The sequence below is a fragment of the Balaenoptera acutorostrata genome, chromosome 3 (assembly GCF_949987535.1).
Source record: "Balaenoptera acutorostrata chromosome 3, mBalAcu1.1, whole genome shotgun sequence".
Lineage (NCBI taxonomy): Eukaryota > Metazoa > Chordata > Mammalia > Artiodactyla > Balaenopteridae > Balaenoptera > Balaenoptera acutorostrata.
Window position 1 is genome coordinate 118,138,887 of NC_080066.1, and position 72,089 is coordinate 118,210,975.

Below are 72,089 nucleotides of genomic sequence, written 5' to 3' on the forward strand. Positions count from 1 at the left end.
AGAATTAGAATCAGTCTGTCCATGAACTATTTGAGTGGACTATGGCACTCTGGGTTATCAAACATATATCTATTTACTTATTTTTAACAGATGATTATAATTTTTTATCCTCTGACTCAAAGTGTGAGAAGTCTTCAGTGTGAAATTTAGCATCAAGTAGCATTGAAGATGACTGTCCTTTTATTATGCTCTTGGAGAGTGTGCAGTATATTGTGAAACTAGAACACTGTGCTGTAATTAATTTGGGTAGCTAGTCCAGCCACATGGACAGAAGCAATTCACTTGCACTTATGAAACTGATTGGTAGGGAGACTCTATTTTACTGCTGAGACCAAATAGATTTTTCATGATATTGTTATGCTAAGTTGAACATCACACCTTTTATGTTCTCTCCATTTGGCCTTGAATAAACATCAGTACAATAATAATCTCAATGGTTCGCAAGTGGTCATGAGCAGTTGCCTATGTGCTTTGGACAGAATTATATAAATCAATTACATGGACATAAAAGCCAAACAAATGTGGGTGAATCAACAACAGAAATGAAATGGATGAACTCTTCAGTTTTGTTCATCATATATAACCCCTTTAGTAACCAAAGATGGGTAAATTACACTCATTGACCTTGAAAAATTAGATGATTTGTACATAATAGGTTTGAAACAATACCTTTCTACTCCTGGCTGTGATGAGTATTTTGTCCTGCACAGGCATAGTTTAATTGGAGGTCTACAAAGGGGATTGTTTTGATATGGTTTGTTCCTTCCTAGAGAGATTATTCCATAAAATTAGCATGTATTTGTTTTGCACTCTCGAACTCAAACTAAAAAATCCAATTGCTCAGTTATGCTTAGGTAAAAGTGAACGTTGACTATCCTAGGAGCAAAGTAAGTATGTGTTTAGTTTAAAGAAATCAGTACTGAACCTGTGGGCAGGGACTTACCTTGAGAGAAGCCAAAGGAAACACTGTTTAAGCTTTCTAATGGGTGTTTGTCAAGAGAGTCTTAAACTAGGCATCACTGCCATGAAAAACCTATCAATGAAGAAAACGTGCATGTTGGGATAAAGTTAAGGCAATATCTGAAACATTTAGTTTTTCTGAAACTGTCCTTCTCCCAAAAAAGGAAGACTCATTGAGATTACTTTTCCAGCCATGAGGCTGTTGGGGAGATCATTACTGGTAAGCCTTGAGAGATGGGTTTCGGGTCCTGGTTTTGTTTCTTATAAGACACTTCAACATCACTACGTGTGGGTTGTCCCCTCCCCTGTCAGGGAAGCCTCCGATTTACAGGATTGGGGTTGAAAATCCCAGTGGCATCCTCTCAGAATGGCTTTGGAGAAAGCCATTGGCCATGAATTCTCCAAAATGAGAAAAGCCTATGCATGAATAAACAGGCTTGTGTTACAGAAAGGGAGCATTATCTTGCCGTAGGAATGATTTGACGGCTTGATTAAAATGAAATGGGCTGTGTAAGTGGAGAGTTATAGTATGATGTTTAATTTTATGTGTCAACTTGACGGGGCTAAAGGTATCTGGTGAAACATTATTTCTGGGTGTGTCTGTAAGGATGTTTCTGGAAGAGATTACCATTTGAATCATTGGACTGAGTAAAGAAGTTTGCCTTCACCATTGCACGTGGGCATCATTGGATCTGTTGAGGACCTGAATAGAACAAAAAGCTGTAGGAAGGGCAAATCTGTTCTCTGTTGAACTGGAACATTCATTTTCTCCTGCCCTTGGACATGAGACTCCTGGTTTTCAGTCCTTTGGGTTTGGACTGAAGCTCTACCACCAGCTGTCCTAGGCCTCTAACTTGCAGATGGCAGATCACTGGACTTCAGTCTACATAATCATGTGAGCCAATCTCTCATATCTATCTGCCTGCCTCTTTGCCTGCCTATCTATCTCTCTGTCCTATTGGCTCTGTTTCTCTGGAGAACGCTGACTAGTACGTATACCTAAGACACCTCATCAGATGTTACCAGCCTGGACAAAAGATACCTTGAATCTCCTTTCTGTGCTGCAAAACTACTTAAAATGACGGCAGAAAAAATATTTTCTTTCCATCCCTATCTTTTGTCAATGTTTTTCATTTATTTCAGTCAACCTTTTTTTTTTTTTTTTGAGGACTTACTCTGTGCTAGGCCCTCTGCTAAAAGCTCTGCATCTTTCATGTCCTTCATACCTCCCTCCTTCCCACAGCGTCTTCTGAAGCGTGATGTGATATAAATCTGACATATTTGAAGCCGTAAATTTTTAGCTTGTTCTGACAGTATGTCTGGGCTATCTTTCTAATTTCCATTTGCTATCTTTTGGCGTATTTTTTTTTTTTTTTTTACCAGCACCTACACACATCTTGAGTTCTTAATCACTCTGGGTTGCTGCTTACCATTGCTGTTTTCAAAGCTCTTCCTGCATCAGGATTAATCCAGAGGACTTAAGCTTGGCACTGGAGGAGTTAAAACACTTGAGGAGTAGTGTACATTCTTAATTAATACAGAAAGAAGAATCACTTATACTTTACTAAAAAAAAAAAAAAAAATCCAGTGCTGATCCAAATAACATTTTGGAGTAAATGGGTATGTAGTGAACAGTCTTCTATGGTTCCTCATTCACTGATTCTTCCTGCTGGTGTGAGGGCTGTTCAGAATAGCACTTCACTTTTTGGTTTATTTATTAAGATCCTGCACTCAACTATAAGAAATTAGCCTCCTAGAGGTGAATCACTTTCTACAGTGCAAAGAAGAAATCTGTTCCTATAGCAAAGAAGAAAACGCTGCATACATTCCTGAGGCAGACAATAAAGAAAAGATCAGATAGGTTTATTGCATAGCCTATTCCCTGTGTAAAATAGGGCAGGTGGATGTTTAAGTAATGTGGACTGTAGTGTCTGAAAGAGTGATTACCTTACTACCCATTAGACAAGGGGGACGCCTGAGATGGGAACATGATGGGTTTGGGGGTGAACTTTTAAACTCAAAGCTCTTTAATCATTGAAAAATGGAATAGCTCGAAGAAAAGTGTTTCTGCCCACGTAGGATATTCTGAAAGCTAATAGCATAACTGCACAGGAAGAGATGTTGAGAGAGCTCTAGTCAAGCCCCGGGCCAGGTATGTTCACATCCCCCTGCTGCGAGCCACGGTCCTCGCTTTAATTATCCGCAAAACGCTCTGACAGCTGGAATGTTTCTCTTCCCTCCAGTGTACTGGCGGCTGCTTTACTGCATCGGAATTTTCAGACTCCCCCACTTCCATTTCCAGGGAGAGAACGCCAGTTAGACTTTAAGTGTCTCAACAAAAATAAACTCCTCAATAAAGGCCACCTCAAGGACACAGGTGTACTGATTTATGGTTGGCCTGCCTGCCTAAGTGATGCTGTCTGCAAGCCCCAAGAGGCCAGATAGGGGCGAAGAGAATTACTAAGCTTGGCCTTGCCTCTCTCCCCGCCCACTCCTTTTTTCATCTTTTTTCTTTGCTGCTTTACTAATAAGTAGAAAGGCACAAAAACATCCACCCATATTTAGAAAAGCTCACACGTGGCTCACACTATGCCCCGTGGAAAGGGTGTGCATATATATGTATGTGTGTGTGTGTGTGTATATATATATACACTATATCAATATATACAAAGGATATATAAATAGATATATAAAAATAATCACTTTGTTCAACTGAGCAGTTTTTAGCCTGTTCAGATATAGCCAGTGGAAAACTTGTTCAATAAGCATTAGTTTGGGGCCTGACTCCTAATCCCTACTTTTCATAACACCTCAACAATTCGTCAAGAAACACTGAGCAGTGACTGTGGTCACAAGAGTCCATGGTCTGTTGGATATGCAGCCCTAGCCTCTTTACCTAAATAGACTCACCTGCTTCCTGGCGAGCTGGCCTTCTCTTTGAGGCAGGTTACCCTGGGCCAGCATTTTCCCCTCGCACCCACCCTGTCGAAGTTCACCAAATCTGTGTGCCACTCCTTGGAGTTTTGGTAGCTGACTGGCCAGTTCATGAGGTGAGTGGGTCATGATGCAACCATGCAAATTAACCAAGACCTCCACAAGGTAGTTGGGAGGCTGGTTTCAGGAAGGAGACATTTCCTGTGCTCCTGGAATCTCAATATGTATGTAACCGCTGGTGGCCCCCTGGCCCTGGGTTAACCTGTGTCTTTGAAAAGGCATGAAGTGATTTTTTCAGAGTGACGGGATCTCCCTCCAAAGAGAGTCTGTATTCTAGAATTTTTGTCACAAACCTGGATGAAAGCTCCTTTTGGAGACGGGAGACACACTGTTCCTTGTAGCAAGGCACGTTACCTTGCCAGGCAGCCAAATACACTAAAGCAGCTGGCTTTCAGAGGATATGAATGCTGATCAAACCTCTTTGGCCAATGACAAATGACAGTCTGTATGAGAGGGGTTGTGTTAAATGATTTAATAAGTGGATTTCTTCTCTGTAGCATTTTATCTTTAATATTAGTACCTCAGCAAGAAGACCATCTCTTGAATTCTGTAATTCAGTAGAAACTATACTTATGATTGTACTTGTCATATTCCCCAAAATTCAAAGTTGCTACTCTCCATTACTCCATATCTCTTCATTTGAGAAGAAAATTTGCCTTTCTTTGCTCTTATCAAAAGGATAATTCCTCATATCTTATTTTTCCAATTAAATGTCTGCCTTTGCTTTAGCTGACCATTTTCCCCCTTTTATTCTGTTGTTATTCAAGGTTACCTCAGCCTTTCCCCAATCTACCTGCTGCCTAACTTAGCTGTACCATAAATGTATTTGCAGCTTTTTGTAGAGAAAAAACATGGGCTTCGAGAGGGTGAGGGCAGGTTAGCCAGCCCTGCCCCTTGCAGAGGGCCGTACTCACCTTTCTGAATCTCAGAGCCATTATCTGCAAAGGAGGATAATAATACAAGAACCTCTCAGCCGACTGTAAGGATTAAACGAGATAATGCATGAGGTCTTCATCCTCTGTCTGGCTTGAGTAAATCCTCCCCATTGTTAGTTCGCGTCAGGTCTTTCTTCCTTTTTCTCCATTTTAAACTCTTCTCCATTAGTCAAAATTCACAGAATCAAATACAATTGCAGATGTTTCCTATTTATATAATAACTTTAAAAACTACTTTTAGACAGACCGTAATAAGATATTTAAAATAGATCTACTGTGGTTTCTTCAAAGGGGCCCTTTTCTGAAATTTTTACTTGAAGGCCCAGAGGTTTAAGGTTAAAACCCTGTTTATAATAATAACTTCTTAAGTGTAATGTAGCGAACAATAGTAATCTATTCCCCACGCTCTAGCCAGAAGCCAGAGTAATTTTTCTAAGGAGCAAGTCTGACAGGGCCATTCCCCTGCTCCTTCCATCGGCTCCTTAAGCTGATTTACTGGGCCCTTTGGACTTGGGTCCTTCTTCCCTCTCAAGGGTCTTTCTCCCACTCCCCCCATCCTCCCCGCCTGACACAGTACTCCACATACAGCAGCTGAACAACAGCTGTAAGTTGAATGAATAAGTACATGAAGGAATCAACAAAGAACAAGGTGGTCACATATTTTATAGCTTTTATTAAGCTATAGAATTCAACAGATGGCCATCTAGCTGCAGAAAAAAAGTTCATTAATTTAAAATATATATCTGTAATTGGTGGCTGTCAAAGAAAGGCATCATTGGGAAATTCAATCACAGTGTTTGGATTTCTTTTTTAAGCTAATTTTCCCCCATGGGAATTTTCTATTTTGTCAGCTGTGTGTCTGGTGTATTTTTTGGAAGACGAACCTCTTTTCTACAGTTTACAGCAGCCGGTTAGCTTTAAGTGGAAATCAATTATATTAACATACGTGCATACGTATTAAATTGTGCAAATAGCAAGGATGGAGAGATAGCAGTGCCCATGTTTTTCCAGGTGTTTTCATAAAAAAAAGCTTTCAACCCTTCAACACAGTGGAAAAGAAATATGCTGAAAAATAAAATTCTTCGATCACAAATTAAATTTGCTTTTACGCTGGAACAGCTCACATGGAGATGACTTTCCAGAAGAGGGAGCAGACAATAAATGCGCTATTTGAGTAATTATGTAGCTTGTTAGAAGACACTGTTAGGAGGAAAGGAACAAAAATAGGGCAGGAGAGAGGAATCTGGAATGTGAGGGTAGAGGGAAGGCAGGATGTACTTGGGTGGGGATGGAATCCACTGTAGGGTGGCCAGATTTAGAAGAAAACAAAAGCAAAACAAAAGGGCACCCAGTTAAACGTGAACTTCAGATAAACACTGAATAATTTTTTTTTAGTATCCATGTGTTCCTTGCGGTATCTGTGGGATGTAGGCGGCTATTTGTCGCTTACCTGAAATGAAACTTTAAATGGTGCCCGGTGATTTTTTCTGGCACGTCGATGTCATCGAGAGTGAGGTTTGAGCAAAGGAGGTGCAGGGCATGCGGGACAATCTGAAGAAGGCATTCCCGGCCGAGAGGTGGGCATATGGTGAGCACACTGGGGCACCAAGGCAGCCAGTGCGTCTGAGGCCGAGGCGTGGAGAGGAGACCATCACAGAAGGACGGGGGCAGGCGGGTTCTGCAGGGCCCTGTAGGCTTCTGGAAGCATTTTGTTTTCTCTCTTGAGTGAACTAAGGATCCATTGTAGGGCTCTCAGCAAAGAAGTGATGTGAACTGACTCCCGATTTTAAGGGATCACTCTGGCCGCTGGGTTGAAAACAGAGACGGAGGAGCCAAGGCAGAGGGAGGGAGACCCACAGGGGATTTCGCGGTTACCCAGGGGACTGGTGTGATGGTGACTCAGACTGGGGTGGTAGCGGTGAAGTGAACAGAAATGGTTGGATCTTGAATATATTTCGAAGAGACAACAGAATTTTCTGACAGATTAAATGCGGGGGATAAAAGAAAGGTAAGGGTTAAAGGTGGGTTTTGATCTGAGGGCCTACAAAGAAGGGAGTGGCCATCTCTGAGATGGGAAAGATGTGACGGGAAGGGGTCAGGGGAAAAGATCAGGAGTCTAGTTTCGGAAGTGCTGAGTTTGCTGGGACTCAGGACGGCTCAGGGGTGATCCGAGTGCGCCATGGGGAGAGGAGTCTGGTCTGAGCAGGAGATGTCAGTTTTGTGCTCTCTGTAATCTCCATGGAAAGCAGCATTCCCAAGGAGAAACGGCTTGTCACCATCCTCTTAAGGAAATTGTTGCTCCTTCCTTCTAGTTTTACTTAGAAAATATCTCTGTCTTTGAACCTGTTGCTGTGTTTAGTTTCCTGTCACCTATCCTTCACTTTTGAAAAAGAGAAGTGAAGTGTGACAGGTTTAAAACATCTTCACTTTTAACCCTCCTGAAGTCCAGGAAAGTGGGAAGAGTCATTTTTCCTATACAATGCTCCTTTCAGGGAGATTTTTCTCAAATTTGTCTTTGAGGATCCCATTCTAGGTAATCTTGTTCTTTTTTAAAATTTGACTTTTGGCTCTTTCTGCATCAAGATGTAAATAGGTTTTAAATTCACACAAGTGTCTAGGCCAAGGCATGCCACATTCTGAGTTCATGTGGAATATGTCGCAGTTTCTAATAAGGGGAAGGTGATAGCAACATTTGAAACAGAAATATTTTGAACCTAATATATCTAAAGTTCCTAGATTTCAGGGACCTAAAAGCTGGGGCTACACTGGAAAGGATAAGGTCTAAAAGAAGACGTTATATTTGAATTTATTCAGAAGAGAGATTCTGAATTATTTTTTTACTCTTTTTAAAGGTTTTAGAGTGTCAGATAATTTTAAGCTACATGAAACTTTGTTAAACTGATCCAAAAGCTTTGGATTAGGAGAAGTAATTAGGTTTTAATCCTGATTCTGTAACTACTTAGCCATGTAGCCCTTGGGCAAAGCTTTTACCTTTCAACACATCCCAGTTCTCACATCTAAAAAAATGAGGAATCAATGCAGCAGGTTACCCCATCCTAGAGTAAGAACGTGATACAATTCAGATTACTGTATGAGAAGGTAACTTGAAAACATAAACCAAAGGGATTACTTCCCTATTGTCAGCAGTATTATTTAATACAAGAAGAATTCCTTCTACTCTGTCACTGACATAAAACATAAAACTTGTCTTGTTGGCACAATATAAAACAGAGTCAGAGACATATTTTTATTTCTTGAGGGAAGAAAATGTTCGTTCAGTAATGGTGTTTCATTGATGAAATGAACAAGAGTTTAAATATTGAGCGATGCCTAATTTCTATTATTTCCCACTTGAAGTTTCAGGTTTATAATTATTTTTCTGAGACCAAGAAATTATGAGAAAGACTTAATGGGGAAATAGGCATCTCCCAACATTGACCTTCTTTCCCTGTTGCAAAACATAGTCACATGGAAACATTAAAAACAAATTAGTTGATCAATTTAACACAGGGATTTTAATTTCCCATTTACATCACTGTCTGTATATCCCTGAGCTTTACACAATACCTGTCCTCTATTTGGTTTGTTCATTTACTTATTTTTTCAGTTAAAAGTAGAGGACATTTGGCATGTAGGTGCTCAATAATTTAAACTGAACTAAATTAGTCTAAGCCAGTCATGGAAATGTAATTCCTCTGGACAGTCATTAGTTTGGGAAGGCACATGGGATGCAGTTCTGGCCAATGAGATGTAAAAAGAGGAAGTCTCATAAAAAAAGAGACACTTGAGAAGAAGTATCAGAAGACAGCTTCTTCTGCTGTCCTACCTACATTGTTTTATCTGGATGTGATGCCTGGAAGTGTGGCAGCCATCTTGCCACCATGAAGGCTTATAGGTGACAGAGCAGAAAGATGGGAAGAACCTGGGTCTTTAATGAAACTAGTGGATTAACCTATCTTGGACTTCTCTTTATGTGTAATAACAAACTTCTTATTGTTTAAGCCAGTTGAGTAAGAGTTTTCTGTAATTTGCATACAAAAGCAGCATAATATTACAGATATACAAATCCTAATGGTGAGCTTTTCTGGTTATTTTCACTCATAAATTCTCTTGGTCATGTTAGTTATGCTTCTTGGCATTTCCAGGTCTCCCTAGTTTTCTTGAAAAGAAGTAACTAGGGCTGTTGTCAATGCTGTGGATAAGGACATATACTGCTTAAGGCTTCTGAGGGCAGCAATTGCATCTGTTTTGCGTGTCATTGTATACCCAGCCCCTTTATTGTGCTTGTTATTTAATATGAGTTGAGTGAATAAATGAATTTTCCATAATTCCTTTTTTACCATAGTGTTACATTAGGATGATAGCCTTAGGCAGCAGACTAAGGTTAACAGAATGCCTTTTCAAGTCCATTCTTTTTTTTCCCCAATTTTGTTTATAAAGGTCAGAGGCCATGACTTTTCAAGCATCAGTCACATTTTTTTCTCCAGATTTGTTAACTGGCATGAGAGGTCATCTATGCTTGTCTATCTATTGAGACAGAAAAATGAGATCACAGTTCCAGGAACAAGGGGGAATAAAGGGTGGTGAATAGCAGCTATTTAATAGGCTGCCACGTGAAGGCTGAAGTTCTTTAGCAACAGTGAATTTTAAAGCATACTTCCCATGCTATTAAGCCTTAAATGTTTAAGTCAACTGAGATGATACAGGAAAGAAACAGAATTTTCACTGTTAAAAATTGAGCATACATTTTATGCTTGGTTAAACTATCCTGTCTACCGTTTGAAATATCTGGTTCTATCTGTATTAAACGACTGGTTAATTTGCATCCTGTTTTAAAATTACATTCCAGAAAATCGCTAGGGTAGCTTGTTTTCCAAGGTTGGAAGCTATGTGTTTTGGAAATCTACCCAATCCAGAGGCGACCACCCGCACTTCAGGGTACCAGCCAAGAAGTAAAAAGAGTGGAAACAACTTAGATGTCCCTCATTTGGGAAATGAACATAGAAACTCTAGTTTATTCATACATTTGAAATATTAAGTAACAGTTAAAACAGGTAAAGTAGATATACATAAATCAATATGGTTAAAACTCAAAAACTGTGTTCAGTGAAAAGTAGCAAGTTTTAAGTAGGATACAATTAAAACAACATGTTCAAAACAAAACAGTACTAAAAAAATGCATGAAAATGATGCATACCAACTTCAGGATTGTGGTTCCCTCTGAGAGAGGGAGATTGACTGATTTTCACTGTATCTCCACTTGGCCTATTTCTTTAAAAGTATAAACTTGAAGTAAGAATGGCAAATGTTAACACCTGTTAATGCGGGATGATGGGAAATGATTGTTTGATATATTATTGTCTGTACTTTTCTGTATGTTTGAAATAGTTCATACTTTTTAAAAAGGGGGCTAATTTCACATTTCTGGAATGGCAAAGATCTATTATTAACCTAACTCCTGTATGATAGTCTAAACTTATATCAATATTCAAACTTTTAATTTTAATATAACTTGGAAAATTTTTCTATTTCCTAGTGATTTATAGTAGTGTAGATTAAGGTCATCCCAGGAAGGCCATTTAAAGCCAAGAAAATAGTACTTATAATAAAATAAATTTCTCAGACAGTTCTGTGTTTACCAAGAACTACAAGTTATAAAAAATGAGTAAAGAACATTTGAAGCATTTTGTCCTACAAGGATGGGTTGTTTTTGAAAGTATACCAACTTTCATAGAGAAAGCAACTTAAATGTTTACTTTCTTAAAAAGCATAAGCATGTGAATATTTTGCAACCCAAGGATCTTCTCACAATTTTATTCATTCCTCTTGACTAAAGTTTCCTAGAGAAACTGCATGGGGAAGTGACCAAATGTCTTTAAATTTCTTGAAACCATTAAAAAAAAAATCTTGGAAAGTTATTTTATCTTGCCTAAATACATGATAATTTTTTTACTTTGCTACTATTATAAAATTAATATTGGCATATGAATTTTATAAAGCTCTTCATATTTTAAAAATATATCTTAATTCTCAATATACCAGGAAAAATACCATTACCATCTGTGTCCATTAATCTTAAAATTTAAAACTATGTATTTTAAGTCATATTATGAATAATTTACAGAAGTATAAAGGGATAGCCTAATTTAAAACTTTAAAAAGAATTTAAACATAGTAAACACAATTTTTATTTCATTTTTTTTTTAGCTTTGAAGTTATATATACTTGAAATGGGTAATGTCAGTTGAAGGTAGCTAACAGCTCATTACCTGCCATGCATGAACCTGGAATATATCCATCTTGTTAATTGTGACTCCAGATTTCAGATATGTTTCTATTAGGTTCTGGCTTATCATTACTCTGGTTCTTCTTGCATGTGCATTACCAAAATGCAATACTTTAAAACTTTGACATAATTTTTTGAAGAAGGATAGCAATGATTGGAAAACATTTTAATTTTTTGATTTAAAAGTACAAATTAGAATAAGTCCAGTAATTTTTTCATTTCTACATCATTTACTTTCAATCACATTTGTGTACATACCTGTCTTCAGCATATTTCACTTAGGAACTATATCAAGTAAATTTTGGTGGCTAAACATCATAAAAGGTGAAAGAATACTGCCAAACTATCTACTTAGCAAAATTAGATGGTCCAGGTCCTTGTCGTAAAATATTGCATGACGAAGCGCTTCCTTGAGTTGAGTAAGTGGATGAGAATACCATATTTGCTTGTTGTCCTTAGAAATGTATGGTTCACTCATCCATTCTTGAGTTTGAGAAAACTCATTTAGAATATGCACCTGAAGACTCATGGTCTGAGGTTCTGCCTACATGATCAGTTTCATCAACATCATTAAGATCTAGACTGTCCTCTCTTTGCATTCACCTTCTGATTCTCTTAATAATTGTGAAAATTCCTCTGTTAATGTTCTCCTACTTGCCATTATGGTCAAAATGAAAAATTCTAAACTCTCAACTGTACTACTCATTGAAAGCCTTTAAAAAAAAGAAGAAAGACTCAAAAGCTGGTGTCTTTCCAGAATTTTATACCTTCTCAAAAGATGATGTTAATACTGGGGGCAATGCGATATGAAAACTAAGGATGAAGTAATAGTGATTATTTATTGTAAAATAATTACATGGGTATAATTAATTAGTAATGATTAAATAATTCCTGAGCTAATGAAATAGTAAAATATCTCAAAAAATGTAGGAAAAATTAAATAAAATTAAGTCACTGAGATCCCATAATGTATCTTAGAGTTATAAAAGGGTCCTATGGACACGCATAGGGATTGAAAGATATAATGAATTTTATTATATTTTTAAAAAGTAGATTTTCTCTTTATCCCTGGGAGAATATTAAGAAAAACTAAAAGTCATGAAATAGCAATCCTTATAAATAGTTAGTTGCTCAAAAAAAAGCAAAAAACAAAAAACTAATGTTTTGTCCAGTGGACCCAGATGGTATCTCTAGGGTTAACAATCATAAAACGTTTTCAGTTAAAGTAACAGGCAAAAAAGTACTTCTTAAAGAACTAAAAACTTTATAAAGCGGCAGAGATCACAGGGGCAGAGTTCCCAGCCCATGCTTTCTTTCCCCGTAGGGCTGGGCGAGTGTGGCTATTTTTGTTCTTCTAGATCCTAACACTCAAGCCAAAGATAACTGGCCCAAGTGTGGACAGCTGACCCAAGTTGAGAATATGAGTTCCTCTTTTTCCAGATTTTGAATCATAAGAAACAAACACGGGACACCAGAACCAAAGGGCTACATCTAAGCTAACAGCGCCATGGAGCCCAAAGTCTCGAGCAAAATCAAACTGCAAACAGGCAGGAAAGAAGACATCTTTCAGAGAAGCCAAGCTACAAACAGAGTGAAGCAGGTATGCAGAATCCAGACAACATGCCCCAGTGCGGGCAAGAGGGTAACCAATCCTGGCTGAACTTCCTGCAATTTGAATTATTCACGTTCTTTATAACAACACCCCTTTACTTAAGTCAGAATTGGTTTTCTGTTTCTTGGAAACAAGAAATCCCTAAAACAGAAATCAGTGCCAGGAATAGGATTGTAATAGGCTCTATGTAGAACTAGCTGTGGAGTCAAGGCAGAGGGATGGGGTAAAGGCAGGAGTGAGAGAGAGAATTCCCAATTCCATAGAAAACGGGTGGCATAGAGGTAAGAGGTGGTAAAATACCTAAACAACTGCCCAAAATCTCTTGGGCCCAAGCCACATGTCACTAAAGCCAAAGCTTCAGATTTAAGTAATCAAATGTTGAAATGTAGGAATGTGTTAATTCCCTTTGGACGTAATTAAAAGTCAGTGGCAACAAGTTTTCTGTACCAGGTTGTCTGACTAAAAGTAGATAGGAAAAAGCAGGAAATTACATATCTATGTTTCATAAAGGGAATTCTTTTCTGCTGAGATTGTTGAAGGTTAAGATCCAGATATTACTCATGAATTTGGAAAAGCTCAGGGCTCAGGAGCCTAGCAGTTGAAAGGATGATAGCTAGACTAGTTGGGGAAGCTCAGCCCTTTTCCACAGGATGAACATGCCTATCACCCCCAACCCCCAATTTCCAAACCCTAGTAAAACACGTCCCTAGATTGGAATGTAACCTGTGGAGGGGAGGGATTTTTAAGGGCAGACTAGGGAAGAAGTGCTTCCTGTCCTACAATCCTCTTTCAAGTCACTTTTCCTCCTTTATTCTCTTGAGGACAGAGCCATTAAGAATAATGGGGTCTAAGAAGAGCTGAATAACAAAAATCCTGAAGGAATGGTCATTAGGTGCCCTGGTGGTTAAGGGAGCAAGCTTACTCGCTCCCCCCGCCCACCCCAGAAATTCTTGGCATCACCTTTTAGTCAGTGATGCACTCAAGAAAGACAATGATTGAAAGCCCACTGAAATACTGGGTAGTTATCACCAGAAGAACCTGTCTTAAACAAGCAACTATACCAACTCACGCCAACGGCCTCTTCTGGAGGCTCCGACTCAAGCAGAGGATGCTGGCACCAGACATTACTTACTGTAGAGAGGAGGACTCTCTAATGTCCTCCAGAAGAGTAAGTCCGAAGGATAACAGAAAAAGGAAATCCTTCTAATGGCCAGATCCTAGGACTGTCAGACATGACTTAGGAACATATTCTACTGCTAAGAGCCAAGAAACAGATTTGTGGTATTTATTTAGGGGCAGACTAGTGACCAGTATATGATCCTGTTTTCTAGGTTTCTTCCCCACCTCTAAGTCATCCTCCTTTTCTAATCGATAAGTTTTGTTGGTTTTTCCTACTGTATTGCTGATGTGATCGTAGTACAATGTGCCAATAAACCCAGAGGAGGTCATTCTGTCAGGATGGTGATTACAAGCACTGGATAGAGACTGAAGGGCAGACATTTGTTGCTGTACCTATAATACTGGATGACATTAGGCAAGATTATCTTGAAGGATAAGTTTGTTGTGCAGAGAAGAAATATAGTGGTAAGACATTAGTGGAAACAACTTGTCCACATGCAGTTCTTGGGAATGATTTTAAAGCCCCATCTTTTTTTTACCAGGTGACCCCATTTTCAAGGCTTCCACAAACATGGTACAAGATTGTGTGTACAGTGCATATTCCTATGAAGAGGTCCTGCCCCATCATCCTGGCCACAACTGACTGAGACCCCTGATCACGCTGAGATTCAGTCTCTGAAGGACTTGAACTAAGATACAAAGACAGGTAAGCAAGCAGTGGTCAATGGAGTTGCGAGGCTCTATAGAGCTGGGTTCAGAGTGTGCACCATGGAAGTTCAAAGGCATGAACAAGCCAAGGTGATGGAGACAGGGCTAACATGTCACCCATGTGAGGAAGCAGAAATGATGAGGCCTTCAAAGAAACCAGTTCACAGAGAGAATAAAGCAGATGCATAGATGTTTATGTGTAAGAGAAAAAGAATGAGGAAGACAGAGGGAAAGAGACACAGAGGGAGAGGGAGAGCAGAAAACAAGGAGGGTAGGGGACAGAGACAGAACTAGACAGAGCCAGAGGCAGCTAGAGACACAGAGAAAGAGATGAACCGAACCACTGGTAACTTTCTGGATGCCACACTGTCAAGCTATACTTCCTGCAATTAAATTCCAGATTTCTGGTGCTTTTTAACAATTCTGCTTTACAAGCTATTTTAGGTAGATTTCTGATTCTTGCAACCAAACAATTATTGAGCTAAACATCTGCTCCTTGATTATACCTGCTTTAAAAAAAACTTTTTTTTTACTGCAGTATAGTGGATTTACAATATTGTGTTCCAGGTGTACAGAATAGTGATTATTTTTGCAGATTATATTCCAATATAGATTATTACAAGATAATGGGTATAATTCCCTGTGCTATACAGTAAATCCTTGTTGCTTATCTATTTTACATATAGTTCCTGTTAATGCCATACCCCTAATTTGTCCCTCCCCACTTCCCCCTCACCTTTGATGATGGCAGGTTTGTTTTCTAGGTCTGTGAGTCTGTTTCTGTTTTGCATATTACATTCATTTGTATTTTTTTAGATTCCACATGTAAGCGATGTCATAAGTATTGTCTTTCTCTGTTTGACTTCACTAAGCATGATATTCTCTAGGTCCACCCATGTTGCTGCAAATGGCAGTTATTTCATTTTTATGGCCAGGTAATATTCCACTGTGTATATATACCACATCTTCTTAAGCCAATCATCTGTTGATGGGCACTTAGGTTGGTTCCATTTCTTGGCTATTGTAAATAGTGCTGCTATAAACATTAGGGTGCATGAATCTTTTTAAATTAGTGTTTTTGTTTTCTCTGGATATGTACCCAGGAGAGGAATTACTGGATCATATGGTAGTTCTATTTTTAATTTTTTAAGGAACCTCCCCAGTGCTGCACCAATTTACATCCCAACCAACGGTGTATGAGGGTTCCCTTTTCTCCACACCCTCTCCATCATTTATTGTGTGTAGATTTTTTGATGATGGCCATTCTGACTGGTGTGAGGTGATACCTCATTGTAGTTTTGATTTGCATTTCTCTGGTAGTTAGTTGAGAAATGATGTTGAGTATCTTTTCATGTGCCTGTTAGCCATCTCTGTCTTCGGAAAAATGTCTTTTCAAGGCTTCTGCCCATTTTTTGATTGGATTGTTTGTTTTTTTTTGATAGAGTTCTATGAGCTGTTTAAATAGTTGGAGTATTAACCCCTTGTCAGTTGCATCGTTTGCAAGTATCTTCTCCCATTCCGTATGTTGTCTTTTTGTCGATGGCTTTCTTTGCTATGCAAAACTTACATGTTTAATTAGGTCCCATGTGTTTATTTTCACTTTTGTGTCTTCTGTATTGGCAGACTGATCCAAGAAAATATTGCTACAATTTATGTCAAAGACTGTTTCACCTATGTTCTCTTCTCAGTTTTATGGTTTCATGTCTTATATTTAGGCCTTTTAATCATTTTGAGTTTACTTTTGTATATTGTGTGAGAGAATGTTCTAATTTCATTCTTTTCCATGTAGCTGTCCAGTTTTCCCAGCACCACTTGTTGAAGAGACTGTCTTTTCTCCGTTGTATATTCTTGCCTCCTATGTCATAGATTAACTGATCATAAGTGTGTGGGTAGTAGCTGCATCTTTTAAATGTTTAGTTTGCAACTATGGAAATAATATATGTACTGCCTAATATAAAACTGGGGCACTCCAAAAAGGTGAGGCTCTCAAGGGAGAGGGACTATATAAGTTGTAACATCTTAACTACTTTCCAAAGACACACTTGGTTTTAGTCAATAGTAATAGCTAACGTTTACTAAGCACTTCTTTTAGGCCAGACAGTTTCAAAAGCTGTACATGCATGATTTCAACTACTGTTCATAACAAATGTAGGATATATTATCCTACATTTTACAGATAAGGAAATTAAGGCACAAAGAAAGAGATTAAGTAACTTGTTAAGGTCACACAGTCAATAAGGGGATAAAAGGTATGATCTACTATTTAGATTAAGTTGACACTTGGAAAAGAATATATGCATTCATTTAAAACTCACTTCAAATTTTTATTGAATGCCTATTATGTACAAAGTACTGGTTTAAACTAAAACTGGTTAATATTAATGTTACAAATATAAAGTCTTCTTAAATATCACTATTCAAAATAAATCTTCCTTTCTGTGGTTAAACACACACATACACATGAAGATGTACTTTCAAATTAAGTTTTTCAATTTCCAAAATACCTCCTTTAAAACAGAAGGGAATAAATTCCAACAATGCTATTTTCAATGCATTAACTATTTTAAAGTACACTGGAATATTTGAAGATTGCTTGCTGCACAGTGGACTCACTCACATGAAAATAAACCTTGATTTCAGAGGGAAGTAAGTCTACATTAATAAATACACTGCAATTAATTAAATGGATATGTAAGTAAGTTACACACACATATCTAAAAAAGTAAAATGACAATGAGAGGAGTTTTTCATGGAAGGTGATGAGTCACCATGGATTCTGCTTCTCTTGATTTTCTGAGCAGAGCTTGCTTGAGGGCACTAATTTTCTCATCAAGTTCAGCCAGTGAATAGTTCTGCTGTAAACAATAACACAAATTGCTTAAGTATCTTAATGCAGATAAAGTTCTAAATGTACTATAAATATATAAAATATCCAAAAGCATGGTAAATACATAAAATATCCAAAAGCATGGTAAATACCCTTTTCTCATGAGAATTTTAAAACTGAACTATATATTAATGTTGACTATACTATAAATTTAAAGGCATAAAATAACAAGGCTTAAATATTTCTTACTTTTGCTTTTCTAATGACTAAGCTCTCCTGGAACTTTTATACTTTTTGAAAGGATTGTAAAAACATTTTTTCAACTGACTATTCTCATAATCAATAGTAAAAAAAAAAAAAGTATTTAGGACTAGTTTAACTGCTTAAAATAACTGGAAATTCTCTTTTGATAGATTAACTTCAATCAACTACCTCTCCTGGAAAAAATGGATACTCTCAAATTTACTCAAAATTTTACAATCAAAAAAATAAGTAGAGGGGGATCAAGATGGCAGAGTAGGAGGATGTGGAGCTAACCTCCCCACACAAACACATCAAAAATATTATCTACATGTGGAACAATTCTCATGGAAAACTAACTGGAACCTGGCAGAAGAACTGTACAACCAAAGCTGCAAGGAAGATCTCTACGAAACCAGGTAGGACAGAAAAAAAAAACACATCAGGTCAGGACCTGTGCCCCTGGGAGGAATATGTAAGGAAGAGAAGGTTTGCATGGGTGGACCCTGGCATTGGGGAGCAAGCAGGTTAGGCCACAATCCTGAATTCCAGTCCTGGGGTCCTGCACAGGGGTGAGAAGCACCCTTGCCTGCTGGGAAATCCACTGGGACAGAGAGAAGGGCTGGAGAAGCCTAGACTCTACCCAGGAGGAGTACATGTGCTGGTTTCCCAATAATCAGGGTGGAGAGAGCCTTGCACTGGTGGATGCTGCCTCATTACACTTCTCAATCCGAAGGGGTGAACACCCCTGGCCCTGTTCACTCAACACCACAGCCTGCGAGACCTGGGCCAATTGAACACTGGGGAAAGACTCGGTCTAGCAATGCAGAGACAGAACAGGGTGCCTAGAGTATGATCCAGGTGGGGCAGGGGCAGCCATTGTCAGAGCACTCAGGAACACAGTGGTTCGTCTCCCAGCGAGAGTGCCCTGGAATGTCCAGTCCACACTGCAGCTTAGTGCTAGAGTCTAAGAGAAGACTGCCACAGAGGCAGCCCAGATCTCAGGCAGCAGTGCAGCCACCTCAATTCCTGCAGTCACAACACTCCTCCATGCCATACCTTTGCACTAGATCTGGGACAGATATAGTAGAGGAAAACATGCATCCTTGGGCTGCTTCTAAGCAGAACCACAAACACCTACACAGGCAGTGCATAGGTTCTCTCTGACTGCAGGGGCCTCACTTGCTTCAGCAGTCATCACCTCTTTGGGGCAGGGCACACACTCAAGGACAAAGGAGCCTGATCTAACCCAACCCTCTGGTCTTCTACAACAACTGTGAAATAGACCCCACCCTTGACAGGGCAGTGACAGCAACAGCAGAGAGAAAGCCCTGCCTCACACCCTGCACAGGCTTTAGATACTCCAACACCAACCACATCCCCTATAAAGGGGATAATGGCCAGCACACCCAGAGGAAAGACGTGGCTGTCATCCATACTAAAACCATCCCTTGCACCAAAGACACTGGATACAGTTTACACAGGAACGTCCCACGTAGAAACAATCCTTCAAGAAGACTACAGTAGATAACTGTTTCTCCGAAATTCATAGAGGCAGAAAGTTAAGTAAAATATATAAAACAAATACTAACAGACATAAAAGGAGAAGTTGACTATAATGCTAGGAGACTTTAACAGCCCACTGACATCAATGGACAGCTCATCCAGACCAGAAATCAGTAAGGCAACAGAGGTACTAAATGACACAATATACCAGTTGGACTTAATTGATTTCTACAGGATGCTACATCCAAAAAACCCAGAATACACATTCTTTACAAGCACGCATGGAATGTTCTCTAGAATAGACCGTATACTAGGTCACAAAACAAGCCTCAACAAATTTAAGAGGACAGAAATTATTTCAAGTATCTTTTCTACTGAAAATGGTATGAAACTAGAAATCAACCACAGAGAAAACAGGAAAAGGAGAGTAAATAACATGCACTAAAAAAACCAATGGGTGAATGATGAAATCAAAGAAGAAATCAGGAAATACCAAGACAAATGGAAATGAAAAACACAACTTTACAAGATCTATGGGATGCAACAAAAGCATTTCTGAGAGGGAAGTTCATAGGGATATAGGCCTTCCTCAAGAAAGAAGAAAAATACTAAACAACCTAACCTACCAGCTAAAATAATTAGGAAAAGAACAAACAAAACCCAAAGTCAACAGAAGGAAGGAAATAATCAAGATGAGAGGAAATAAATAAAAGAGGTCAAACAAAAATACAAAAGATCAATAAAACCAAGATGTGGTTTTTTGAAAAGACAAACAAAATGAACAAACCTTAAGCCAGGTTCCCCAAGAAAAAAAGAGAGGACCCAAACAAAATAAGAAATGAAGAGATAGAACAACTGATACCACAGAAATACAAAAAATAATAAAAGAATATGAACAGTTATATGGCAACAAATTGGACAAACTAGAAGAAACGGACAAGATTCTAGAAACACAGCCTGCTAAAACTGAGTCAAGAAGAAACAGATAATTTGAAGAGACCAATCACTAAAAGTGAAATAGAATCTCTAATTAAAAAAAAAAAAAAACTCCCTGCAAACAGAAGTCCAGGACCAAACGGATTCACTGGGGAATTCTACCAAACACAGAAAGAAGAACTCATACCTATCCTTCTCAAAGAGGCGGGAACTCTCCCAAATTCATTCTATGAGGCCACCATCACCCTGGTACCAAAACCAGAAAAAGACACTATAAAATAAGAAAATTACTGGCCAATATTTCTAACAAATATGCAAAATCCTCAACAAAATATTAGCAAACCGAATCCAACAATACCTTCAAAGGATCACGCACCATGATCAAGTGGGATTCATTCCACAGTCACAAGGATGGTTCAACATATGCAAATCAATGTGATACACCACATTAACAAAAGGAAAGACAAAAAAACCACATGATAATCTCAATAGATGCAGAAAAAGCATTTGAAAAAATTCAACATCTATTCATGATAAAAACAAAGTGAAAATATCTCACCATAATAAAGGACATTTATGACAAACCCACAGGCAACAGAATATTCAAGGGTGAAAAGCTCAAAGCCTTCCAGCTAAATTCAGGAACAAGCCAAGGACTACTCTTACCACTTCCATTCAACATAGTATTTATTAGAAGTCCTACCACAGCAATCAGACAAGAAAAAGAAATAAAAGGTATCCAAATTGGAAGCGAAGAGTTAGAACTGTCACTATTTGCAGATGACATGGTACTCTATATAGAGAACCCTGAAGTCTCCACACAAAAGCTATTAGAACTGATAATGAATTCAGTAAGGTAGCAGGATATGAGATTAATATAAAGAAATCTATTGCATGTCTTTACACTAATAATGAAACATCAGAAAGAGAAAAATTTTTAAAAGGCCCATATAAAACCATGTCAAAAACAAAAAAACAAAAAAAAACCTAGGAATAACTTAACCAAGGAGGTGAAAGACCTATATGCTGATAAAATGGCCATACTTCCCAAAGCAATCTACAGATTTAATGCAATCTCTATCAAAATACCTATGACATTTTTCACAGACCTAAAACAAATAAACCTAAAAGTTACATGGAAACACAAAAGACCCAGAATTGCCAAAGCCATCCTGAAGGAAAAGAACAAAGCTGGAGGTATAACACTTATAAACTTCAAACTAAACTAAAAAGCTACAATAACCAAAACAGCACTGTACTGGCAAAAAAACAGACATATAGATCGATGGAACAGAACAGAGAACTCAGAAATAAACCAATGCACCTATGGTCAATTGATCTACAGACCAGGAAGGCAAGAATACACAATGGAAAAAAGACAGTTTTTTCTGGTGGGGCTAATGGCAGACTCCAGGAGGGCTAAAGCCAAGGACTACTTCCCAGTACTTCTGCTGCCAGTGTCCGTGTTCCTGTGGTGAGCCACAGCTGCCCCCCACCTATGCAGGAGACCCTCCAACACTAGCAGCTGTGAGGCTGACAGGGTCTTGGCACTCTGGGGAGGTGTCAGGCCTGTGCCTCTGAGGTGGGAGAGCTGAGTTCAGGACATTGGTCCACCACAGACATCCCGGTCCCACATAATATCAATCAGCAAGAGCTCTCCCAGAGATATCCGTCTCAACGCTAAGACCCAGCTCCACTCAACGACCAGCAAGCTCCAGTCCTGGACAACCCATGCCAAACAACTAGCAAGACAGGAACACAACCACACCCATTAGCAGAAAGGCTGCCTAAAATCATAATAAGTTCACAGACACCCCAGAACACATCACCGGAGGCAGTTCTGCCCACCAGAAAGACAAGATCCAGCCTCATCCAACAGAACACAGGCACCAGTCCCTTCCACCAGGAAGCCTACACAACCCACTGAGCCAACCTTACCCACTGGGGGCAGAAACCAAAAACAATAGAAACTACAAACCTGCAGCCTGTGAAAAGAAGACCCCAAACACAGTAAATTAAGCAAAATGAGAAGACAGAGAAACACACAGCAGATGAAGGAGCAAGGTAAAAACCCACCAGACCAAACAAATGAAGAGGAAATAGGCAGTCTACCTGAAAAAGAATTCAGCATAATGATAGTAAAGGTGATCCAAAATCTTGGAAATAGAATGGAGAAAATACAAGAAACGTTTAACGAGGAACTAGAAGAACTAAAGAGCAAACAAACAATGATGAACAGCACAATAAATGAAATTAAAAATTCTCTAAAAGGAATCAATAGCAGATTAACTGAGGCAGAAGAACGAATAAGTGACCTGGAAGATAAAATAGTGGAAATCACTACCACAGAGCAGAATAAAGAAAAAAGAATGAAAAGAACTGAGGACAGTCTCAGAGACCTCTGGGACAACATTAAACACACCAACATTCGAATTATAGGGGTCCCAGAAGAAGAAAAGAAAAAGAAAGGGACTGAGAAAATATTTGAAGAGATTATAGTTGAAAACTTCCCTAATATGGGAAAGGAAATAGCCACTCAAGTACAGGAAGCACAGAGAGTCCCATATAGGATAAATCCAAGGAGAAAGATGCCAAGACACATATTAATCAAACTATCAAAAATTAAATACAAAGAAAATATATTAAAAGCAGCCAGGAAAAAACAACAAATAACATACAAGGGAATCCCCATAAGGTTAACAACTGATCTTTCAGCAGAAACTTTGCAAGCTAAAAGGGTGTAGCAGGACATATTTAAACTGATGAAAGGGAAAAACCTACAACCAAGATTACCCAGCAAAGATCTCATTCAGATTCGAAGGAGAAACTGAAAGCTTTACAGACAAGCAAAAGTTAAGAGAATTCAGCACCACCAAACCACCTCTACAACAAATGCTAAAGGAACTTCTCTAGGCAGGAAACACAAGAGAAGGAAAAGACCTACAATAATAAACCGAAAAATATTAGGAAAATGGTAATAGGAACATATATATTGATAATTACCTTAAATGTAAATGGATTAAATACTCCAACCAAAAGACATAGACTGGCTAAATGGATACAAAAACAAGACCCGTACATATACTGTCTACAAGAGACCCACTTCAGACCTAGGGACACATACAGACTTAAAGTGAGGGGATGGAAAAAGATATTCCATGCAAATGGAAATCAAAAACAGCTGGAGTAGCAATTCTCATATCAGACAAAATAGACTTTAAAATAAAGACTATTACAAGAGACAAAGAAGGACGCTACATAATGATCAAGGGATCAATCCAAGAAGAAGATATAACAATTGTACATATTTATGCACTCAACATAGGAGCACCTCAATACATAAGACAAATGCTAACAACCATAAAGGGAAATAGACGGTAACAAAATAATAGTAGGGGACTTTAACACCCCACTTTTACCAATGGACAGATCATCCAAAATGAAAATAAATAAGGAAACACAAGCTTTAAATGATACATTAAACAAGATGGACTTAATTGATATTTATAGGACATTCCACCCAAAAACAACAGAATACACTTTCTTCTCAAGTGCTCATGGAACATTCTCCAGGATAGATCATATCTTGGGTCACAAATCAAGCCTTGGTAAATTTAAGAATATTGAAATCATATCAAGTATCATTTCTGACCACAACACTATAAGACTAGATATCAATTACAGGAAAAAATCTGTAAAAAATACAAACACATGAAGGCTGAACAATACGCTACTAAATAACCCAGAGATCACTGAAGAAATCAAAGATGAAACCAAAAAATACCTAGAAACAAATGACAGTGAAAACACAACCCAAAACCTATGGGATGCAGCAAAAGCAGTTCTAAGAGGGAAGTTTATAGCAATACAATCCTACCTCAAGAAACAAGAAACAACTCAAATAAACAACCTAACCTTACACCTAAAGCAATTAGAGAAAGAAGAACAAAAAAACCCCAAAGTTAGCAAAAGGAAAGAAATCATAGAGATCAGATCACAAATAAATGAAAAAGAAATGAAGGTAACGATAGCAAAGATCAATAAAACTAAAAGCTGGTTCTTTGAGAAGATAAACAAAATTGATAAACCGCTAGCCAGACTCATTAAGAAAAAAAGGGAGAAGACTCAAATCAATAGAATAAGAAATGAAAAAGAAGTAACAACTGACACTGCAGACATACAAAGGATCATGAGTGATTACTACAAGCAACTATATGCCAATAAAATGGACAACCTGAAAGAAATGGACAAGTTCTCAGAAAAGCACAACATTCCGAGACTGAACCAGGAAGAAATAGAAAATATAAACAGACCAATCACAAGCACTGAAATTGAGACTGTGATTAAAAATCTTCCAACAAACAAAAGCCCAAGACCAGATGGCTTCACAGGCAAATTCTATCAAACATTTAGAGAAGAGCTAACACCTATCCTTCTCAAACTCTTCCAAAATATACCAAAGGGAGGAACACTCCCAAACTCATTCTATGAAGCCACCATCACCCTGATACCAAAACCAGACAAAGATGTCACAAAAAAAGACAACTAAAGGCCAATATCACTGATGAACATAGATGCAAAAATCCTCAACAAAATACTAGCAAACAGAATCCAACAGCACATTAAAAGGATCATACACCATGATCAAGTGGGGTTTATCCCAGGAATGCAAGGATTCTTCAATATACGCAAATCATTCAATGTGAAACACCATATTAACAAGCTGAAGGATAAGAACCATATGATAATCTCAATAGATGCAGAAAAAGCTTTCAACAAAATTTAACACCCATTTATGATAAAAAACTCTCCAGAAAATAGGTATAGAGGGAACTTACCTCAACATAATAAAGGCCATATATGACAAACCCACAGTCAACATCATTCTCAATGGTGAAAAACTGAAACCATTTCCACTAAGATCAGGAACAAGACAAGGTTGCCCACTCTCACCACTATTATTCAACATAGTTTTGGAAGTTTTAGCCACAGCAAACAGAGAAGAAAAAGAAATAAAAGGAATCCGAATCGTAAAAGAAGTAAAGCTGTCACTGTTTGCAGATGACATGATACTATACATAGAGAATCCTTAAGATGTTACCAGAAAACTACTAGAGCTAATCAATGAATTCGGTAAAGTAGCAGGATACAAAACTAATGCACAGAAATCTCTTGCATTCCTATACACTAATGATGAAAAATCTGAAAGAGAAATTAAGGAAACACTCCCATTTACCACTGCAACAAAAAGAATAAAACACCTAGGAATAAACCTACCTAGGGAGACAAAAGACCTGTATGCAGAAAACTGTAAGACACTGATGAAAGAAATTAAAGATGATACCAACAGATGGAGCAATATACCATGTTCTTGGATTGGAAGAATCAACATTGTGAAAATGACTATACTACCCAAAGCAATCTACAGATTCAATGTAATCCCTATCAAACTACCAATGGCATTTTTCACAGAACTAGAACAAAAAATTTCACAATCTGTATGGAAACACAAAAGACCTCAAATGGCCAAAGCAATCTTGAGAAAGAAAAACGGAGCCAGAGGAATCAGGCTCCCTGATTTTAGACTATACTACAAAGCTACAGTAATCAAGACAGTATGGTACTGGCAAAAAAACAGAAATATAGATCAATGGAACAGGATAGAAAGCCCAGAGATAAACCCACACACATATGGTCACCTTATTTTTGAAAAAGGAGGCAAGAATATACAATGGAGAAAAGACAGCTTCTTCAATAAGTGGTGCTGGGAAAACTGGACAGCTACTTGTAAAAGAATGAAATTAGAACACTGCCTAACACCATACACAAAAATAAACTCAAAATGGATTAAAGACCTAAATGTAAGGCCAGACACTATCAAACTCTTAGAGGAAAACATAGGCAGAACACTCTATGATATAAATCACAGCAAGATCCTTTTAAACCCACCTCCTAGAGAAATGGAAATAAAAACAAAAATAAACAAATGGGACCTAATGAAACTTAAAAGCTTTTGCACAGCAAAAGAAACCATAAACAAGAGGAAAAGTCAACTCTCAGAATGGGAGAAAATATTTGCAAATGAAGCAACTGACAAAGGATTAATCTCCAAAATTTACAAGCAGCTCATGCAGCTCAATATCAAAAGAACAAACAACCCAATGCAAAAATGGGCGGAAGACCTAAACAGACATTTCTCCAAAGAAGATATACAGATTGCCAACAAACACATGAAAGAATGCTCAACATCATTAATCATTAGAGAAATGCAAGTCAAAGCTACAATGAGGTATCACCTCACACCAGTCAGAATGGCCATCATCAAAAAATCTACAAACAATAAATGCTGGAGGGGGTGTGGAGAAAAGGGAACCCTCTTGCACTGTTGGTGGGAATGTAAATTGATACAGCTACTATGGAGAACAGTATGGAGGTTCCTTAGAAAACTAAAAATAGAACTACCATATGACCCAGCAATCCCACTACTGGGCATATACCCTGAGAAAACCATAATTCAAAAGGAGTCATGTACCACAATGTTCATGGCAGCTCTATTTACAATAGCCAGGACATGGAAGCAACCTAAGTGTCCATCGACAGATGAATGGATAAAGAAGATGTGGCACATATATACAATGGAATATTACTCAGCCATAAAAAGAAATGAAATTGAGTTATTTGTAGTGAGGTGGATGGACCTAGAGTCTGTCATACAGAGTGAAGTAAGTCAGAAAGAGAAAAACAAATACCGTATGCTAACACATATATATGGAATCAAAAAAAAAATGGTTATGAAGAACCTAGGGGCAGGACAGGAATAAAGATGCAGATATAGAGAATGGACTTGAGGACACAGGGAGGGGGAAGGTTAAGCTGAGACGAAGTGAGAGAGTGGCATGGACTTATATACACTATCAAATGTAAAATAGATAGCTAGTGGGAAGCAGTCACATAGCATAGGGAGATCAGCTCAGTGCTTTGTGACCACCTAGAGAGGTGGGATAGGGAGGGTGGGAGGGAGACGCAAGAGGGAGGAGATATGGGGATATATGTATATGTATAGCTGATTCACTTTGTTATAAAGCAGGGAGGAGATATGGGGATATATGTATATGTATAGCTGATTCACTTTGTTATAAAGCAGAAACTAACACACCATTGTAAAGCACTTATACTCCAATAAAGATGTTAAAATAAAAGAAAAAGAAAAAAGACAGTCTCTTCAGCATGTGGTGCTGGGGGAGCTGGACAGCTACATGTATATCAAGTCACTCCCCCACACCATATAGAAAAGTAAACCGAAAATGGTTTAAAGACCTAATACAGGACATGACACCAATAAAACTCCTGGAAGAAAAACATAGGCAAAACATTTTTCAGCCATAAATCACAGCAGTTTCTTAGATCAGTCTCCCAAAGCAAAAGAATAGTAAAAATAAACAAACAAGACCTAATCAAACTTAAAAGCTTTTGCATAAGAAAGGAAATCATCAACAAACTAAAGACAACCAATATATAGTGCAGAGAGAAGACCAGCTCAGAGCATTTGGCTTTGAAGGCCAGCAGGCATGGCTTTTGGGAATCCCACAGGGTTGGGGAAATAAAGACTTCACTCTTAAAGGGCACACACAAAATTTCACACGCTCTAGGACCCAGAGCAGAATCAGTAATTTGACAGGAGCCTGGGTCAGACCAACCTTCTGATCTTGCAGAGTCATCCAGAGAGACAGAAAGTAGTTGCAGCTCACCCTGGTTACACAGCCACTGGCTGGTGGGCCAGCCATTTTTAGAAGCCCGTTCTAACATGTGCTAGCAAGTGGCATTGTGGAATCCTCCCTCTAGATTATTAGCCCCAGGACCCAGTCCCGTCCTGGCTCAGCAGCCTGTAGGCACCAGTGCTGGGATGCCTCACGCCAAAGCAACTAACTGGGCTGGGACACAGCCCCACTCACCAGCAGACAGGCTGCCTTAAGACCTCCTGAGCCCATGGCTACCTCTGGACACAGCCCTGGCAACCAGAGGACCCAGGACCCAGCTCCACCCACAAGTGGGCAGGCACCAGTCCCAGAATCCCCTGGGCCCCGGCCCTGCCCTGGAAGCCCGCTGTAACCTCTGAACCAGTCTCACCCACCAAGGGACAGACACCAACCACAAGAAAACCACGGCTCCACAGCCTGCATACCCGGACTGCCTACCAGTAAGCCACACCTTAAACTGGGACCAGCTTGGCCCTGCCCACTAGCAGGCCAACACAAGCTTCAGGATGTCCTGGACGCCACACTCAATTGTGTCAGGAACCAGCCCCACCCACCAGTGATCCGACACTAGCTCTGGGTCGCCTTGGCCACAGAATTAAGACTCCAGGACCTGGCTCTGCCTGCCAGTAGGCCAGCAGTAGCTGCAGGACCTGGATTCACCTACCATGTGCGGGCAACAGCCCTGAAGTGTCCTGGACCTTGACTCCAGCCACCAGTGGGCCAAAATTAGCTCCAGGGCTACCTGGGGTTCTGCAGTCAGCCACCTTGTGACCCAGTCCCACCAACCTGTGGTTGGCAGCCTCCACACAAAGCAGGGCCTGGCAGCCAACCAGACTAGGGGCCAACCAAACCTACTAGACCACCCACATAGCCAGCCGCAACAGAAGGACCCATGCAGCCCTCATAGGGGGAACCCCTAGAGCATATAGCTCAGGTAACAAAAGGCCAATTCTCCATTGTTGGGAAACATAACCAACCACCAGATACATAAAAGTAAAAACAGCAACTTAGGCAACATGAGACCTGAAGGAACATGTTCCAGACAAAAGAACAAGATAAAACCCTGGAAGAAGAACTAAGTGAAGTGGAGACAGGAAATCTACCTGAGAAAGAGTTCAGGGTAGTGATCGTAAATATGACCAAAGAGTTCAGGAGAAGAATGGATGCACAGAGAGAGAAGTTAGAAGTTATTAACAAAGAGTTAGAAAATATAAAGAACAACCAAACAGAGATGAATACAATATCTGAAATGAAAAATACACTAGAAGGAATCAACAGTAGACTTAAATGAAAGAGAGGATTGGATCAGTGAGCTGGAATACAGAGTAGTGGAAATCATTGATGCTGAACAAACAAAAGAAAAACGAATGAAGAAATGAAGACAGCTCAGGAGACCTCTGGGACAACACTGAGCACACTAATGTTTACATTATAGGGGTCCTAGAAGAAAAAAGAGAAAAGGGCTGAGAACATATTTGAAGACATAATAGCTGAAAACTTCCCTAATCTGGGAAAGGAAACAGACATCCAAGTCTAGGAAGCACAGAGAATCCCACTCAGGATTAACCCAAAGAGGAACACACCAAAACACACTGTAATTAAAATGGCAAAAATTAAAGTTAAAAGTAGCAAGGAAAAAGCAACAAGTTACATACAAGGGAACTCCCATACGGCTATCAGCTGATTTTTCAGCAGAAAGTCTGCACATCAGAAAGGAGTTGCATGGTATATTTAAAGAGATAAAAGGGAAAAACCTACAACCAAGAATACTCTACACAGAAACGCTCTTGTTCAGATTTGATGGAGAGATCAAAAGCTTTACAGACAAGCAAAAGCTAAGAGTTCAGCAGCACCAAATAAGCTTTACAAGAAATGTTAAAGGAGTGTCTAGAAGCAAAAACAAAAGGCCACAACTAGAAATGTGAAAATTACAAAAGGAAAAGGCTCATCAATAAAGGGAAACATACAGTAAAGGTAGTAAATCATCCATGCACAAAGACAGTAAGAAGGTTAAAAGACAAAAGTAGTAAAATCATCTAACATCCACAATAAACAATTAAGGGATACACAAAAAAATGAGATGTAACAATATGGCATCAAAAGCAGTAATCATGAGGGAAAGAGAGGACAAATGCAGGGTTGTTAAAATGCATTTGAAATAAGAGATCAACAACTTAAAACAATCATGTGTATATATATATATATATATAGCCTGCTATATAAAAACCTCATGGTAACCACAAACCAAAAATCTGTAATAGATATATACACAGAGAAGAAAGACAAATCCAAATATAACACTAAAGACAGTCATCAAGTCACAAGAAAAAAAAAAAGCAAACAAAAATTACCTACAAAAAACAACCCCGAAACAATTAACAAAATGTCAACAAGAACATACATATCAATAATTACTTTAAATGTAAATGGACTAAATGCTACAATCAAAAGACAGTGGCTAAATGGATAAAAAGCAAGACCTCTATATATGCTGCCTACAAGAGACTCACTTCAGATCTATAGACTCACATAGACTGAAAGTGAAAGGATGGGAAAAGGTAGTCCATGCACATGGAAATCAAAAGAAAGCTGGAGTAGCAATATTTATATCATACAAAATAGACTTTAAAATAAAGACTGTTCCAAGAGACAAAGAAGGACATTACATAATGATCAAGGGATCGATCCAAGAAAAAGATGTAACAATTGTAAATACATATGCACCCCAACATAGGAGCACCTAAATACATAAAGCAAATATTAACAGACATAAAGGGAGAAACTGACAGTAACACAATAATACTAGGGGACTTTAACACCCCACTTACATCAGTGGACAGATCACCCAGACAGAAAATCAATAAGGAATCACTGGCCTTAAATGACACATTGGACCAGAAGAACTTATTCATATACAGAGAACATTCCTTCTGAAAGCAGCAGAACACACATTCTTTTTAAGTGCATATGAACAGTCTCCACGATAGATCACAGCTAAGCTACAAAACAAGCCTTGGTAAATTTAAGAAAATTGAAATCATATCAAGTATCTTTTCCAACCACAACACTATGAGACTAGAAATCAACAAACAAACTAACAAAATCACCTGCAAAAGACACAAACACATGGAGGCTACTAAAAAACCAATATGCTACTAAATAACCAATGGATCACTGAAGAAATCAAAGAGGAAATAAAAAAAAAATACCTGCCGACAAATGATAACGAAAATACAACATTCCAAAATCTGTGGAATGCAGCAAAATCAGTTCTAAGAGGGAAATCTATAGCAATACAAGGTTATCTCGGGAAACAACAAAAATCTCAAATAAACAACCTAAACCTTACACCTAAAGCAACTAGAAAAAGAACAAACAAAACCCCAAGTTAGTAGAAGGAAATAAATCATAAAGATCAGAGCAGAAATAAATAAAATAGAAACAAACAAAAAATCAATAAAATAGTGATTTCCTTTAAAAAAATCAACAAAATAGGTAAACCTTTAGCTAGACTCATCAAGAGAAAAGAGGGCCCAATTAATAAAATCAGAAATGAATAAGAAGTTACAGCCAACACCACAGAAATACAAAGACTCATAAGAGACTACTATGAAAAACTATATGCCACAATGGACAAATTCCTAGAAATGTACAATTTCCCAATACTGAACCTAAAAGAAATAGAAAATACCAATATGAACAGACTAATTACCAGCAATGAAATTGAATCAGTAATTTTAAAAATCCCCAACAACAAAAATCCAGGACAAGATGGCCTCAGAGGTGAATTTTACTAAACATTTAGAGAATTAACACCTATCCTTCTTAAACTATTCCAAAAAACTGCAGAGGTTCCGAACTCATTCTACAAGGCCATCATCACCCTGATACCAAAACGAGACAAAGACACTACAAAAAAAAAAAATTACAGGCTAATATCACTGATGAACACAGATACAAAAATCCTGAACAAAATACTGGCAAACCAAATTCAACAATACATTAAAAGGATCATATACCATGATCAAGTGGGATTTATCCCAGAGATGCAAGGATTTGTCAATATCTGCAAATCAATCAATGTGATACACATTAACAAACTGAATAAAAACCATATGAACATCTCAATAGATGCAGAAAAACCTTTTGACAAAATTCAACATCTATTTATGATAAAAGCTCTCCAGAAAGTGGGCATAAAGGGAACATACCTCAACATAATAAAGGTCATATATGACAAACCTGCAACTAACATCATACTCAATGGTGAAAAGCTGAAAGCATTTCCTCTAAGATAAAAGGATGTCCACTCTCACCACTTTTATTCAACATAGTATTGTAACTCCTAGTCACAGCAATCAAAAAAAAAAAAAGAAAGAAAGAAAAGGAGTCCAAAGTGGAAAGGAAGAAGTAAAATTGTCACTGTTTGCAGATGACATGACACTATACACAGAAAATCCTATGGATGCCACCAAAAAACACTAGAGCTTATCAATGAATTCGGTAAAGTTGCAGGATACAAAACTAATATACATAAATCTGTTGAATTCTACACATTAACAATGAATTATTAGAAAGAAATTAAGGAAACAATTCCATCAAAAAGAATAAAATACCTAGGAATAAACCTACCTAAGGAGGTAAAAGACTTGTACTTAGAAAACTATAAGACACTGATGAAAGAAACTGAAGACAACAAAGATGGAAAGATATACCGTGTTCATGGACTGAAAGAATTAATATTGTTAAAAAGACCATATTACAAGGCAATCTACAGATTCAATGCAATCCCTATCAAAATACCAATGGCATTTTTCACAGAACTAAAACAAATAATCTTAAAATTTGTATGAAACCATGAAAGACTGAACAGCCAAACAACAGAGCTGGAGAAAGCAGGCTCTATGACTTCAGACTGTACTACAAAGCTACAGTAATCAAAACAGTATAGTACTGGCTCAAAAAACAGACACGTAGATCAATGGAACAGAATAGAAAGCCCAGAAATAAACCCACACACCTATGGTCAATTAATCTACAACAAAGGAGGCAAGATTATACAATGGAGAAAAGACAGCCTCTTCGATAAGTAGTGCTGGGAAAATTGGACAGATACATGTAAAAGAATGAAATTAGGACATTCTCTAACACCATATACAAAAATAAACTCAAAATGTATTAAAGACCTAAATGTAAGACTGGAAACCATACAACTTTTCGAGGAAAACAAAGGCGGAACATTCTGATATAAATCATAGCCAATAATTTTTTGGATCTGTCTCCTAAAACAAAGGAAATAAAAGCAACAATAAACAAATAAGCCCTTATTAAACTTAAAAGCTTTTGTACAGCAAGGGAAACCATCAACTAAACGAAAAGACCTACTGAATGGGAGAAAATATTTGCAAATGATATGACTGATAAGGGGTTAATATTCAAAATATATAAACAGATCTCACAACTCAACAGCAAAAAACAAACATCCCAATCAAAAAATGGGGCAGAAGGGAAGGGATGAGATTTAAATTACTTGAGCATTTATTATTTTTCAGCATTTTGTAACTGATACTTTCTTCTACAGTTAACATCTGGATAGATTTTAATACTTATTTGGCCCATCTGAGTCATTCCACACCCTTAAAATAAAATTATTTCTCTAATTCAACACATTAATTTATGTTGCTCTTTTTTTTTTTCAGTCCTTGAGTCCCAAGATATGATAAAAGCAACCGCAGTAGAAACTTTTATTAATAAGAAAGGTATAAAACCAATCAAACTATTTCAGAAACAAAATAAAAATGTAGTAACTTACTTGAGGTGGTTGAACTTTTCTTCTTTTTCCAGAAAAGTTCTAGATTAAAAGTAAAAAAATAATAAGTAATCAATGCTTAGAAAATCTAAACAATTTTCCTTTATAGAATAGTGAACAAAATAAGGAGAACCCTGGCAGAAATAAAGCCCACAAACTCACCTAGCACTATCTGTAACTAATATCTGCCTTTTTCTACTTTGGAAGTTACCCTCCAGAGATGATATTAAAAGTATATAATAGTAACATCACAGCAACATGCTTGTCCCTGACTATACACACTTTCCCATTAATTCCCAGCTTCTTATGAGGCTGAGTGACTGTGGAAAGAGGTGCTCTGTGGATTTCCTACTTAGTTTCCTTTCTTTAACACATTTCTTTCCCAGGATATTGAACAAGTGAAGCAGCAATAGACAGAGGGAAACAGAATTTGGAATACCAGGCAAGGGGGTGAAAACACACACATACACACACACCCTTGATTGACTATAATGGACACGGTGGTTGTCTAAGTGAGCAGCTGTCTACTGCTCCTCTATGTGACTCAGAGGAATACTGATTCCACCCCACTGGTCTTGTCAGTGACCAAAATGGTCATGGGCCCAATTCTGGCCAATAACTAAGGAGAGTCAGCTGGGGATTAGAGGGAGAACTTCTGGAAAAAACTTCCTCACTTCTAAGAGAAAGCCCTCAAAGGAGGCAGTTCTTCTGGACACTGCTGTTATCTGGCTAGGACACCAGAAAGCACTGTAGCTATCTTGCCGTCTGCCTGGGGAAAGAGCCAACACCAAGCAGAGCTGAGAGGGGAAAGAGCTCAGTTCTTTGACAATCATGATTTAGCGCAGTAAATCAATTTACCCTGAAGATTGCATTACTGCTGAACTTCACATTTTATAAGATTATTTCCATACTGTTAGAACCAGCTTGAGTATAAACTTCTATTATTTGAAGCTGATAACATTCTCACCAACACACTGCTGTGTGTTTTTTAAACCCTGACCTAAGGAATTATTTCTAGACTTTGTTCTTAGTTTCACAGAACCACAAGCTCTTGAATGGCAAATTAGTATATTAGTACATCTGACAAAGAAACTATCAACGTAGGTGGCAAAATTTTCTCTTTAACATTTGTGACCACTGAGATTTAGAAGAGAAGGTAAAAATTCTGATTTTCCTTTGTGTCCAAAGCTATTTTCAAAGAATACTGAGGTATGCCTCTTATCAGTAGTTTATAATAAGTGGGAAATCAGTTAAGTGTTGGAATTATTAAATATGGGGAAGAAAGTGCCTATATAAACATGCTCCTTCCTGTGCCAAACTGAGCTGGATACCTGTGGTGGGGCCTATGGGCAGGTAAGGGCTTAATGTTTAATTTGGTCACTACTCAGTCACCTACCTTCCCACAAGGTGGTTTTTTACACCCTGATGAAAATATACTTCCCCTTGTTTTCCTAACAGCTCAATCTGTAAAATATGGACAGTTTCCATGTCATTGAGCAATCAGATTATTAATATATCATGAAACCAAAGTGAGAAGTATCAGAACAAGGACATTAGTGGTTCAATGACTTAAAAACAGTAAAATGCAGCCTTTGGGGGCTTATTTTAGGTCTGAGCAGCATATTTCAACAAGCTGAACACTTAGAAACATATCTGTTGTGGATACACTGGACCAGCTTTAACATTTGTTCTGTTTGGGTACAAGGAAATCTCAATGTAAAAGGCAGAAATTTTAACAAGTCTCAGGTAAATATTTGAGAGCACAACACACTAAACAGCTGAACAGAGATAATTAAAAATTGTCTCTACTCTCCCACTATTTTAGGTTAGCAGGTAATTTATAGCTACATTTATAATGCCTGTGTCCCAAAGAGAAGGTGATTAAACACATACATGAGGTTCAGAAAACCCATGCTCTAAGAAAACTCAGTGGTAAGGAGGCCTTTTTCATGACCAACCCCCTTTCTTACTTCTAATCAGTTTTAAAGGGTAACCGATTGCTAAGGGTTACAGGTGGAGTGCCTTAAGTGTTTCTTCCCTTCTAGTCCCACTGCCCTGATTCAGACCTTCATTTCTCCCTGGTATGGACAATGACATGTTTCCTAAACTACTTTCTTTGACTTCAAACTCTCTCCAACTCACAACTTCACAATGTCACCAGACAGAAACCCATTCTAGGTTTCTTTCGCAAAGACTTAACTGTGCCCCAATGACACTGGAATTACAAACAGGTTAATGTGACCTTCAAGGCCCTCCAAAACGTGTTTGCAATTTAATTTTCCAGCCAGACCCACTTGTTCACCTCATGCTACAGGCCCACCATGACCTTCCCGTGTAAACGGCCTGCATGCATGAAGCTGACGTGGCCTTCAGGGCTCCTTTCTCCCCACGCTTCCCTTTAGAACCGGGACTTAACCATTACAGACTAGAGTTAAGATTCCACCTAGTCAGTGCTTTGGAACAAAGTTAACATACTTTAAAAGTCCAATAATTAACTATCAGCCAGGTCCTATCCATTCATTCGCACATTTATTCCATGCCTACTACACTCGGTGTTCAAAGATGAACAAGACACAGTTCCTGCCCTTCAGAGGCTGAAAATATAGTGTGAAAAATAGATGTGTAAACATATAATTATAGGTGATAAGTGTCATAAAATGAACAAAGTGCTGTGGAAATATACCTGTGAAGAACATTACACTTACTGTTTTCAAGGATCATAATTTAAAATCAGTAAGTAATTCTCTGGAAAGACTCATAAAATTGTATCTTTTAAATGGTCTGTTAAGCAATGCCCTTAAAATTTTTAAAACATTACCACATTCAAATTTTTCCATGTTGAATGTGATGGGTAAAGACCTTTAGAACTACTACATTAAAACGTGCAACAAATACTAACTTTGTTGTAATTCGTGCTTTACATATATAAACTTTTTTTTGGAGTTTTATGTCTGTTTCATAAATGAAAAGAACTTTACATAATCTAGTTTTGTTTTTAGGAACCAAATACAATTTATATCTTTTTTCTGTTAATGTTTCCCTTTTCATATGCTGTGCTTCAAGGTTACCCAAGATAATCTCTATCCCACTGTGTTTAGAATTCATCTACGTGTGAACCTGGATTAGACACATTTCAGTTAAAAACTTTTCATAAATTCAATTTCTAACAAAAGTTCAATCCTTAGAAAATTTAATGGGCTCAATTTTCCCTTACTTTCTAACTTTAGAAACTACATATCTAGTCTTTTCCGTAGACTTCTGAGGAATAGATACATAAAACTATGCAATTGCCATATGTGTACTCCCAGCAAGAGGAAGGTAAGAGCGGTGAGTAATGTGCTATGTCGTCTGCAGGGTGTGTGTTCATCTCCTCTCACGCGCAAGGACAACCCTAGAGCTGGCTCCATTCTGAGCAAGACGCGCAGCTCCTAGAGGTGGCACATTCATCTGTTATGGAAGGGTGGGTATGAAATCTTTGCCTTTGGGTCTGTACCATACATATTCATAGGCCTTAAGGACAGAGTCAGTCTGAATGTTTAAACCATGTCAGTGTTTTGCGCTTGTTGCTCAGTATTAATTTGGGTATGTCATTTCCGATACTAATCCAGAAGTGATCCTTCTAATCAAATATAGATTGTTTAATATATTTGGAAATATTCTTTTAAAGCACTAGTTTTGTTACAGATATGACAACCCAACACATCCATGCCAATCCTGTTTACATTTATCACACTTCCTGCCCCTGAAGTTGGTTTCAGACCTTAGGCCTCTGACAGTCTCAGTGTTCTTACCAATTCTATGTTCTCACCTCTACACTGTCTCTCCCAATTATCTCAAGTGTAAGTCCTACATCTTGAAAAGCTTATCTGATATTTCTATCTGCATATCCTGCTATGACTCTAAGTTCACATTTCACCCAAAAATCTCTCTCTCCAGATTTTATTTCTACCAATGATGGTATCATTTCTCCAACCAGAAACTGGACTCATTCTTGCTCCATGTCTCTTTCCATATCCAATCAATTATCAATATTTGCCAACTTTTCTTTCCTACTGTCTATGGCACTAATCCTTTCTATTCTCACTCTTATGTCCTTGTTTCAGGATCTCAGTTCACATCTAAACTAGTATAATACTGTCTCCTTATTTTCAGTCTCTCCCTTTTCATATATTTCCCAGAACAGTAATAGATAAATCTTCTAGATATCACTTGCACAAGTCACTTCCCTGCTCAAATGATTTCAATAGCATTTAAACTTTAAACTTCTGGGGACAGCATTTAAGGTCCTCTACAATCTATTTTTACCTCCTTAATCAAACATTCTAAACATTCTATCCTGTGTAAAATGGATCCCCCAAAATAAGATTATGATTTAAAGGGCTTGTTCTTTTGTTAACTAAATTTAGTAATAGGTGTATGTTAAGCTTTTAAAATCAGAATCAGAGAGAAAAGATAAATGATGGGGCAAGATCTCACCTGAGGCATCTAATACTACGATACTCTCCTGTAAGATCAGTTCTATTGTTAATAAGAATTATATTAACAAGGTATGAAATTGAACTAGAAAAAATAACCTGCCTAGGGATTTCTTAATGAAGGCAGCTTGAATGGGAAAAACTTATGGTATATTGTTGTAGGAAAAGGCATACAATCTCTATGAAGTTTTCTAGGAAGATACAAAGAATAATCCTAAAAGTGGAAGGACCTTTGTAATTATGTAAAACAACCAACAAATCTTCTAAAATTAAAGAAGATATATTGTAATTGTATGACTTATCCATGTTTATACAGCTACTTCATAGATGGTTTCTGAAATTAAATAAATGCTAATATTTACTGAGGTTTTACCATGTGCTAGACAGCAGGCTAGGTGCTTGACTGGTATTATCTCATTTAATCCTTGCTTCAGCCCTCAGTACTTTAATAGACATCATTTTATATTTGAGGGAAGTAAATCACTAAAAGTCTCTAAATTATTGAGCTTTAAGATTCACTGCTCACTTTGGTTATTCAACTTGCCTTCTTCATCTGGAAATATTCCTTCTTTTGTACCTTACTCTAATACCAATTTGAAACTGGAAAGATTGCTGTTATTCCTAAAATAACTCTAAGGTCATTTTCACCAGTGACTTATAATGATCCATGCTAACTGAGCTATCTTACATAGTATTTCAGAAACAGGAGTTTCAGTAAATTTTATTAAAAATTTAGTAAATTTAAAAATTTTGTTCACTTTTACTTTAGTTCTTTCTAATATGGCATTGTTTTAAAACAAACAAACACTAAGCCCCAGAAAAGGCAGGTGTTATGTATAATCACCCCAGAAGACTGAGGAAATTAACACAAGGAGCTCAGGATGGCTTGTCTGAAACATGCTGATGTAACAAAGAAGATGCTTATCAGCACAAATTGTTTTTTACTGTCCTTGGTAAAAGGGATAAGAATGAATGAATAAATAAATGCTAGAATTGAGAAATTAAACAAATATAGACTAGTCTTTCAGAAAGTCTAGTGGTTAGGGTAAAGAAAAAGGTAGGGTGGTAGATTGAGGTGTGTGTTTGTTTCGTATGGGGGGAAATGTAAATGTGTATGAGCTGAGGGAAGGAGGCTGTGGAGAGTGAGAGATTAAAGAGACAGAAAGGACAACAGAGAACAAGGTCCCAGAGGGAGTCTTTGTTTTACAAGATAGCAAGTTCAGAATGACAGGACTCACCACTATTCAGGCTGATGTATTATGCCATAAAAATGGCTTAAGTTTGAGAATTTGGGTAATGTACCATAAAAGTAACCCTTTAGGGCTTCCCTGGTGGCGCAGTGGTTGAGAATCTGCCTGCTGGTGCGGGAGACACGGGTTCGAGCCCTGGTCTGGGAGGATCCCACATGCCGCGGAGCGGCTGGGCCCGTGAGCCACGGCTGCTGAGCCTGCGCTTCTGGAGCCTGTGCCCCGCGATGGGAGGGGCCGCGATAGTGAAAGGCCCGCGCACCGCGATGAAGAGCGGTCCCCGCACCGCGATGAAGAGTGGCCCCCACTTGCCGCAACTGGAGAAAGCCCTCGCACGAACCAAAGACCCAGCACAGCCAAAAATAAATAAATAAATAAAAATTAAAAAAAAAAAAAAGTAACCCTTTAAAAAAAATTGAGTCCATAATACAATATTCAAAATCACAATCTTTAAAGAACTAGGTAACTCTTTACTCAGAACTATGTTCATTCATCACTGAACTATTAAAACAGTGTTTTGCACACAGCAGATCGATGAGTGAATTATGTGATAATGAATCCTAAAATAACATTTATTTCTTACAGACACTTATACTTACTACAGATTGAAAATATTCAGGAGAGATGCCTTCCAATTCAAGGATTCTGTCCTCAAGTTTTTTAATTCTCTGATAAATGTCTCTTGGCACCGGACCACCTAAATACATTAAAAAAATTCTGAGGTACTATGGATAATTCTTTCTTCTTACAATTTTTATTCGTAAAATACCATGCAAAGACACTTATGCAAAAGAATGGGAATTATTTAAACTTCAGAAAATAAGTTAACAAGAGTAAGACAGGATGAAATCTTTAGCAAACATTTTCATAATATACTCTATGGGATATATTATTATACTACACTTCTCCCCAAGCCCCACTTATGCTTCCTATGTTGATAGGCATTTTGTTTTATGTTAAATTCATTTTACAAGACATTGAATAGTTCCTGTATAGAACAACTTGTATCTCTGATAGACTTTGACAGTTATTTAGGAGGAGGAAAATGCATAGTGACAACTGACAATTCAATTCAGTGGTTGTAACATGTCATATCATTTTCTTCAATTTATACTTCTCCTTACATGCCATATTTTCTCCTTTAACCCAGAAGAACATTTAAAAGGAGCTTTACCATAATTTTTTTTAACATCTTTATTGGAGTATAATTGCTTTACAATGTTGTGTTGGTTTCTGCTGTATAACAAAATGAATCAGCTATACGTATACATATATCCCCATATCCCCTCCCTCTTGCGTCTCCCTCCCACCCTCCTTATCCCACTCCTCCAGGTGGACACAAAGCACCGAGCTGATCTCCCTGTGCTCTGTGGCTGCTTCCCACTAGCTATCTATTTCACATTTGGTAGTGTATATAAGTCCATGCCACTCTCTCACTTCGTCCCAGCTTACCCTTCCCCCTCCCCATGTCCTCAAGTCCATTCTCTATGTCTGTGTCTTTATTCCTGTCCTGCCCCTAGGTTCATCAGAACCTTTTTTTTTTTTTTTTAGATTCCGTATGTATGTGTTAGCATACGGTATTTGTTTTTCTCTTTCTGACTTACTTCACTCTGTATGACAGACTCTAGGTCCATCCACCTCACTACAAATAACTCAATTTCATTTCTTTTTATGGCTAATATTCCATTGTATATATGTGCCACATCTTCTTTATCCATTCATCTGTCGATGGACACTTAGGTTGCTTCCATGTCCTGGCTATTGTAAATAGTGCTGCCATGAACATTGTGGTACATGTCTCTTTTTGAATTATGGTATTCTCAGGGTATATGCCCAGTAGTGGGATTGCTGGGTCATATGGTAGAAAGGATGCTCAACATCACTAATCGTTAGAGAAATGCAAATCAAAACTGCAATGAGGTATCACCTCACACCAGTCAGAATGGCCATCATCAAAAAATCTACAAACAATAAATGCTGGAGAGGGTGTGGAGAAAAGGGAACCCTCTTGCACTGTTGGTGGGAATGTAGATTTATACAGCCACTATGGAAAAGAGTATGGGGGTTCCTTTAAAATACCATAATTCTTAACTAACAAACTGTCTAGGCAGGGGTATGGTAAAATTAAGGTTACTCAAATTTCAAGATTATATCCCAAATCCTTCCATTTCTTAGCACCTCCAATGCAAACATTCTGGTCTAGACCACCATCATCTCTCCCTGGATTATCACAACTTCCAAACTGGTCTTCTTGTTTCTGCCTTGCACACATAAAGTCTGTTCGCAACACAGCTGCCAGCAATACTTTTAAAATGTAATTCAGATAGTTACATTAATTCTATCAGATAGTTCAGATAGTTACAGTTAGTTCTCTGCTCAAAACCTTCCAACACCTTCGCATTTCACTCAGATTAAAACTCAAAGCCTTTACAATAGTCTACAAGATCCTATACAATTTGGATATTCTCCCCACATTCATACCATTTCAGCCATTTTTCTGTTATTCAACTAGGCCAAGTACTCTTACAACTTTAGCACTTGTGATTCTCTCTACCTCTGTATTCACAAGGCTTGCACTTGCCAACTTCAGGTCTTGGCTCAAAAGTTACCATATCAGTAAGGCCTTCTCTGACCACACTTTAAAAAATACCAGTACTACCACCTCCCCCTACCTAGCACTCCCTCCCTATCTTTTTTCCCTTATTTTTCTCCAAACCATTACTACCCCCTGACATTCTGTATATTTTGCTTATTTACTGCCTGTTTCTCCACTCTAATGTAAGTTCTTAGAGGGCAGAATTTTATGTTTTGTTCATTGGGTATGGCTGTGCAGGTTGTACACTGCACAAACCTAGGAAGCATCAGTTCATAGACTGAACAGGTGCTCAATATTTACTGAATGAACAAATACATGATTAAAGAATCATTATGCAATTAAAGAATATGGGTAAATTTTCATATCAAAAGTATCAACTTGTTAAATATAAAAACTCTAGAAATATGGGGGTTTTTTTTAAGAATTTTTAAATTTTAGGATTTTGGTTGTTCTTGCTTTCAAATAAAGTAAAATGAATAACTTACTCATCTGACTTTGCTCTTGCTGCTCCCTTTACCTACAACATCCTCTGCCTCACCTCCCTACCTTTCAAGAACCATTTCAAGCTTCGCTGGGTCAACAAAGCACTGCCTGAATCTCTTCACATGGAGGCTCCTTGTGCCCCACCATACCCTTCCCTCACAGCCCCTTTAACATCCCCCTTTGCTATTAATCTTTCTCCCAAACAGATTATAAAGTCCTTGACGCCAGGAACTGTGACTACATCTCAGTATCCCTCCTGTCTAAAACAGTGCTTGGTGTATAGTAGGCATTCAACAGATACTTTTCAAAATTAACTACTTGATACCATTAGATTTAATCAACCAGTCAATCCTGTTATACCATTTGTATGGTAAATGCATCTAGTTCTGAGAAAGGGAATTAATTTTAATGCTAATCTCTTACTATCCTCAAAGATTTACTCATTCTCTTATCATCTTCTCCCTCCATCCACAAATACACCAGATAGACTGGACTCAGAAATTCCCTGAACCATATTTTATGCCTCTGTGCTTTTTGCAGATATTTAGAAGATAGAATCAACAGTATCTGGTGACTAAATCGGGAGGGAGACTGAGGCTTTGCAGCCAGTTAAGATCTAAGTTTGATTTCTAGTTGCCACTTACTACCTTGGGCATGCCGCTTGAGCTCTCAAAACTTCAGTTTGTTTATCTGACAATGATTACAGCACCAACATCTCACAAGGGTACTGTTAAATAGTGAGTTGACAGATGTATAATATTTTCAGAGTGACTGGCACTTAGTATTTAGTCAGTCACTTAATAAATGTTAGTCCCCAATGGCATTCATTTATTTATATGCTTATCCTCACTGGAAGATCTTAAAGAGCTAGGGTTACACTTATTAATACTTTTTACCAGCACAGTGGGGGATACGAATGAGAGATGGTCATGGTTAAGTTATGAAATTGATGGCAGGAAAAAAACTACACTAGTTTTCAGCTATGACTTTAATAAACTGAGAGCGTCAGGATATTGTTGAGAAGTGTATAAGAGGAGGAAGAAGAGCGTAAACACATGAACTGTAAATTCCTTGAGAGCGGGGACTATGCTTTCTTCATTTTCGTACCAATCAGAACAATGTTTTTTGTACATGACAGCTGCTCAATGAAAACTTGGTGACTAAGTGAATCGGAATTTCTTTAACCACTTGCAAAGATACATTACAGGACACTGCCCAGCACTCTGCTTACCTGTCTGCAATCGCAAGTGAGCCTCAATGTTTTGTAGTCGTTCTTCTACAGCCTGATTACCACAATCGCGGAGCATGCTGTTAGGTTTATGACCTGACCCTTGAATTCCTTCAGGTCTAGTCTGTGGTCCATATGTATTCACAACTCTAGAAACTAAATTAAGAAACTTTTGAGCCTATTAAATTTACATTTCAAAAATCAGAAAGTCTCTCTCCTTAACAGTACTTTATGTTCTTTTCATAACCACAAACCCAAGTACAAAGAAAGGCAAGAGTTTTTGATTTGTTTTAAAATAAATAAAATTTAGATAGGAAAGTGATTTCTATTCCATTTTGCTTATAATCTAGAATAGCTTCTGCCAGTGATGAAGATATTATATAATGGATACTTACCTTTTACATGACTTTTAAACCCAGGGTAAGGAGTAAAAACAGCATCGGTTCTCGCACAACTATTTTCTAAGGAGAATTTAGATGAATATAAGTTTAAATATATTCTTAACTTCAAATGTATGATATTTTGATAACCCTTCAGTAATGCATATTAACATATTACTCATAATCAGAGAATATCATTTTAAATAACAGTAATTAAATTACTATCATGCACAGGATAAAATTTAGTGATCTTTACTCTCTAAAACGTATATCTAATGTTCTCTAATTTCCAAATTTATATATAGAAAAGTCCTCAACATTTGGTGGGATAATTTAATTTTTAATGAATACCAATATCCCTAAAAACCATCTGGGCCTTTGGAGAAAATAATTTATATATTATAGAGAGTTAAAATTTCTAAGCTAAAGAGACATTATTCACTTTATTTCAACATAGAAATAAACAAAACTCAGTATTTTTACTAAAATATCTTTTTAAAAAATACAGCATTTTTTATATTACTTACTGATCAAATTAGTGAACATCTAATATAAAAGTATTATGCATTTAACACATTTTTATTTCAGAACGCCACACAAAAATGACCTTGAAACCTACAACACATACTTTTATACTTTTCCTAGATTTCCAGTGCTCATCTAAAAAAAAAATCCCTAATCACAAAAGCTATCTATCTCTTTCCAGACTGCCCCTTTCAAAAAATGCAATTTTAAGAATGATACCATGTGAAATTTTGTTCCAGATTTTTTCTAAGCTGAAAAGTATAGTTTCTTTCAAGTTATACATCAACAAATAAATCATAAACCAAGGGAGAAAGTTGGAATGATATTAACATAATATATAAACATTTCAAATATTATAAAATAATCTTTAAAATGACATTAAGTAAAACCATGCATTGCAGTAAATTTCCTAAAAAACTCCCCTTATTTTATAATAAAAATGGATGGTAAAAGAGATACTGAAGGAAAATTCTTTTTTTTTCCCTAGGGAATTTGATTTTTTAAAAAACCCATTGTTTATATTTTGGTCAACTGAGAGGTATTAAAAGGAACACACTAACACGTTACAATACATCTGAATTTTTTCAGTCTAAGTTTCCTTAAGATAGTTCTGCTGACACATCAAACTGTGTGAATAAAATTCCAAACCCACTTATCTTTTAAATATAGACACTAGACAGAGGCATTTTCTTTTTCTTTTCTTTTTGAAACACCTGAAAATACGTTTAAAGGGCCATCACCTCTCCATTCTCCTTCTACCATTTCATGGGGCTAAGGGTTAAAAAAAAGAAGCTATCATCCATTCCAGAGCTATATTCCAAATATATAGATTAACTGACCCATTAGAGAAAAATTCAGCATGGTGTGAAGACAGTGAATGTATGAGTGTTAGTCACTCTCCACAGCAATTCTTCCCAACACTGTTTGGAGCCAGCAAGGGATTGAATGGGCTAAGGAATCCTGCTGAGCATTTCAATTCTTGTCAATTTCTATCCCCTGGCGGTTTATAATAATAGAGTTAGCAGGGAGAACAGAGGAATAACATTAGTGATACATGTGCTTGCTCCTTCAACAAACGCTTTCTCATGGGTAGCTTGCAGTTGGATTGTAGTACCTGAGATTTTGCCACTGCTGCACCTGTTCTGAAAAGCTAACAGTAAAATATACCAAATCTAGAGGTACATATGTATAATGTTAATAGTAGAAAAGGCTGCATTTAGGACCCACCTTGAGCCTGTATTATTTCATTATTAAGAGAATCAGTGTACGAATGTGATACGAGTCAATTCTAGGTTCATCTGACAATTGTGTTCATAATAATTAGCCACGAGATATTATTAGAGGCAACAAGAAAAATGTTCATTCCAATTAGGAACTCTTCTCCATAATTTTTTCTAAGAACTACTTGTTCTGATTATTACTATGATGCCTGACTATGATCCACACTAGTGCTTTGCAATTTTGTATTCTGCAGCATACCTGCAGATCTGTAAATATACTATAACATCATGTGGAGAGGAAAGGAGAATCTGATGAAAAACAGCAAATGTATGCACTATGAGAGAAAGGAAAAAAGCATAAGACACCATAGTCTTGATGACAAATTGGTTTTATCGTGACATAAAACATTTCAAACAGCTAAGGAGTAGTGAGAAAACTGCTCCCTCTTGAGGAGTATTAACTTTACTAAGTTCACTTCCTGTATTAATATCATAATTTCATAAATACCTTTAGAGACTTGAAATTTATATAGCTTAGACCTTCTTACTAGTGAGACTGAGACACCCTGCCACCCACACTTTATCTTCATTTCCTGAAGGAACTTTAAAACAATCTTTACACGTGTGGTAAACACTTGCCTTTTTACGTTAGCATTTATTTGACTTTTGGATAACCAAGATGAAAACCATTTTGTATTATTAAACAGAAGGAAATACTGCTGTCTTAGTTTCCAAATAAACCTGTGAAATAATTAAACTGTGTTCTTAATGTTATTCATTTTAAAAAACAGATGAAAGATCATTAAAATCCTACAAAAATTAACTTCTTCTAGGTAGTTACCTTGATTACAATCAATCACATTGCAAAATTCCCTGACGTTGTTTTCATTGATTTCAGCTTGCTTTCTTTCAATAAATGCAGATATTCGTCTGTCAATCTACAAACAATAAGCATGTGTGTCTTAATTCAAACATAGTAAGATTTTAAAAAATACTCCACCCACCCCCCCCAAAACCCAACTTCTTACTTCTGCTTTTCCAGCCTTTATTTGAACTACTTCTGGATCAAAATGGATCTGTGTCTTTTTCACATCTCCCAAATCACAATCTTTGTGCTTTTCTTCCTCCTGTAGGTCGCCAATGGGAAATCTGGCATTTACTTCATTCTTGTTCCCTGTTTCTGTTTTTCCTCTTTCTTCAACAACAGTTGTATTCTCCTCTTTAATCAGAGGCTGAAGTTTTGCTAAAAAAGGCTGAGAACACAATTCCATCTGCTGAGGTTCAAACTGATCAAAATTAATCACATATTTACCATATTTATATAAATTTCTGCTAAGTAAAGGCAATATTCAATGTCAATTAACTAAATTTAAAAGGTTGGCACATCATACATAGATCTGAGCACATGTAAGTGTTTGTGCTGTTCTCTGCTATTGTGACCAATATCATTTGCTATAAATCTGTTTAAAAAAAAAGGAAAGAAAAGAAGAAAAAGAAAACCTGAGGAAATTTAAAATTTTCTTTGAGGGAATCATTCTGTCACTCATCTTTTATTTTGTGCCAAATCAAAGCCTCAGCCTCTGGCACCAATGCCACTTAATTAACATGTCATTCAAATGCCTCCTCAGAATACTAAGGCTTAGTATTTTTCCTCCTTAACACGAGAGCCAGTGCTCTCACTCAGCAAAGCCCTGCATTATCACTATATCACTGGAGATTCTCCACTTGAAACTGCAGTTGGCCGAAGTAAATGAGAGAGCATAGACATGAAATATATAGGTGTTACGCTGAGGGAACACTCAAGCTTCTCCTGACATGGCAAGATATCTTCTTGGGTCATGAAATTAAATTTTTAAAAAGAAAACGAACAAGAGCCTTAGCTGAAAAGAGGTAGATGCCTATCACCATACTAGAGGGGGAAAAAACCCTGTTGTATAATGTAAATTATACTACCCATTCCCCCCGCCCAGACCCATCCACAATTAGGCCTCAGTTGAGTCCTAAAGCTCATTGCTTCCGCCCTTTAAAACTAGGGTTAACTATTACTTTTAACATGAAACAGAGTTAAAATTTCCCATAAAGTCACTGAATAGAGGACTGAAAATTAAATGTCTACTCCATTAATCAAAACACACCAACACTTGTCAGTGTTCCAATTATTTTTTCATACCTACAATTTTGCTTCCATTATTTGCTATACCAGATACTCTTCTGAATCCTTGTAACATCTTAATAGAAGTAAACTGACCAATCCAAACCTTTTTGACACTTCGTATTTTATACTTTGATTAGAGATAAACTGCAAACTTGCATCAATTATAACTGCAAAGATGTTCAATTGGAAACTAGCAAGGTCATAATACTGTTCAGTTATTGAACTGAAATATTAAAAAATATAACAATACTATTATAAATAAACAATTCAGTGTTGACTTAATATAAAGGATGAATTATTTCAAACTCAAGAAAAAAATGATAAAATAGTGACTGGCTACTTACTAACATGAGACATTAATGTCACAGAAATTACTTTCTTTTTAAAAACTATGCTGAAACTGTTTAATTGCAATAGACACTCCAGGATGTGTCATGCTGGGATAATGCCACTTCTTGAACCACTGAAAGCACTCCATGAGCCTCCAAACTCACCCAAGGCATGGAATCATTATCATAGCATGACACACACCTGCCGTGTCTTATTGCTTAATTATAACCCACCATAGATGCAACTGTATTGAATTTTTCAGTGCAAGTCTAGAATTGAATAGAACTGCATTCATTCAATCTTCATACCCACATCAGCCTATTGGGCTATATTCCTGTAATTGTCCTGATCACTATGTAAATTAACAGATTTGGATCCAATCTGGCCAAAGTAACCTTTTATTAATACCACTATTAATATAGTATTAAGATAGAGCTGACAAATACTACAGCTTACAATTTAACTACAATTAATTTCTAGTCTCAATATCGAGTTAACATTTTTAACACGAAATTTACCTGTAAATATAAAACATGTTGTTCAAGTGCACTAAAGAGCAAAGCAGGCTGGAATGCCGAGAGGCTCTGGAGCTTGTTCCAATCGATTGTAATTTTCACCACATCATCTCTGATGTTAAGCTTCAAAGGGGCAAACCAGCAACATCACAAAAAATTACAAGATTAAGCTGTACACATGGGATTGTCCAAAAATAAGATTTCTATAGAATAACACACCATTTAGCTCAAAGTTCTCAAGTTTTCAATCATACATAAAAATGCTCTACACCTAGTTACCACTTTAAAAAGCCAAAAAACGTGAAATTTTCATAAAAACATAGAACGACACCTCACTCTAATTCTATTCTTGGGTCTGTGTAATGGGACCATCTTTTTTGATAATTCATTATCTGAAAAACTTTGGATAGGGGTCAAAATACTCTTGTCCTACTCAGAATCCTACTGCTTCTAGCTCAGAGCATTAAACAGAGGGGGCAGGTACCTTTATGAAAGTTCTGATATACACATTTCTTTTTGTTAAATATGCACATAAATACATAACTGAAATATATCATTCCTCTGATGTCTTCCGAATCACATTTTTATTGTTTTCAATTTTAACCAATTTTAAAAATAATTTAAAAATCAATTCATACATTTATATTCATACATATTATAAAGTCTAGTGATACATGGCAACGTGTTTATCTACTTCAAATAAAAATTAAACGATTATTTAGCTGCGGAAAGCTGAAATTGAAAAACAAATACTTTTGCACAATAGTGAAATAAATGGCCAGAGACTGGATGGAAAGGCCAGACTTACTGCTAAACAGTATTTTCTATTAAAGTATGAGGGCTCATTGTACGAAAATTTCTTATAAATTGGCTATCCGTGACCTATTACAATAAAATTATATACAGAAAACTACCAAGAACCTGAATATAAAATTAATATCAAAATGAGTGAAGATTTTAGAGGGAAAGCCTCCATCTCTAGTCTTTCGAGTGAATAAAAGTGAATCACCGTAAACTTTTCTAGGGACACGTGTTTATAAGGATATACTACATCGCAGAATCAAGTTAACTATTATTTTTCCAAAAATCATTTATTTAAAATTAGTCATGTTTTCTACAAAATAAAGACAAGTGTTACATTAGTTCAAATACAGATCTTATAAATTGTGATTGTAATAAAACAAAAAGATAAACCAATGTACATAGAACCGAAAAGATCTAAAGTTCCCAAAAAAGGCACTATATGAATGAACGCTATATGACAGAAGTTTACCACCCTTTGACCAGAAATATTTAAAGTCTATATTAGACAAGTGTAAAGAAATAAGTTTTGTGTAGGCTGCACTGGCAAAAATTAGTCTACATTATTTTAACTAAAGTTTTATATTAAGATAACCACATTAATCTTAATTTACATTATTTAATGCCTATAAAGATTTCCTTAGACAACAACTTATGCATGGAAGTAAACTATTACTATACTTTTACAGTCCTCAAGGGGTCTATCGTCTATTATAACAAATTTATGAATACAGTTTGGGGATAATGCAGACAAATCCTCAACCAAAGCAAAGCATCAAATTTTCTAGAGACAATAATAACTTACAGAAATTAAATTTAATGTTTGGATCATATTCTCATTTCAATTCAGCAGAATTATGTAAGCTTTCAAGTGCAGTTAAAGATACTTGGTCTTTTAAGAAAATCACATAATGTCACAAATTAACTTTAAAACTATCCCAATACATCCAACTATTATTCAACAAATTCCCTGTTAGTAATATGAATTCTGTGCATTTTTACCCTATAGAACTTGTAAACCATTCACTCAAAAATGTATTAGTCTGCCATTAATATGGCCTATTTAAAATATGTATTTCAATAAAAACTTTATTAATATGAAAACCCAAGCTAACAATAAGTATTTCTTCAGCTTGGTAAGATGGACCAACCAGAGGTAAGCAATAAAGTTAAAATTAGAAAATTGGAAATCTGGGATAAAAAATACTTTTGAAACATTCAACTTTATGTTTCCTATTGAGGAGAGCTAATAACACAATGATACTATACAGAATGAACCTAGGCATTTTACAACATACATTTTAAAAAATTCCTTAAACTTGTTTTGAAAGGAAATAGTGATTTCCACCAAGGACAATTTTATAAGTATAGTACTCGGGCTTTAATTCTTTAAACAATACATCTCGAAATATAAAGAGTATTACAAAGTTGGCTAGCATTTAATTGATGAGATGATCTTATTTTATGACACTTGTATAAACGGTCCTTTCACTCTGTCATGAAAACTCACCAAATATTTACTCTAAACATTTTTGACAGGTGACATAAGTAAATTTTAATCACATCTCTACTTTTACCTACAGAATATCTGAATGTTTAAAATTTTTAAATGAGTTTTAAAAATTCAGTATACAAACTATTTCAAAAGAAATGTTTAAATTATTTCTTAATGTTATTTTTAAAAAGTATCTCATCAGTGGGGGGAAAAAACTTGTGTAAACTATAGGTGAGTATAAACTTTTTTCATCTTGATATTAGGATATTAAAAAAAAACCTTAAAGTTCCAATGTCCACGCCATAGAAAGTTCTCAAACTTTTAAACCATTTACAGGTCTTGAGTCTTGAGACTGAAATAATATGTCCCCAAGTCTTAAAAAAAAAGTTTAAGTCCTTGACAAACAAGTGAGTTTAAAACTTTTAGCCGATTCTATTAATAATCGTTTCATTACACCAAACTGAATGTTTAACTTACAGTAATACTCTTTTTAAGTTAGAACAAATATTAGGATTTTTAAAAATATTTAAATAACGTTTTAAGAGACTGATTCTCCATCCACCCAAGGCTTTTAAAAATAGTTTTCACAAATCAAACGCTCTACTTTCATAAAGGAAGTTACCATTATCTTCAACATAAATGCCTAATTCCGTCTAAGATTTAAAAAATCTGCTTTTTAAAATCAGACAAACATATTTTCAAGTTGTTTCTCATTTAAAATTTGCTTGCTTTGCAGTTTACATCATGAAACGAAATAGTGACTTGAGTGTAAGGAGCACCTTTATTTAAACCCCATTTTATTATGACATTTCTACAAAAGCTATTTATCAGCCAGTTAAACTAGTTAATAGCTCAATTATTAAACAACAGTTGTGATACAAGCAGTATCGACCACGGATAACTCAGCCAACTTTACGCTATGAGTAGTTCAGATTAATTCCTTTTCTCTTCTTCCCCGTTTTAAAGGGGAAGAGATGCAAGCAACGGCCAGAAGGAAAAAAGAAATAAACAAAAGCAAGTGACTCATAAGAGGAAATCACCCAAAAAAGGCGGAGAGAGAGCTTTTCCAGAAATCGCAGGCCGTACTAACCTATCAATTTCTATAAAGAATGAACTGGAAGTAAAAGGAGCCTGAGCGCCAGGCGCCTCCCAAACCCTCAGAGAAGATTCTCCGCATCCATCCTCTCCAAGCCTGTTCATCTCCGAGCCGGGTTTTCACTTAACACTAGCCTCACTCACTCTTGGGGAGAAGAGTCGGAAGGAAATCTAGCCTGCAACCGGCCGGGAACTAACCCGCTCGGCCATTCTCACTCAGACCGCAGACGGCGGGGCCCGGGCTCCTCCCCCGGCCTCGGCTACTCGCGCCGGGTCCCACACCCGGCAGGCCTCCGCTGCCCCCTGCCTCCGCTCGAGGAAAAAAGGGGGGAGGGGCTAGACGGTTCCCAGACCCCTACTCCCACAGACCACCACTCACTTGTCCAGCCAGGGTATGCAAGGAGCGAAAGACTTCGCAGACCACCTCTTGGGAGAGGTTGGGGCTGCAGCTCCGCTCTAGGCTCCTGTCACCGATGGTCGGGCGACTAAGCTCAGCGGCAGTAGCCATGACACTTTCGTAGGCCGCCCCCGCCAGCACCGAAGAGCCCTCACAACCCACCCCTCCCTCCCCTGCTTTGGTCGCTGCGCGATGATGTAAAAGCACTGCGTCTCTTTTAGAGCGGGGCTTTGAGCACCCGCCCCCTCTATGTGACTGACAAGCACGTGCACCAATCAGGTGCAGTTACAGGGTTCCGCAGAGGACCCAGAGCGGATGACTGCGAACCTGCGTGAGACTAGCTACAGTATTTCAGATAATGATTGGAGTCTTTATCTAATGAGGGTTAGCTTCTTGAACCCTCATTAGTTAGTTAACATCACTAATTTAACATAAATTAGTTATCATCACCAATTTTTCATGCGAGGAAGAGGATATAAAACAAGAAAAAACTTTTATGCCTCATTTACCATCAAGGGAATGATATTAATTACTTTAAATCTGCAAAATAATTCTGTCAAGTTTTAAAACTGATAAATCAGTTGTTACTCCCTGGGTACTACGGTAGAGACGCTCATCCTAAAGCTGTTTTAAAGAAGGGAAACACTGTCAATATGATTCTAACAGGAATTTAACCAAGTAAGCAATCGCATGCAACACAATCTTTGAAATTAAAGATCAATCCGAATTGAAATTTGACAAAGTATTACTTATCAGATAACTTTAGTTAAAGATATTTGAAAGACTTTGTAGTATTACAGAGTCTAACATTAAAAATTTTGTTGTGCAATTGAAAAGAAATTTTAGAAAGTTTTTAGTGTTAAACTTTATTCCAAAACACTTGAAAAAAATAAACATCAGTTTAGAGATGAGGGATTTAAAATTCTTAATTCCAGTAGTCTAATGCGCTTACAGTAGAAGAGCAGAGGTGGAAACTTGCACAATGTGTATTCAGTTTTAGAGGACGCTGAATGAAAGGGGGAGGAATAAGGCATCAAGGAACTGGGATTAAGGGCAGTAGGGATAAAAGAACGCCTTTGACCTGCCTCTAGGGAGCCTGTTAATTAGGCTTTCATTTCCAAAGATCACCAGGCGACAGGATCTTGAGTAATCTTGTCTGCTCCCTTGTTCACAGCAAGATATACAGTTTATAATCCAGCCTATGTCTAGAGATGTCCATAAAAAGATTTCACAATATCTAATCCCAAATTGAGCAACCTTCTCCTTCAAGCCACTCATCCCCATGTTTAACCTAAATTCATGATTTTTGCAATGTTAGCAATTTTCTTTGCCTCTGGTTCTCTTGTTAGAGAATAATTCTAATGGGGTACCTAAAAGTTTTTGTTTTGTAACATATTAGCAACTAGTTTCAGATTATTTGTTTTCATCTAGGTGTGAGGTTTGGTTTTTTTTTTCAAATATTCAGGACAGTGGTATAAGACACATCTGGGAACTTGCTTTGTATATTATAAGAATACCATCTTTAATAAGGTACTGCTCATTCTTTTCTTTGCCATCACTGATTTTGAAATTTCAAGTTTTACTTGTTCCCTTGAACATCTAATATAGAATTAATTGATGGCCATTTGATCTCTATATAAATTCTCTATGAGATTCTCTGTTTCAATATGCAGACTTCCACTTATATCATAGTATTGCTTACTTAGCTAATACTTGCAATTTAACTCTTTTGTGCATTATTTCTTCTTTCCAGGGACTTTTCTTACTCCTTCCTGATGCCTATTACCTTCATTTTGGAACTTTTTCTTATTTTCTTCTATTTACTTGAAATAGAAGAGTTTGTAGGCTGAAAAGATGTGGATTTCCTTGGGCTAACTTTAAATAGAAACATATAGAAAATAATGTGTAACAAAAATATGATGAAAGCTCTGAAATTTAGAGAGTAAAGGAAATAATTTACCCTTTATAGAAAACTAATTACAGTTTATAAAGTGGGTTGCTGAAAAATCTTCTGCCTGGCAGAAATAATTCAAATTGTTGGTCTTGGCATTAGTGACAGAATTAGAAATACTGTCCTGAAAGTTCATCCTAAGAATCACTTGGGAGGATAGAAACTATAAATGAAATCTAGGCTACCTACCTTATCAACAAAAATGTCCTTTACAAAGAGCTTTAAAGGTACAGCCCTATTAAATAAACAGTGCCCAGCAAAGTGCCTGAGATACACGTGCTCAATAGATGGTGTAATACACCTTTTTCCTAATGTAGAAAAGGAAAAGTTTAATTTGCCTTCTCTGGCTCCCCATCACCTGATGGATAAGCCCAAGTTCCTTAGAATGGCATCTAAGGCTCTTCTCATGATCTGGCCTTTTCCTAAATTTCCAGCCTCATTTTCTGCCACAAACCATCTGGTGCTTAATGCTCTCAAAACTGCTTTTACTTCTTCAAAGCTTTACTATTTTTTTGCCTCCATGTTTTTATTTGTGCCCCTGCCTCCTATCCAATTGGAAAACTCCTATTCCTCCTTCAAAAACTCCAGTTCAGAAATCTCTGGGAAGTCCTTCCTCATACTCCTTGTCATAAAGACCTTATCTTCTCTGCTAAACAACTCCTACAACTTGTATATGCTTCCATTATTGTATTTATCACATTGATATGAAATTTACTTGACTACGAATCTGTCTCCCCACTGAGCTATGACACTTTATATGTATCATGTTTGTATACTTAAGGCTTAGCATAGTTTCTGGCACAGAGTAATTGCTCAGTATATGCTTGTTGAGCTGAATTTATTTGCCTAAGTTGAACAGATTTGTAAAATGGAAAAAAAAAAAGTTCCTACACTTGAGGGGAAATTGTAACATGTAGTAAGAATGCTATAAACAATTCATTTCAAATAATGAAGCATGTCCGTTTATTCTCCTCTGGAACAGCAAATTCAAAAAGTGCTCAAATTTTTCTTAATGAATAAATACAGCTAGTCTCCATAACCTTCTCACGAATGATACCCATACAAATTAATTGTACCTACTATATGCCAGACACTCTGACCATGTTGAAGGTACAAAGATGAATCAGGCAAGGATATTTCTCAAAAAGCTCCAGTTCTCATGGGTGAGGCATATATGTGAACAAACATCTATGATATAATGTGACAATGATCATATTAGAGATATGTATAAAGCAATACAACCTATTAGTTCCTTTGGGGAGGTGTTTGGATTCAGTGTCAGGAAAAGCTCTAAACACTTGATGTAAAACATTGATTTTGAGGCTCAAATGATGAGTACAAATTCTCAATTTAGGTAAAACAGGAGCAACAACTTGAACATGCATTGATGTGTTTAGGGAGGATCATTGGATAGAGAAGTATGGTGAAGCCAGCATTTCCCAAAGTTTCCACGATCAAAGAAGTTGGAGTAAAACTGACTAACTGTGTTGCCATGTCGTACAACGGATTACAACATTCCACTTTCTATTAGCAAGGAGCTCAGTACTACAATCAAGTCCAAGGACACAATAAACCAGTTTCAAAATCCCAGCTTTGAGGATTGGTTTATTGGGACTTCCCATACTGATTTGTGATTCACTCAAGGTTTAGAAAACATACCTGTTACTTGAACAGAGAAAAATTTTAAATAAATTATTACTAATGATAAGTTGTTAATTAACTGAAAAGATAACAAGAAAACAATAATCTATCACAGTGTTAGCAAATTCAGGAAGCAGCTAACCCCTCTACGGCTGCGGGAACAAAGGGAAGAGTTTGGAATTATTAAAATTCAGGAGCTTAGAGGAACATCCCTCTGGAGTCCCTCAGAGAAGGGGGTGCTGCTGAGCTTGGATTGGTGACTTAAGGCGGGGCATGATGAGGCTGATTTTGCAAGTTTTTAAAACTGAAAATAGAGCATCCAACCACTGTAGAACAATATAATGCGGGCTAATATACATGTAATTGGAACCTCTAAAGGAGAATAGAGAGAGAGATTGGGGCAGAAGAAACATTTCAAAAGATGATCACCGAGAAATTTCCAAATATAGTGAAAGCATCAAACCACAGACCCAGGAAACCCAGAGAACTCCGATACTATATACTGCTGTGTAACAAATTACCCTGAAATTTAGTGGCTTAAAGCAACAAATATTTCTTATCACCAAGTTTCTGTGGGTGAGAAATTCAGGAGTGACTTTGCGTGGTGGTTCTGTCACCCACTGTGGAGAAAAGCAGTGATAGAGAAGCCACAGGGCCTTTTAGGACTAGTCTCTCAAGTCACACATTGTCATTTCCATCTGATTCTACTTGTTAGTAGCAAGTTACTATGTCTGGCCCACACCCAAGAGGGGGGAAATTAGGTTCCATATCTCCACTTCAAATATGAAGGAGAAATAAAGATTTTTTAAAGGTAAACAAAATGAAGATTATTCATTACCAGCAGACCTGCACTATAAGAAATGTTAAAGGAAGTTTTTCAGGCAAAAGGACTATGACAGCAGAAAGAAATTGGTATCTACACAACAAAATGAAGATCTTAAAAAATGATTAAAATAAAGTGATATATGAGACATTTTTTTCTTATTTTTATTTGTTCTAAAGATAATTAAACAAATTTAGATAATTAAACTATTTCTACTGTCTAAAGTAGAAATAGTGGCAAATTATTGTGGGTTTATAGCACATATAAGGGAATGTGTGACAAAAATAGCACAAAAATTGCGAGGGAGGAATTGTAAGTATTCAGTTGTAAGGTTTTTACCTTGCACATGAAGCAGTATAATATTTGAAGGTAGACTGTGATAAAGATGTAAATTATAAGCTCTAGGGTAACTACTAAAATATTTTTTTAAGTATAAATAATAAGCTAATAATGGAGATATGAAGGAAACATAAAAATATTTAATTCAAAGTCAGAAAAAGAAGAAGAAACAAAAAAAGAGATGGGGCAAAGAGAAAATAACAAGGTAATAGATTTTAATCCAACCATATCAATAATTAAATTAAATGTGAATGATCTAAACACAGATTTAAAGATTAAAAATTAGTATCTAACTATATGCTGACTAAAGGAAACCCACTTTAAATATAAAGCTTAAAAGTTAAAAGATGGAAAAAATATATACCATGCAAGTACCAATAAAAATAAAGCCAGAATGACTATTTTAATATCAGACAGTGTGGATATCACAAGAGCAGTATGTAATGTTAAAAGGGACAGCTCACCAAAAAGACTTAACAACATTGTTTGTGCACCAAAAGCAGATCTTGAAAATATTTGAGGCAAAAACTGATAGAACTGAAAGGAGAAAGAAACAAATCCACAATTATGTTTGGAGACTTCAACACCATTCTCTCAGTAATTGGTAGAAAAAGTAGAAAAACAGTACCTAAATTGCTAATTTTAGTAGAAAATAGACCAACTAAAAGAAAAATGGCTCATTCAAGGGTACAAAGGCATGTTTTACATTTCTTCTCCCATTTTATTATAGTTGTTAATCACCTCATTTATTTTTATAAATGCTCACCTTATATTAAAAATATTTTTTCTTTGGAAAATCATGTAAATCAAGCTTTACAATATCAACCCCACTTTTCCCCTTTGATTTGTATTTTAATTTCAGAGGTAGTTAGTCTACATTTCTAATTCATTTTCACAAGTCAGTAGCTTCTAATATTTAAGATTTAGGCTTCCTAATAGATGTATAAAATCTATCTAAAGAAAACTATAAGAGGACTTCCCTGGTGGTACAGTGGTTAAGAATCTGCCTGCCAATGCAGGGGACAGGGTTCAAGCCCTGGTCCAGGAAGATCCCACATGCCGCAGAGCAACTAAGCTTGTGTGCCACAACTACTAAGCCTGCGCTCTAGAGCCTGCAAGCCACAACTACTGAGCCCATGTGCCACAACTACTGAAGTCCGAGTGCCGTGCTCCACAACAAGAGAAGCCACCGCAGTGAGAAGCCCGTGCACTGCAACAAAGAGTAGTCCCCTTTGTCGTAGTGAGTAGTTGCTCACTGCAACTATAGAAAGTCCGTGCACAGCAGTAAAGACCCAACGCAACCAAAAATAAATAAATTTATTTAAAAAAACCTATAAGACACTTCTGAGAAACACAAAGTAGACTTGAACAAATTGAAAGACCTCCCACATTCTTGGCTAAGAATTAAATATCATAAAGTTGATAGTTCTCCCCATATTAATATATAAAGTTAATATAATTTGAATAAAAATATCAAAAAATATATTTTTCTGGAGCTGGAAAGTTTATTTTAAAGTTAATATGGAAAAATAAACAAACAAGAATAGTCAGAAAAATCTACATATGTTATATCTTCCCACAAATAATGATTATTATTTAGCCTTGAACCATCCATTATGTTTAAAACCAAAAAAATGTATTTTATATTAACCCATATATTCATCATTTCTGGTGCCCTTCATTCCTTTGGGTAGATCCAAATTTCCATCTGGTCTCATTTCCCCTTTGCTTGAAGAGCTTCCTTTAACTCTTTTTGTAGTGAAGATCTGTTGGTAATGACTTCTCTTAGTTTTTACTTTTCTGAAAAATTATTTTGATTTCAATTTTTAATATATTTGCTGGGTAAAGAAATCTGCTCTCTTTTTCTTTCAGTACTTTAAGGCTGTGTCTCCATTATCTTTTGGCTTGCATAGTTTGAGAAGTCTGCTGTAATTCCTAGCCTTGTTCCTCTGTATATGTATGTGTGTATGTGTTAACTCTGTTAACTCTGGCTGCTTTTAACATTTTTCTCTTTATTGTTGGTTTTCAGCAATTTTGATTATACTGTGCCTTGGCATAGTTTTCTTTCTTTTTATTCCACTTGGGATTCATTGAGCTTCCTGGAACTGTGGTTTTGCAGTTTTCATCAATTTTGGAAAATTTAAACTTTTATTTCTTCAAATATTTTTCTAGCACCTCCTCTCTCTCTTTTCCTCTCGGGACTCCAATTGTACATATGGTAGGCCACTTGATATCCCAGATGGCTATTCATTTCTTTCTAGTCTTTTTCTCATGGTGCTTTATTTTGGATAGTTTCTATTGCTATGTCTTCAAGTTCATTGGTATTATCTTCTAAACCATTTAATCTGTTCTAAATCCCATCCAGTGCATTTTTCATTTCTTATATTGTACTTCTCTACTTTAGAAGTCCCATTTGAAACTTCATTATATCTTCCATATATCTCCTCATCATGGTCATGTTTCCTCATATTTTCTGGAGCACAAAGAAAATATTTGTATTTGGTATTGTGAAAAATGAATAAAGGAAAACCTTATTCAAAGGGAGTTGGGAAGTCCTGAAGGGGAAATTCTCACACACCACTTGTCACAGCTTACTTGACATACCCTAGCAGAAAGAAGGAAGATTTTCTCCTTTCCAAGCAACAACCCAGCCAATGAGACGCTGCCACAACCCCAAACTCTCACTCCCCTCCAATGAGCTTTTGTTCAAAACAGCCCCTCCCAAATTCCTCTTCCTCTATAAAGAATGCTCCTCTCCTTTGTTCTCTATACTTGCCTATGGTTCACCATGGTTTTCATGTTCCAAATTGCAATTCCTCCATTTTTCACTAACAAACTCGATTTTGCTGGATAAACCACTTACCTTTTTTGTTTAAAAGGTTGATGTTACTTGGTGTCAGAAGTGGGATCTGTAGGCAATGAATCCCTAAGGAACTAACAACATAGCAATAGAAACTATCCAGAATCATGTGCATTACCCACTTGAGTCCTTTGCACTCTTCATTTCATTGAGTCTTTTTGTTTTCCTTTTGGTTCAGTAAGTCTCTGCTAATATTTGAGCTACCTCCTTTTGTTTAAGCTCTCCAACTTTAATTCAGTAGCTGTTTTTGTTTTCGTTAAGGCATCGTCCTTTTGGTGAGTCCACATTTGTTTTCTGAACCTCAGGTTCTAAAGTGTGGGATCCCAATTCTCTAAATTCTCTCAGGAGGAGCCTCCTTCTGGGACCCCAGCTAGTTTTATGTTCAAAAACTATAGTCCCGCTTCATGTACATTTTAAGCTAAATGGACCAACTTAACCAAAAATAATTTACAACTCCAATGGCCATTATGGGGAACTTTCAACATCCCAAAACTTGTTTTTCTCATAACTAAATTAGAAGACTGCAGCTCTAAAATTAAACAGACTGAATGGGATCCCTATTTTAATCGGAAACGGGAGGCTTCCAAATGCATTCAAAAATAGAATCTCCTCATTACAAAATACCATTTCTAAATTAACCAATGTAAGCAAACAATTGAAATAAAACAAGAAAGCTTCTGAGGCTTCTTTTCCCTCTCCCCCACCCTCTTTGTCTCTGGCGCCATCTTCCTCTTTCCCTTCTGTGCCATCCTCACCTCCTCTATACCCTCTGCTTCCTCGTTCTAAATGTCTCATTGAACTTCCATTTTTCTTTGAAGCTCTCCCCACTTCCTCCTCCCCTGAATCTATTAAAACCTGTCCCTTTGAAATCAGGCTAAGAATCCAAATGCTAAACCCCTAATTTCTTATGTTCCCTGAACTAAAACTATGAGCCATAGTCAAAATTTTTCCTAAAGTATCTAAGGATCCCCACCAATTTGCTGAGGAATTTAATATAGTCATTCATACATATCAACTTGGTTTCTCTGACTTATATTAGCTTGTCAGTGAAGGCCAGGCCCAACACTGAATGAAAACTGTTAATTGGGATGATCTCAAGAAGTCTTTAAAATTACAATCTGGAGAAAAATCACCATTGCTTTATTATATGATCAGGATCAGGGAATTGCCGGGTAACTCCATTTGTCAATTCCTAGGGCTTTCCCAAAGCCAGCTGATAGAAACAAAATTCAGGCTTGTCCCCAGAAGCCCAGTGATCTGTGCATGATTATTATGGCCAGCTCCAAATTGTCTTTTTAAAATTCTGGCCTTCCTTTGAATGTTGAATCCACTCCGGTAGCCTTTAATTCTATGTTAGTTAATGAGCTGAACCAGGATCTTTCTCTTCTAGTTAAAAGGATCAGGATAGAATGGGAAACTACACCCTCTCCAGGTTTAGTTAATTTAGCCAACCAGCTCACCCACATCCTGGATGATTCAACTAAAGTAAGACCACAAAAATCCTAAATTTTCAACTCTAGCAAATGGAGGCCCCTAAACAAAATTAAAACCCTCTTGGTCTCTGCCATTATTGCAAAAAACCAGGACATTAGAAGAAAGCCTATTACAAGCTTAAGTGCCCAGGTGTCTTCAGTCCTCTAACCAGTCTTTCCAATGCCCTCCTAACCCCCAATGACAGGACTCTGAGGAACTAGAGAGGTTTTCCCAAGCCTTCCCCTTAGTCAACTTGGAGAAACTACTCTCCAGACTGGGAATGGATCTCTCTGTGTTCTTACTGACCCTGGAGCTACACTCTTGGTGCTCAACCCCACTGTTATTAAACAGCTCCTACTTTGGGTATCAAAACTGTCCAAATAGTGGGGGTCTCAAATATCCTTCAACAGGTTCCTGTTTCTAAACCTATCTCCTTTTACTTAGGCCCTCTAAGAGACACCCACCATTTTCTCCTTAGTTCTCCTTCTCTTATGCATTTACTGGGCCAAGATTTCTTAGAAAAATATCATGCTAGAATTTCTTTCTCCAAAAACGGGGAAATAATTCTAGAATTTGATAGCAGCAACCAAAATGGACAACTAGACAAAACAAATGATCCTTCAACATCTTTTATTTGTTCTACCTCTGATGGCACTAGAGCTCATTCTAAAGACACTAGTTATTTGTCTCTATTGATCAGCTACCACCCTCCTTAAGGGCAACATCCTTAACTGACATTGGCACAATCCACAGTGCACCTTCTATTAAGATCCAAAGAGATTCCTCAAAGCCTTTCCCCAGAATTAATAAATACCCTATAAATATGGAGGCCCTCCAGGCCATTAAGTCAATAATAGAATACTAGAAGGTCCTGGGCCTCATTTTCCCCCGCACTAGTCCCGGCAACACCCCTATTTTACCTGTCAAGGAACCCAATGGTTGGGGATGGAGATTTGTCCAAGACCTCTGAGCCATAAACAATATTGTTACCCCTCATCACCTTGTTGTTCTCAATCCCTATATATTACTAGACTCCATCCCCACTGAAAGCTAATTTTTCATTGTGATTTATTTATGTAGTGCCTTCTTTAGCATCCCAGTGGATAAAGATAGTCAATATCTCTTTGCCTCTATTTGGGAATGACAACAATACACCTGGACAGTAATGCCCAGGGTTTTACCAAAAGTCCTTCTTACTTCTCACAAACCTTCAACGCTGATTTAGATGATATAAAATTTCCTGGAGACTCTTACTTTATTACAATGTGTAGAAAATTTTCTTCTCTACCCTGCTTTCCATGTCTCCTTATAGGAAGACAGCATTCACCTGTTAAAACTTTTAGCCTCAAAGGAACATAAAATTTCTAAGGAGAAACTGCAATTTTTTCAGACCCAAGTTTGTTTTTTGGGGCCTGCTCTCAGAACAAGGGCTGAACCTAGATCCAGATAGGCTTCATGGGATCCTGAACTTCCCAAAACCCCAAATCAAACCCCAACTACAAGTTTTCTCAGATTGGCTGGCTACTGGCAGAACCAAATTCTGAACTTTTCTCTCACGGCCCAGTCTTTATATGCATTACTAAAGGACACCAAACCTGACCCTATTGCTTGAAAAGATCAGGATGACCTAGCCTTTAACACCAGAAAGGAAAGCTTGATAAATTCCTCTGCCCTTGGTCACCTTAATTATCAACTTCCCTTTTTCCTCTTCATATATGAGAAGGATGGAAGCACTCTTGGAGTACTTACCCAAAAAATGGGGATCACTATTGCCCCATAGAGTACTACAGTCAGCAGTTAAGTACACTGTTAACTACTATGGTTTAGCATTGGTTCAAGGATACCCCCCTCACTTCAGAGCCATTCCTGCCACTGTCCTTTTAGTTAAGGCCGCTGGAGAAATAGCCATGGGATCCCCTCTAACCATCTTTGTACACCATGCAGTAGAAGCCCTCCTGAATTCTCAGCACACTCAACACCTTTCAGCCAGTTGTCTCACCTCTTGCTAACTGCTCCTTATATAGCTCTTTCTCACTGTAATAACCTAAGCCCTGCCATCCTTCTTCCCTCCTATAAAAATGATACTCCTCATGACTGTTAGACTCTGACAGATCACTTTTTGACCACTCACAATGATTTACAGGAAACTTGTCTAACCAATGTTGAGTTCTCATGGTTTACCAATGCTTCTTATTTCAAGGATGAAAATGGTAAACTTTGTGTTGGATATGAAATGCAGCTCCTTTTGAAGTCACGGAGGCAGTATCCTTGCCTTTGGCTACCTTGGCCCAACAGGCTGAATTATATGCTCTTACTTGAGCTTGTACTCTAGCCCAGGGCAAAGCCACATTTATACCAGTAGTCAGTATGCCTTTGGAGTAGACATGACTTCAGAATGCTATGGAAACAAAGAGGTTTCCTTATCTCTAATGGAGATAAAATGAAAAAATGCACTTATGTCCAAAATTTATTAGATGCCATACTCCTACTAGCCATTTTGACTATTATTAAGGTCCCTGGGCATTCCAAACTTGACTCCCCGGAAGCTAAAGGAAACCACCTAACTGATATTTCCACCAAGAATACTGCTCTCAAAGGAACCAACAACCAAATTCTGTTATGGTCCAAAGGGATGTTTCTAGATAATCTAGAAAATTTGACTAGATATGCCCAAAAATCAGCCCCAGAAAAGGAAAAACAATATTGGAAATCTAATAAAAAGAGAACCCTGCTTTGAGGCAAATACTAATCCAGTCCTTCCAGAGACTCTAAAATTCCCATTACCGACCACTGCACATGCATCAAACCATTAGTCTGTGGATAAAGTGATAACGTTTATGAATCAATAGTGGTGGGGAAATATTAATAAGGCTGAAAGAAGTGCCTACTTTGCTAGCCCTACCTGCCCAAAATATAATCCAGGGAAACCAGTCCACACTGATCCTGGACACTTTAAATTGCCAAATGGACCATCTGAAGTTTGCCAAATGGATTTTATTCAGCTTCTTTGTCTCAGGGATATAAATATATGTTTTATCCATGGTTTGTTTTGTTTTTCCACTTGGTCTAAACCTTTCCACGTAGATAAGCTGCTGCCACTTCAGTGGCTAAAATACTATTATAAAAGATTATCCCTACCTGGGGAATCCCTCTTGAGCTCCACAGTGACTGGGGAACCCATTTTACTAGTCGAAGGGTAAGCTGGGATGAAGTGAGAGAGTGGCATTGACATATATGCACTACCAAATGTAAAATAGATAGCTAGTGGGAAGCAGCCGCATAGCACAGGGAGATCAGCTCCATGCTTTGTGACCACCTTGAGGGGTGGGATGGGGAGAGTGGGAGGGAAACACAAGAGGGAGGGGATATGGGGATATATGTATACGTAGAGCTGATTCACTTTGTTATACAGCAGAAACTAACACAACATTGTAAAGCAATTATACTCCAATAAAGATGTTAAAAAAATTAAAAAGTCTGCACTGTTTGGCCAGTCTTATAGCATTTTCACTGTGCTTATCATCATCCTCAAATTAATCTTTAGGACTAGTTGAAAGAATTAATGATGTCATCAAAACCCAATTGGCAAAATTTGTGGAAACCCTCCAAATACCTTGGCCAAAGGCATTGCTGTTGGTCCTTCTAAATCTCAAATCCACCCCCTTTGTAACTCATAAACTACCACCCTTTGAGATAATTGCTGGGTGCCCCATGCATATAGCTCCTGTTTCTTTTGGTCCACAAATAATAAAAAGAGATATACTTCAATATTGCAAAGGTCTAATTACATCCAGTGAAAATAACCATGCTTTAGGATTACAATCTTTTCACAGCATTCTCCCAAGAGATGAAGACCTCAAACACCAAACTTTGCAGCCTAGAGATTTCATCTATTGGAAAAGATATCTCCAGAAAGACTCTCTTCAACCCCATTGAAAAGACCCCTATCAGGTACTGTTAACCAATTCTTGTGCTGCCACACTCCTAGGAGTAGACTCTTGGATTCATGTGTCACATCTAAAGAAAGCACCAAACCCTGACTGAGCCTGTACACCAATTGCTGACCCGAAAATAAAGATTTCCAGAAATTAAAGCAGACAACAGCTGAAGGAGATGGCTTTTCCAAGATGATTGGACCAGACCTGTATACCTTTTTCTCACTGTTGCTTCTTAGCTTATTTTCTCCCTTTCTTTCTTGGAAAGGCAATGCTCTTATCCGCAATTCCCAATCTACTGCAAAAGGGGGAAAACTTTCTGAATGTTAGATCTGTCACCAGAAACTCCAATCTGTTCACTATGTCATAGACTGTTTGGTCTTACCTGTAGCCAATTTCTCTTTAGTCCCAAATGCCACTGCTGTGAGCTTATGAATGTTAGCTATTGGGTTAGACTGTTTTGACCATACCTTGTTTCAATCTTTCCCCAGTCAAAACCGTACTAGTTCAACTAAGCACCTCCATCCTCATTAATTATATGACCGTCACTCCCCCACATTCTTTTCCTTATCTAAACATGATGTGTCCCCTGCATCCAAGGGAAATACAAACAGGCTAACTTCTATTTGCAAGGCTTTCAGAAAGGACCCTTTTAGGATGGAATGACACGTTACAGAATGTCATCCCAATTCCTCTGGTCTTTGGCTTAAAAAGGTCAATCAGGAAATTCCAGCTAATGGACCTATCAATAACTAGATCTTAGCTAGAGTTCTCTGCACTCCACCTGTTTTCATTTTTGTCTTCAGTGAACAGCATTTCCCATGGGGATATGAATGTTTAGATAGCTGGCGAATTGGAAGTCAATGCTTATTGGGACATTTAATTGTTCCTGTTAACATACATAACAAACCAGAAGTTTCCCATTGGCCCACCCCATTAAGCTTCTGTGGCTGCCTTAAATGGAAACTTCTAGGAGGCATACATGACTCCAGGTTTGCCTCCATAGGGAGAGCCTTTCTCCCTTGGTTTGGAGTATGTGCCAATGAATACATTATCAGAAATCTTTCCCTACCATTACGAGGGCTATCCAATTCCCCAGCCAAGGCAATAGTGACCCAACAAAAATTACTTGACTTGTTGGCGAAAGTATTTTTAGACAGTCACACAGCTCTGGATTACCTGCTTTGTGAACAAGGAAGCATTCGTGCAATAACAAATACCACCTATTGCACATGGATAGATGCCCCTGGAGAGGCAGAAACTCAATTATGTAAGATCAGGGAACAGTGCACTGGTTAACACAAATATAACCTGACTCTCCATGGTCCTTTGATTTTTTTCAGTTGGCTACCTTCAAGTCTAAAGTCCTGGTTTAGAACCATCATACAATCTGGATTTGTCATATAACTTTAAATGTTGCTTTGCATAATTATTTTTAAGTTTTGTACCTATTGCCTGTCAAACTCTTGTAGAAACAATGTACTGATAAAGTGATGCTAGCTCAATGCTTCAAGATGATCTCCAACACTTATGACCTTGATAAGATATAGACTTTAGATGAGAAATGCCTGAGAGTTCTCTCTCCTACCCTTCCTTGTTACTCAAGTGTGGCTTCAGTGGCTTCCAATCTGTATACTTTCCCTCCAGTGTGGGACATGACAACCAGGAAAGGTTCTTCCTGGCATCAAAGGGATAAAACCACTAAATATGGGAAAACTGACTCTTGATCAGTGATGCTTTAGAGGAAAGATCTTGACCAAAAGGGTGAAATGTGAAAATGAATAAAGGGAAACCTCATTCAAAATTGAGTCAGGAAGTCCTGAAGGGGGAGCTCTCACAAACATACCACTCATTGCAGCATACCTCAACAGGAAGCTTACTTTACAAACCCTAGCAGAAAGAAGGAAGATATTCTCCTTGCCCAGCAACAGCCAGCCAATAAAATCCCCTGCAACTCAACCAATAGGAAGCTGCCACAACCCTGAATTCTCATTCTCCTCCAATGAACTTTAACTCAAAACAGTCCCTCCCATCCTCCTCCTTTCCTATATAAAAGAGCACTCCTTTTCTTTGTTCTCTGGACTTGCCTATGAATTGGCATGGATTGCATGTCCCAAATAGCAATTCCTCTGTTAGTCCCAAATAAAGTTGATTTTGCTAGCTAAACCACTTACCTTTTTGTTTTAAAGGTTGACATTATTTTAATATCTTTGTCTTTTAGTTACATCATCTCTTATTTCTGGGTCTGTTCCTACTGAATGATTTTTGTTATGGTTATGGGTCATATTTTCCTGATTTTTTGATTGCCAGACACTGTAAATTTTACATTGCTGGTTTCTGGATTTTGAAGCGTTCATTAATTAGGGTTTTATTTTGATATGCAGTTAAGTTACATATAATAAGTTTTATGTTTTTGAGGCTTGTCTTTAAGCTCTGTCTTGGCATGTCCAGAGCAGCTGTAGGCCAGGGCTAACTTAGCCCCACAACTAAAGTGATACCCATCCTGAGTATTCTAATCAATGCCCCTTATATTGCAAGAGCTTTCCACTCATGTTGGTGAGAACACAAACTATTTACATTCCTGTGTGAGCACTGGTAATTGTACTGCCTGTTACTTTAGAAACTGCCTGTTACTTTAGAAACTGCCTGTTACTTTAGTTTTCTTTCACATGTACCTGGATCAATACTCAGCCAAAGATCTGCAGATCTTCAGAACTCTCCTTCTCTGCAGAGCTCCCTTTTCTCTGGTTCCCTGTCCCACAAACTCTAGCTGCCTTGCCTCCCCAAACTCTGATCACTGTCTCTTCAACCCAGTGAGACAAACAGACTTTATTCGCATTCCACCTCCCTGAGCTGCAGACTAGAAACTGTCTAGTTACTGCCTAGTAAACTGGCACAATTGTAGGGCTCAACTTGTTTGCTTCCTTTCAGGGACCATAGTCCTATGATTCCTATTGTCCAACGTCTGAAAGCATTTGCTTATTTTATCTGTTTTTAAAAAAAAATTTTTTTCTAGTTGTTTACTTGGCAGGATAGATCTGAATCCTGTTACTCCATCTTGGTCAGAAATAGAGATCTATCACTGCTTTTATTGACCTTTTTGTTCTCTTAGGGGTCATGCAGTGGTTGTGACACTCTCCAAAGTAACATTCTCCAGAACTGAGAAAGCTAAATTCCTGCTAAGCCAATAGTACCAGCCAGGCTACATTTTCATAAGGGCAGGAAGAGGGTGTTGGGCAAAGCACAGATGTCCCAGATAATGACTCTACCTCTAATTTTCTACTGTTCTGAAAAGTTCATTCCCTGACTTTGAAGCAAGTTTGCTTCAAGAACTACAATTGCAAATCCACTTCTCCAAACATCTTAAAGCAAGGATCTGTGGGTGTTAAAGTTTCTATGTTCTTATGTATCTGAAAATGTGTTTGTCATCACTCTTCACTGATAGTTTGACTTGTCAGGTTTTTTCTTAGAACCTTGTCAGGTTCTAAGGTTGTTTTTTGTTTTTTTTCCCGCAGTACTTTGAAAGTATTTTTCTGACTTTTTTTCTAGAACTATCGTTACTGATGAGAAATCCAATGACAATATTTTCTCATTCCTTATAGTGTTCTGTGTCTTCTTTATGGAAGCTTAATGATTTATTTTACTTTTCACAAGTTTCATCATGGGTTTAGACATGAGTTTTAAAAAATTAATGTTGATTAGCATTTGATAAGCTTTTAAAATCTGAAGACATGGGTCTGCAAATTTTTTTTCTGCCAAATTGTTAGTCACTTTCTCTTAAGATATTGCCCATCCACCATTCTTTCTATTTTTTCCTCCTGAAAATATGTATCCCAAGTGTCTCTTAAAATTTCTTTTATATTTTATGTCTTTTAATAGCTTGGTTCTGGGAGTTTTCCTCAGTTCCATCTTCCTGTTCATTAATTTGCTTTTCATCTGTATTTTGTCTGCTATTTAGCCCAACAGCTGAGGTTTTTAAATTTCAAATATAGTCTTTATATCTAAGATGTCTAATTGGTTACTTTTCTTAACTACTAGGTTAATGTGTGTGTCTCATCACCTATTTTTGTTTTTGTTGATTTTCTCCTTTGTCTCTTTGAAAATATCAAATGTATTTATTTAATATTTCTAACCCAGACTTCTATACTCTGTCAAGCATTTGCTGGTCGGTTTCTCCCTTGGACTGTGCGGGGATAATTTCACCCACTTTATAGAGTTGTGAGCATAAAATTAGGTAATATAAAAATTTTCTCACACCAGTGGCTAGCACATACAATCGGGCTACTATGTTCTTTTAAACACTTTTCTCAAGTTATTTGACTATATTCCTTTCTTTGATTCTCACTGGTATTCCCATCCTAACCCTTCTATTTTCAGCCATCCATTACTTCATAAAGAAAGAAATGAAAAGTACACGTCACTCATTCCTTCTCCCAATTGCTTTCCTCTCCCATTTTTAATGGCCTCTGAGGGATTCTACAACATTCCTCAAGATGAGAAAGTGTCTACTGGTATATCTACTGGTTGACTAGCAGCAGTTTTTCTTATATTCTACATTTATTTAAGGGAAACCTAAACCTACTTCCTGTGTTGATAAATTGGCTCACCACGCCTAGTTGTTGAGGTGAATTACTCTTCATCTTCTTTCTCAATCATGCAATTATCTTTATTGAGTTGATGCATGTAAAATGCTAGAACATGGTGCCATGCACATAGTGAGTTCTCAGTAAAGTTGGCTGCTATCATTATTAACATCTTTATCTTCTTAAAGAGAATGATCATTAAAATTAATAATATTCTTTAACTATCTTATTCTACTAAGATAACAACTAGATGTTTTCTTTCTTCACCAGAGAACATAATGAGAAGAGTGATTTGAGGGTTTCTGTCTCTAACACTTAAGAGAGATGCAAAGAAAAATTTCCATAGATTTTTAAGGATTGTAAAAATAAATAGAATTGTTCTCAAAGGCAATAAGATTAACTACATAAAATCAAATCCCTTCTGATCCTATGGCTGCTTCTAGTATTTGGTAAATATAATCTTGTAATCTACCCTAAGAAAGTATTCTGAAACACAAAAAATGTTTTGAGCATAAAGATATCCAAAATATATTTCTATTTATACATGTTTAAAAATTAGAATTATCTTATGCAGTTATTCAAATAATATTTAAAGACTCAAACAAAATGGGAAAATGCCTGTTATAATGTCAAAAGAAAAAGATGGTGTAATAAACTGTATAGAGTGTTAGCTTAAATACTGGAATAGTACACAGAAAAAAAGACTGAAAGGAAGTTCACCAAAATATTGACTGTGATTGGTTTAGAGTGATCTTTTTCTATATATTTTCCTGTATTTAAATTCTCTACAATGACTATGAATTGCTTGAATAATCAAGGAAATAGAAAAAAATCAATGGGCTAGTACTAGCTGCATGACTTAAGTCACTCAAATCAATTGAAATAGAGTATGTGACAGTATGTTGTAAACTAAATACTAAAGTAGTAAGGTAAATTATTGTTATTATCAATAACTGAAGGGTAATATAATTCATCTTTTGAACTCTCATATGGAGAGCTCTCTTTTCAGTCAATTTCATCTAATTTATTTTTATCATATAAATTGGGTTCCAAAACACTTGGAAAATCTCCCTGAGGATAATAAAAATGGTATTACCTGTTTAGTTATTGCTTTAAACTATTACAGTGATGATAATAAACAAAATCCTTTAACCTGGTTTTACCTCCTGTTCTTACACTCAGGCAGCAGCATTATCCCCCTAAAAAGAAAAGCTAAAACTATTAAGATTTAAAATATAATTTTACAACAGCTTTCTGTAAAAGATGAGTTAGTTAAATCATGGGCAAAGAAAATACCAAAATTTACACGAAGAAATATATGCCTATTAAGCAACACATTAACCGCAAGTGATTTCATATGTAGATTACCTATAATTTGAATGCAATTTTCTAAATTTTTTTAATGTGACTAGTTCCAGAAGTTCTTTGGTGTTTAATAACATGTGCTATTATTAAGACAGTTGTTAAAGTGCAGATGTTTTATTCAGTGCCTGATCCATTAAGATACTGCCTAAGAGAATGTTATTACTTACAATTGAAGGTAACTATTTCTGGATCTCCTGGCTTCCTTCCTTCTCAACACCAATTATATGTCAGATACTTCGGTAGGTAATGGAGATGCAGCTGTGAACAAGCCAGATACAGACCCATCCTTGGGTTGCATGGAGCCTAGTCATAAAATATTTCAGTGCCTGGTATGAATCCAGTCCTATCCTGAGAATTTGAGGGTTCCCAATGGAAGGATACTCCATATACTTGAAGAGTTCTTGAGTTCTTATCCTCTTGAATGTTATTTTCTTGACCACTACATAACAGTTTATATTGACCACCTACCTGGCTTTCTAAAGAGAGGA

General features: G+C 37.2%; 1 protein-coding gene across 3 annotated transcripts; it reads right to left on the minus strand.

Moving 5' to 3' along the window:
- Positions 1 to 16,913: 16,913 nt before the first annotated feature.
- Positions 16,914 to 52,794, minus strand: MBIP (MAP3K12 binding inhibitory protein 1). 3 transcript variants are annotated; one of them, XM_007180725.2, is made up of 9 exons: positions 52,614 to 52,794; positions 48,847 to 48,966; positions 46,872 to 47,096; positions 46,685 to 46,781; positions 44,114 to 44,179; positions 43,722 to 43,874; positions 40,011 to 40,108; positions 33,693 to 33,731; positions 16,914 to 17,466 (listed from the first exon to the last, which is right to left on the minus strand). In XM_007180725.2, exons 1-9 carry the CDS (start codon positions 52,740 to 52,742, stop codon positions 17,362 to 17,364), a joined length of 1,032 nt encoding a protein of 343 aa, XP_007180787.2. In that variant the 5' UTR covers positions 52,743 to 52,794; the 3' UTR covers positions 16,914 to 17,361. The 3 variants fall into 3 exon arrangements, with proteins under 3 accessions (XP_007180787.2, XP_007180786.2, XP_057400294.1); XM_007180724.2 differs by having other exon boundaries at positions 16,914 to 17,469; XM_057544311.1 differs by lacking the exon at positions 48,847 to 48,966 and having other exon boundaries at positions 16,914 to 17,469.
- Between the last annotated feature and the right edge of the window lie 19,295 nt (positions 52,795 to 72,089).

What these genes read in the sequence shown, in the direction of transcription:
- MBIP (XM_007180724.2), bottom strand. Translation starts at nt 52,742, where the DNA reads ATGGCTACTGCCGCTGAGCTTAGTCGCCCGACCATCGGTGACAGGAGC. An exon ending in TAAAGGCTGGAAAAGCAGAA is followed by an intron (nt 46,782 to 46,871) that starts GTAAGAAGTTGG and finishes TATTGTTTGTAG; the next exon opens with ATTGACAGACGAATATCTGC. An exon ending in TGTGATTGATTGTAATCAAG is followed by an intron (nt 44,180 to 46,684) that starts GTAACTACCTAG and finishes AATTCTCCTTAG; the next exon opens with AAAATAGTTGTGCGAGAACC.